Raw genomic sequence first — 72089 nt, forward strand, 5'->3', positions numbered from 1 at the left:
CCAAATGGGTTCCATAGTAACATGAACAGGGACTGTCTCTGACATGAACTGATTGGCCTGCTCTCTGATCACCTCCCCCTGAAGTGGGGGGAGAAGCCTTACCAGTCCACAGAGGAAGAAAATTCACCCACTCCTGATGAGACCTGATAGACTAGGATCAGAAGGAAGGAGAAGAAGACCTCCTCTCAGTGGACTTGGGGAGGGGCATGGGTTGAGAAGAGGGAGAAAGGGTGGGATTGGGAGGGGATAAGGGAGAGAGCTATAGGGGGATGCAAAGTGAATAAACTGTAATTAATAAAAATAAAAAAGGAAAAAATATGCAAAGGCAATTAAGGAAAATGAGGCCATAAACTTGAGAGAGAATCGGGGGGATTGCATGGAAGAAGTTAGACAGAGGGAAGAGAATGGGAGATACTAAAAATGTTTGTAAACTGTTTGTAATAATAACATAAGGGCAAAAAATGAGGAATTACAAATAATTTTTTAAAAAGACCCTGTTGTGGTGATCTTGAGCTTATCAACTTGATTTAGCATCCCCAAGAAAACATACCTCAGAGTGTGTGTATGATGATGGTTTCAGAAAGGTTTACATGAGCACTCAAGATCTACCCCGGATATAGGTGGCACCATCCAAGTACTGAGGTGTCAGACTGAATAAAAAGGACAAAGCAAGCCAGCTTTGTACGCAATGTGACCAGTCATTTCATGTTCTTGCTGCCTTGATTCCTTCCCATGATGAACCCAATTGTGGTCAGTCTTTGGATACTATGACATGAAATTGTCATCAATAAAATTTATGCTCAAGAATAGCAGTAGAAGGTGTAGTCCTTACAATGGCATTAGTGCCAACATCCCATTTAGAGTACAAAATTTAAATATATATATATATATATATATATCAATGAGTGGGTTTTTCCCATTGAACTATAATGAGAGAGCTATGGATGAAGAGAAGTAAGAATATTGGTAAGAAGAGTTGATGCTCCACCTGAGAATCAAAGGGAAATGATTAAATAAAGCAGCTGGTAGAGAAAATGTAGGGTCCCGTGGCCTAGATATGTCTGGAAGTTGGAGACCCCAAGTATCTCAGAGCTGCAAGCTAGAGAGATGGAAATTGTAAGAGATACTAAATACTTGTACTAGAATGTTAGAGATAGGGAGATTCCAAGTAACACTAAAGTTCAGATTATAGAATCAAAACTAAAGACAAAAGTGACACGGAGCTTAGAAAAGTGTGCGCGGCAGAGCCAAGCAGTGTGAACCTCAGGAGTACTGGGTATTGAAAAGAAGTATACGAGAAATCACACAGGAGCAATGGTGGAGTGATCCCAGCTTCACATTCTAATGGTAGAGTAAGGTGGGGCAGGATTTGAAAGATGAAAATTTTTTGTTTTAGAAAACTATAAAGGAAATAGTCTCTGCTATATGCAGCCAAATTTCAGTAAAACCATGGTCATAGAGAAGCTTAAAGGTCTAATGATGGCTTGAGATCAGAAGCTTGATGGAGAGAAAGGATGACTATTTCATCAAAGAGAATGAATGTGAGGGCCTTGGAAAGATGGCTTAGTAGCTAAGAGAACTGACTGCTCTTCCAGAAGACCAGGGTTTGATTCTTAGCTCCCATAAGACAGTTCACAACCATCTGTAATTCCAGTTACAGGGGATTCAATGCCTTCTTCTAGCCTCTGAGGACAGAAGCCACACATGATGCATGGAAATACATTCAGGCAAAACACTCATGCACATAAAATAATATTACTTAATTTAAAGAATGTAAATCTGAGAGTAGTGTAGAATACAAATAGCCAAAAGACTTCAACCTTCTTTAGGAGCAAAAGAAAACAAGGATGTATGTATCAGTTTTGATTTATGATGGTTAGCATTTATGATGGTTAGATAAGTCCTGCAGCTCGGTCTATACAGATCATTTGTACAGAATCACTTAGATGATGAAGAAAAGTTCAAGTTCCTGATCTCTGCTACTTTCCTACAAATTAGATGTTGGCAAAAGAAGTGGGTGAGAAAGTTGTAGGCAGTGATGCTTAAGAATCTATTTTCTAATCACATTTGAAATTATCTGAATGCTTAGGCACCCTCCAAATTTACATGTTGAGATTTAATCTGCTGAGCTACAGTGTAACATTGAGAGGTGAAGATTGTTGATTAGGAAAGCAGAGCCTTCACGAAGGGAGTTAGAGCCCTTACCTGTAGTTGTGTTGAAAAGTGGCAGGACCCTTAAGATGCACTTAAATAACAAGCCTATGAATCCATGAAGGCGTTAATGCAGTTCCCATGAGAGTGGATTAGCTATTGTCCGCATGACCTCCACTCCCTTCCACATTCGCCCACTGCCCCTGCACACATTCTAGCATGCAATGCCATCTATCATGTTTCCACAGTGAGGCCCTCAATAAAAGCCAAGCCGTGCCTGCTACCTTGCTCTTAGGCACCCTGCAGAACTCTTAAGCATCTCCCAGAACTGTGATCAAGAATAAACCTCTTTTACCCTGTAAAGTGGTCTCAGATATCCTCTTAGAACAACAGAAAAAAGACCAAGACAATATGCCGTCATGAAGAGATGATCCCAGTGCACTATTGGGACTCTTTTATCTTTTTTCAAGGGAACATTCCAGGCAACAAACTCCCCGTGGAGCCATGTGGCAGGTGAGAACTGCCCAGGACTGCCTGTCCCGACACAAAGCATCTTAACTTTCATCTAAAACTAACTGCCCACCTGGCTTTCTTTTAAGCTTTGCAGAGAGATCTCATTTCTTTACATCCCACTCATCTCCATCCCACTCCAGCTCTCAAACCCTCCACAAAAAAAGCATCAAACATCTAGGTCAAGTTTAGTGATGACTCTGCATCTCTAAATTCAGATTTCTCAGCTGTATCTTGGTTGAATAATATATAACTTTAACATCTAGACTGTTCTTCTCTAAATTCTTTCCCTTTTTTAATATGTCACATCACATGACATTATATTACTTCCTCCTTACTACCATTGCCTCTGTTTCATTTGCTAGTTTTTTCTACTCTATATGACCCTTATAATTTTGGAGTGCTTAAGTCTGTGCGTGTGTGTGTGTGTGTGTGTGTGTGAGCACGCTTGTTTCCGCTAATTTTATCACTTCTAAAACATTTAATGGATACTTTGTATGGGTCAGACTCTTAATGTTAACAGAATTCAATGACAGGAATGCACTACTTCATGATTTCAAAGGTTATCTTTCTCCTAACATGTCCAAAGAAGTGTCACTGTTCAACTATTAGCAAGATAAATGTGGTACCTAACCACATGGACTTTGCTATTTTTACATAAGTATGAGTAAAACAATTTCAAAAGTAAATTTAAAAGAAATTTAGAGGGGTCAGTAAAGTTCATTCTGAGGAAATGACATTAAAGCTGAGTCATGAAACCTGATTTAGATAGGTATCAGCAATGAAAATGAATAAATTTTCCAAGTAGAAAAACTTATGTGCATAGTAATGAGGTAAGAAGAAGCTTGAGGACTGGAGAGATGATTGCTCAATGATTAAGAGCACTGGCTGCTCTTCCAGAGGACATGGGTTCAATTCCCAGCATCCACACGGTGGCTCACAGTTGTCTGTAAGTCCAGTTCTAGGGCTTGCAAGGCCCTCACAGACATACATGGAGGCAGAACACCAATATACATATAATAATAAATAAATAAATAAATAAATAAATAAATAAATAAATATTAAAAAAAGAAGAAGAAGCCTGAGGTCTTTAGAGATCTGTGAGAAAACCATGGGAAATTGAGGAAGGGAGTAGGAAAGTAAGCAAGACAGGGGATCCAGGCTAGCACATGGGAAACCTAAGGGCTTTATTGGTGAAACTCCAATGTTTTCTCTTTCTTTGCAACTATTATTGTTATTGAGGACTGAACCCAGGGCCTTGCAAGTTATAGGCAAGCAATCTACCTCTGAGCTGTATCCCCAGACATTTTTGTTTTATTTAGGCTGTGGAGTTATCCATAAGTTCTGACACCCTTGGTACTTCATAATAGATCCCTGACCCTTGAGGAAAGGAATTTGTTAAAGACATTCCATTTGAGACTGGGTGCTCCAAAATCTCTCTCTCTCTCTCTCTCTCTCTCTCTCTCTCTCTCTGCCTCTCCACATTGTCCAGTTGTAGGTCACTGTGTTAATTACCATCTACTGCAAAAAGAAATTACTCTTTTAAGGGAATAATCCTAATCTTGGTTAGGACTACTATTGCTGTGTTGAGACATCATGACCAAAATTAATTTAGGAAAAAAAGGGTTTATTTCACTCACAGTCCATACAACAGTTCATCAGCAAAAGCAGCAAGGACAAGTTATTCGCTCCTTTAGCAGTAACATATATGGGTTCCATCTCATGGAATGAGCCTTAAATCCATTCAAAAGGTGTTTGGTTATGTTCATAACATGTGTGCCACTACTACACCAGTATATCTTGCAGGCAGTTTGCTTTTGAAAGTTGCAGTGTTTGTAACTGGGTTATACTAAAGATTAATTTGCTCCTCCTGAAGCATGCAGAGTACCTTCTAGTATCATAAACTCTATTAAGTAGGGTGTAAAGCTTCTCATTGGTCACCAGCTTGATTCTCCCATATTTGAGGACATGAGTAAGTCTTGTCTTCACTACTGGGCCCTATCATCATGCTGTAGAGAGTAACCAAAAGCCTTGGCAATGACCTGTGATATTTGGGGTCCATAAGGACCCCTTTGGTCAGTAACTCAACAATATGTAATCATTTCTTACATTATAGATTTACTTGGTTGCATAAAATGTCTAGATTGGGCATTGTCTCCCCTATTGTATACTGGCTCAATTTATATTACACACACACACACATATACAGACACACACATACACACACACACACACACACACACACACGAGCACACAAATACATACACACAGGGAAATTTCAAAGCATTGCTTTTCACATAGTTATACTACCTATTCAAACCTATTCAAGTCTTTTACTGTTATTACATTTATGTAATTATTTTGTAAGTGTGGGATGGGAGATGTTCTTGGCACACACGTAGAGGTCAGAAGTCAACCTGTAGGAACTGGTTCTCTCCTTTCCCTGTGTGCGTCCCAGGATGGAGCACAGGTTGTCAGGCTTGGCAATAAGCGCTTTTTACCCATCATTTTGCCAGCCCCTCAGAGCTAAGTTTCAATTGTGAATATATATTTTCACAGAAATAAAATATGGAAATTCAACCACCAGTTGTAACATTGCTACTATGAGGGTAAAATATTAAGTTTCATCCATACTATTTATAATTAAACTTTCACTCACAATCTGATATTATTCTTTCTACTCACAGCATGTTCATCCATAACGAACACCTCATTGTAGTGTTCAAGCCAAGCCTTCAAGTTAAGCATTTATACATTCTCTTACACATTACAAATTACAGATGGAAACAGAAACAAAAAAGAAAGCACAAACTGAGAACACCCTGGAGATAGAGAACTTAGAAAAAAATAGGAACTACAAAGATAAGCATCACCAACAGAATCAAGAGATGGAGAAAAGAATCCCAGGTATAGAAGATACAATGGAAGAAATCTATGTATCTGTGAAAGAAAATGTTAAATCTAAAAAATTCCTGATGCAAAACATCCAAGAAATCAAGGACACCATGAAAAGACAAAACCTAAGAATAATAGGAATAGAAGAAAAAGAAGATTCCAAGACCCAGAAAATACTTTTAACAAAATCATGGAAGAAAGTTTCCCCAATCTAAAGAAAGAGTTGTCTATAAGCAAACAAAAGACCTACAGAACACCAAATAGATTAGACCACAAAAGGAAATACTTCTGCTACATAATAATCAACACACTAAATGTGCAAAAAAAAAAAGGAAAAAATATTAAAAGCTGCAAGGGGAAAAGCCAAGTGATGTATAATGGCAAATGTATCAGAATCACACCTGACTTCTCAGCAGAGACCTTAAAAGCTTGAAGGGCCTGGACAGCTATCTTGCAAACCCTAAGAGACCACAGATGTCAGTCCAGACTACTCTACTCAACAAAACTTTCAATCACCATAAATGGAGAAAACAAGATATTCCACAACAGAACCAACTTTAAATAATATCTATGCACAAATTCATCTGTACAGAAGATACTAGAAGGAAAACCCCCACCAGAAGAGGCTAACTACACTCAAAACATCACAGTATATAAATAACTTCACAACAACAAAATCAAAAGTAGACAATCACACAAACACACTACAACAACCAACATCAAAATAAAAGGAACTAACAATCACTGGTCGTTAATCTCTCTCAACATCAATAGACTCAACTCTCTAATAAAAAGACACAGACTAACAGAATGGATGTTTAACATAACCCATCCTTCTGCTGCATACAAGAAACCCAACTCAGCCGCAAAGACATTAAATTACCTGAAAGTAAAAGGAAGAAAAGGCTTTTCCAAGAAAACAGACCCAAGAAGCAAACTAGCCATTCTAATATCTAATGAAATAGACTTTCAATCAAAATTAATCAAAAGAGACACTTCCTACTCATCAAAGAAAAATTCCACCAAGATGACATCTCAATTCTGAACATCTACTCCCCAAATACAAGGGTACCCTTATTTGTGAAAGAAAAAGAAATAAAACTTAAACCGTGCATTGATCCCCACACATTAATAGTGGGAGACTTCAATACTCCACTCTCACCAAAGGACAGGTCAATGAAACAGAAACTAAACTGAGGAATAATGACACTAACAGATGTCAAGTGGACCTAACAGACATCAACAGAAGATTTCACCTAACACAAAAGAATATACCTTCTCAGCACCTCAAAGAACCTTCACCAAAATTGAACATATAGTCAGACAACAAATACAAGAAGCCTTCACAGATACAAGAAGATTGAAATAATACCCTTGTTTTGTTTTGTTTTTGTTGTTTGTTTGTTTGCTTGCTTGCTTTGGTTTTTCATGACAGAGTTTCTCTGTATAACACTGACTGTCCTGGATCTTGCTCTATAGACCAGACTGGCCTCAAACTTATAGAGATTTGCCTGGCTCTGCCACCCAACTGCTGGGATCAAAGACATGCCACATTACCACCCCAGCTAATACCAGACCACCATGGACTAAAGTTGGAACTCAACAACAACAGAAATAACAAAAAAGCCTACACACACATGAAAACTGAACAGCTCTCTACTCAGTGACACTGAATCAAGGAAGAAATAAAGAAAGAAATTAAAGACTTCTTAAATTCAATGAAAATGAAGTCACAACTTACCCAAACATATGGGACACAATGAAAGCAGTGCTAAGAGGAAAGTGCATAGCATTAAGTGCCTCCATGAAGAGATTGGAGACATCTCATAAAAGCAACTTAAGGACACAAATGAAAGCCAGGGGGATGGGTGGAGGGTGGAAAAGCAGACATAACCATGAGAAGTAGATGCTTGGGGAAAAAAATCAAACTTACAGCTGAAATCAATACATTAGAAACAAGAAGAACAATTCATAGAATCAAGGAAGCCAAGAGCTTGTTCTTTGAGAATATCAACAAGATGTACAAACCATTAGCCATACTAACTAAAAGGCAGAGAGACACTATCCAAATCAACAAAATCAGAAATGAAAAGAGGGACATAATGACAGACACAATGGAAATCCAAAGAATCATTAGATCTTACTTTAAAAGCCTATACAACACAAAATTTGAAAATGTAAATGAAATGGACAATTTTTTGACAAATTCCGTTTACCAAAGTTCAGTCAAGATAAAGTAAACAAATTAAATAGTCCTATATTTCTTTAAGTAAATAGAAGCAGATATAAAAAGCCTCCCAACCAAAAATTGCGCAGGGCCAGATGGTGTCAGAGCAGAATTCTACCAGACCTTCAAAGGAGAGCTATTACCAATACTCATCAATTTACTCCACAAAATAGAAATAGAAGGAACATTACCAAACTCATTCTATGAGGCCACAGTCACCTTGAGAGTTAAACCACACAAAGACCCAACAAAGAAAAATAATTTCGGACCAATTTCTCTTATGAACATTGATATAAAAATACTCAATAAAATATTAACAAATCGAATTCAAGAACACATCAAAAATATCCTTCATCATGGTCAAGTAGGCTTTATCCCAGGCATACAGGAGTGGTTCAATGTATGGAAACCCAACAATGTAATTCACCATATATACAACTCAAAGGAAAAAAAAATCACATGATCTTCTCCTTAGATGCTGAAAAAGCATTTGACAAAATACAACAATCATTCGTGTTTAAAGTCTTAGAGAGATCAGGGATGCAAGACACATACCTAAACATAGTAAAGGCGATATACAGCAAGTCTATAACCAACATCAAACTAAATTGAGAGAAACTTAAATCAATTCCACTGAAATCAAGAACAAGACCAGGCTGCCCACTTTCTCCATATCTATTTACTACAGTTCTTGAAGTCCTACCTAGAGCAATAAGACAACTAAAGGAGATCAAGGGGATACAAATTGGGAAAAAAAGAACTTAAAGTATCACTATTTGCAGATGATATGATTGTGTATGTAAGTGACCTCAAAAATTCTACCAGGAAATTCCTAAAACTGATAAACAGCTTCAGAAAAGTGGCTGGATACAAATTTAACTCGAAAAAAAATCAGTATCCTTCCCATATAAAAAAGACAAATGGGCTGAGAAAGAAATTAGGGTAACAATACCCCTCACAGTAGCCACACACACACACACACACACACACACACACACACACACAAACACACAAAACCAAAAAGTTTCTTGGTGTAACTCTAACTAAGCAAGTGAAAGACCTCAATGAAAAAAAAAAAACAACTTTAAGTCTCTGAAGAAAGAACTTGAAGAAGATATCAGAAGGTGGAAAGATCTCCCATGCTCATGGATCAGTAAGAGCAACATAGTAAAAATAACCATTTTACCAAAAGCAATCTACAGATTCAGTGTAATCCTCATCAAAATACCAACACAATTCTTTATGACCTTGAAAGAACAATTCTCAACTTCATATGGAAAAACAACAACAACAAAAACAGAATAGCTAAAACAATCATGTACAATAAAAGATCTTCTGGAATTATCTCCATCCCTTATCTCAAACTGTACTAAAGAGAAACAGTAATAAAAACTGAATGGTACTGGCATACAAATAGACTGGTGGATCAATGGAATCGAATCGAAAACCCAGAAATAAGCCCACAAACCTATGGACACTTGATTTTTTACAAAGGCACCAAAACCATACAATAGAAAAAATATAGCATCTTCAACAAGTGGTACTGGTCTAACTAGATGTCTACATATAGAAAAATGCAAATAGATCCATATTTATCACCCTACACTAAACTAAATTTCAAGAAGATCAAGGGAGAAGCAGCCTTACCAGGCCACAGAGGAAGACAATGTGACCAGTCCTGATGAGACCTGAGAGGATAGGGTCAGATGGAATGTGAGGAGGACCACTCCTATCAGCGGACTAGGGGAGGGGCATAGGAGAAAAGGGAGGAAGGGTGGGCTTGAGAGGGAACAAGGAAAGAGGCTGCAGCCATGATACAAAATGAATAAAATATGTAATTAACAAAAAATTAATTAAAAAAACAAGAAAACAACCAAAAAAATAAAAGCCTTCAACATAAAACCAGACACACTAAATCTACTAGAAGAAGAAGTGGGAAGGAGCCTTGACCTCATTGACACAGGAGACAACTTCTTGAACAAAACACCAACAGCACAGGCTCTAAGAACAACAATAAATGGAACCTCATGAAACTGAAAAGCTTCTGTAAAGCAAAAGACACTGTCAGTAGAACATCTGGCACATCTTTTCTGAATGACTAAAATACCCATCTTCCTTCTTATAGCACTATATCAGGGGGTGCAGGTTGAATCACAGAATTGATATAATTCTATGGGGTCCATACAAAAAGAAGTCATCATGCAAATTACTGATCTGTGATTTTTTTTAATAACTTATTATTAAATTACACTAGGCCAGCAGGATGTCTTTCTGAGTAAAGGTGCCTGCTGCCAAACCTGATAGGCAGAATTCGGTCTTTGGGACACATTTGGCAGAAGGAGAGCACCAGCTCCCATAAGTTGTCCTCTCACTTCCACATGCACACTGTAGGCACTTGTGTGTGTGTTCACACACACACATCACATAACATCACATCACAAAAATAAACAAATGAAAAATTTATTGTATAATAATAATTAATTCAAAATAAATACACTATGCAGAAGGGAAAGGAGGACGTTTGCATCCTTGGTGAGACAAAGCCAATGTCAGGGTTGGTACTAAATGTTTAAAAGAGGTTATTTTATTATTTGTTTGTTTGTTTTTCTTGTTTTTTCCCTTTTTATCTTTTTATATGTATTATTCTGTCATACATTACATCCCTACCACAGTTTCCCCTTCCTCCACTTTTCCTACTCTTCCCCCAATATCCCCTCCTCCTTCATTTGCCTTCAGAAAAGAGCAGGCCTCCCAGGGATATTAACATGGCATAACAAGTTAAAATAAAACTAGGTATAAACTATCAATAGTGGTCACAGCAACCCAATAGAAGGGAAAAGGTGCCAAGAGCAAGTAAAAGAGTCAGAGACAACCCCAATGCCACTGTTAGGAGTTCCACAAGCACACCAAGCGACACAGCCGTAAAACACATATGCAGAGGACCTGGTTCACGCCCATACAGGACCATGATCGTTGCTACAGTCTCTGTGAAACCCCATGAGCCCTGCTTAGTTGATTCTGTGAGCTGTGATCTTGTGGTGTCCTCCACTCCTCTGGCTCCTACAATCTTTCCTCCCCATCTCCCAAGGGGTTCCCTGAGCTCTGCCTAATGTTTGGGTCTCTGCTCACATCAGATGGACCCTCTCTAATGTCGATGTGTAACCAACACTTGTTCACATTAATATTGTCCAGTTCTTAAACCACCAACTGTTCTTAGCTCAACATGCTTCTGATCTTCTCCACGTAAAAACCACCCTAGGGCTGGTGAGGTGGTGCGGCAGGTAAAGAAACCTGTTAGAAAACCCGACACCCTGAGTTCCGTCCCTGGGACACACACTTGTCTTCTGCCCTCACCTCCTTAGTGGCATATATGTGCTTGCACCTGCACACTCACATACACACACACACAAAAGGGAGAGAGACTAAGAAAATTTAAAAAAACTTAATGTTTTCCGAAGGACTGAAAGACATTTCAGGATCTCTACAGTCTTGTGGTTGTAATGCCACTATAAACTCAAATGACTCAGAATGTGAAGGAACAGAAAATGCACGGCATTTCATGAAGCAAACAAAGATAATGAACGCTGTGATGATCCAGAAATTTAAATTAGCTGGCAAGGATTTCAGAGCACCTACAAAAAAATGGCCTAAACAAACTATCGCAACACTCCAGAAAAACACTGACAGTGAACCAGAAAATGGTCCCAAACAGAAAAAAAAAAAAAAAAAACAAGGAAGTAGAACTAAAAATATAGTATCTGAAACTCAAAAGGCAACCTTGCTGCTGACACTGTCCCAGAATTTCTGGGTTTTGGGTTTTGTTTTGGATTTTTGTTTGTTTGTTGTTTTTTGTTGCTTTGTTTTTCTCTTTAGTGACACTAGCAACTCATTTTAGGCATGCACCTGCTGGGTTCTGGTGAATTTTAAGGCCTGAATCTACCACTGGTGTCAAGCCGGTGACATCAGTGACTCTGTGACTTGATTCATACCTGAACCTCATTTCACCGCCCTGATCAACCCTCTTCCCTGCCTTCTATAATCTGACCTGCTTCTCTTCCAGGGTGGTTTTCAGGCTAGATGTGTTCTTTCCCTCAGGGGCAGGCTCTGACTCCCATTGGTGTGCACTGGGTTTAGCAACACTTTTCCAGTGAAGAGCGCAACGGAAGTCATGACGCGTGGCTGTTGAAGGCCTCCTCTTTTAATCCACTCACTTGGAGGAAAGAAAGTCATCCGTTTCCCAGGGACATTGGTGCAGCCCTTCAGAAAGACACACAGGAAAAACATCAGGCCTCCCTACCTCTAACCAACAAGAGGCCCTGGGACAATAATCATGTGCTACTGATAAAAATTGGCACACCAAAAAAAAAATGCTATTATCAAAACTCCTGTTACCTCTGAGTGCAGTCTTATCTGAAGATAGGGTTGTGTGCACAGGCAGCACGTAAAACAGCATTACGTTAAGCCATAACACAATACGAGTTTCCTAGGAAGAAGAGGAATCTCTGGCGCAGACACCAGAGTTACAGTCGGTGATTCCTCAACAAAAGCAAAAGTTTGAAAGAAAGCCATAAGAACATAGAAGAAAACAAATATTCATGGGTTTTTATTATTTTTGAGAGGGACACCCAAACTTATTTCCTTTATCTTAACTTTCCAGCTGTAGAACAACATCCTATTTGGGCTATTCTGCTACAGTTGCTGTAAACTGATATATCACTTGAATGAGCGACTTTGAAAGCTGCTCTTTCACGCCCACTCAGGATTTCCTTCATTATCTTGACCACCAATTTTTGTGATGAACCCCCAGCTAAAAAGTTCCTGGATTCCTCCCTGATGGTAATTATGAGATAAGCATTTTATGTTTGGGCCAACACTGAAGAGACACCAAAGAAACATTTATTCAGAGTTACAGTCCAATTTGGACAATATCGTAAGCTCCATTTGCACCAGAGGAAAGAAGGATAAGGGGAGTTTTTGTCCATACAGAAAGGAGAGAAATCTTATAAACACCTTAAACACAAAAGATAAGTAAGCTGGTGCCAATCCATTGGTCGGTACTCGCTTTCTCTGTCCTGACCATTATTTTTCCATATCAATACAGTGCTGAAAGTGCAGTTTGTACAGAAGCATTTTCTTGTGCATTTTGTAGAAACTCCTCGAGAGCAAATATGAGTTTATAACTTTATAACTTTCAGTTTCATGATGGAATCAGTAACAATACCGAAGCCCTGATTCCCCCCTCCCCCCCCACCAACACACACACACTCTAACTGCATTTGGGATAGGGATTTTAAAGAGATAAACTGTGTTAAATGGGGCTGTAAGGATAGGCCTGATCTGATATGAGGAAAGAAGAAAGACACCAGGCATGCGGATGTCCCCAAAGAAACTGCTAAATGAGTACACAGAGAGCAGAAAGATGTTCCAGAAAGAACAACCTCTGAAAGAACCAAACCAGCCAACATCTCGACCTTGGTCTGACAGCCTCCCTACTTCAAGAAGAGTAATTTCCACTGTGTGAGCTGTGCAGGAGTATTTTATTATTGAATACCTAGCAGACTCATTCAGTTTGGGGGGGGGGGGGGGTAGTAGCCTGTCAAAAGCACATGCTTTTTTCCCTCTATCCTCCTGATAAATGAACCCAGTTCTCATCTCACCAGCCAAGACTATCTCAACAACTTGGCCTCCATGTAAGCAAATTAGATACATGAGAAAATTTTATCCAAACACGCTTGCGTTTGCTCATTGTGTTTAGTTTTGCTCTGCTCTGTGGACTGAGCCCAGGATTTTGCTCATGCTGGGCAAGCGTCTACCACTGTCCCACATCCCTAGTCCCAAACATGCTGTTTAAAGGCTTGATTATCTCTCTGACTATGGAACAAGACTCCAGTAAGTTAAAAACAAGTCTTTCTTTGTCCTCTAAGTTCTAAAAGAAATTTTCAGAAAATGGCAATTAGGCTGTGTGTGACCCTGTTTTATTTTAGACTGCAAACATGACAAAGATCATAAAAGAAATGTGTTTCCAGTCCAGCTGGGAACATTTGTCCATTAAAAATCATCACCCCTGTCTCCTTTCTTGATCTTGAGTATCCACCTCTGCCAGACACCACAAAATCTCTCACCTCTCCTGCTCTTTGAGAGCAATGAATTGTCTCCACTATCCTTTAAAATTCATTACATTTCTTTGCAGAGAGTAAGGATTCAATAAATGTTTGGATAAAGACCCTGGCCCCCTCTGTTCTATCCTCCGGCAATCCTAAACTAAGTCTTTAAAGAGTCAGCCGTGACACTTGAGCTTTGCTCGCTCATCTTGCTCCTTCCAGAGAACTGCTCCTGCCGCTCTTGACAAAGCCAGAGTCTCGCCTCTCTGACAATCAATTTTTACCTTCACCTTGTGACTTCAAATAGACTGCTGAGTGCTTCTCCGCTTAACCCTTGACAGTGTATCGTGGTTTGAGTGTAAAATCTCTCCCTTTAGCTCACGTTTGAATATTCAGTGAGGCTATGCTGGAAGGTCCTAAAACCTTTAGATGTGGAGCCTTCCTCTTGGAAGGGGCTCACCGGAAGCAGGCCTGGAGGCTTCACAGGCTGGTCCCAGTAGGCTTTCTGCTTGCCAACCCTACAGGTCATGTGACCAGGCAATTCACTATCCTGTCTCTGAGCTTCTCTGCCAATGTGGCAGTATCTCCTTAAACTGTGAGCTAAAATAACCCTTTTGTCCCTTCAGTTGCTTCTTCAGAGATATGTGGTTACAGCAATAAGAAAAAAAACAACTAATATGCAGCCTTTGTTTCATGGACTGTGGCTATATTCTGCCTTGCATCTCTATAACCACAACCCCCAGCACCCCACATCATGCCACTTTTAGATCTTTTAGATCTTCCCTGCCTGGCCTAAACCATCATTCAGCTTATAACCAGTCAGCATCTCAATTATCTTGCCTGTCTAATTCTAGGATGTGGTAGTTTGAGAGAAAATGGTCTCCTTAGGCTCATATATTGGAATACTTAGTCCCCAGTTGGTGGAATTGTTTAGGAAATGATTAGGAAGCGGGTTCATGTTGGAGGAGTGTGTCACTGAGGGCAGGCTTTGGAGTTTCAAAACCCCACATCATCCTCATCATCCTCCCTGCCTCTTGCCTGTTGGTCAAAACATAAACTCTCAGCTACAGCTCCAGTTCCATGCCTCCATGCCTGCCTGCTGTCACACTCCCTGCTTTAATGGTCAAGGACTCAAATCCTCTGGAAATATGAGCCTCAAGTCAAATAATTTCTTTTATAAGTTGCCTTTGTCATGATGTTTTATTAGGGCAATATAAAATTAATTAAAGCACGGAAAAGCAGAATAGAAAATGCAACACACTGCTTAAAGATTAAGAATCTCATGATTTGATGGTCTTAGAGTCTACATTTTGTGCTCTCTGTTCAGACTGTGAGTGCAGTAAGAGGACAGACTCGAATGCCGAGAAGTCAGACTGGTGTGTATATCATCTTCAGCCTCCAGATGATATAACCTCCACAGCCCCTCTCACCAGTCCCAGTACAATCCTCTTGAGTGGAAGGCCATCGCCTATCTTGGCTGTTTTTAGCCACCATGGTCAAATAAAGCTGACACCTTAAAAACCATGAGATGTGCTGTCTGCAGAGACAAGCTTTAACCCTGTGTTTCCAGATCTCCTTTGACTAACTTTGGAACTCATGCAGTACATAGCTCAGGCACCTAGACTGCCAAAAGCACTTCCTATGGAATCTGTTCATTGTTTCCTCCCCCTTTAAGTAATTATAAACCTGAGACAGTTTCTCTTTGTATGGTCATTGACCAGGTAATTTATGAGATCATATTTGATCATTGCTTTATCTCTGTCATGTGCAACACACCTCTTTTTTAAGCATTTTATTTATTTATTACAATTTATTCACTTTGTATCCCAGCTGTAGCCCCCTCCCTCGTTTCCTCCCAATCATGCCCTCCCTCCCTCTTCTCTTCCCATGTCCCTCCCCTGGCCCACAGATATGGGAGGTCTTCCTCCCCTTTCATCTAAACCTAGCCTATCAGGTCTCATCAATGCTGGCTGCATTGTCTTCTTCTGTGGTCCGGTAAGGCTGCTTCCCCCTCAGGGGGAGGTGATCAAAGAGCCAGTCACTGAGTTCATGTCAGAGACAGCCCCTGCTCCCCTTACTAGGAAACCCCCTTGAACACTGGGCTGCCATGGGCTACATCTGTGCAGGTGTTCTAGGTTATCTCCATGCATGGTCCTTCGTTGCAGTATCAGTCTCAGAAAAGACCCCTGTGCCCAGATTTTTTTTTTGTTCTGTTGCTCTCCTTGTGGAGCACCTATCCCCTCCAGGTCTTTCTCTCTCCCCCTTCTTTCATAAGATTTCCTGCACTTGGCCCAAAGTTTGGCTACTAGTCTCAGAGTATGCTTTAATACCCTGCTGAGTAGAGTCTTTCAAAGGCCCTCTGTGGTGGCTCCTTGTCCTGTTCCCTGTTTTCTCCCTCTTCCAATGTCTATCCCATTTGCCTTTCTGAAAGAATAATGATCATCTTGCCCAGGGACCTCCTTCTTGCCTAGCTTCTTTAGGTGTACAGATTTTAGTATGTTTATCCTATACTGTAGGTCTACAATCCACTTATAGGTGAGAAAATACCATGTGTGTCTTTCTGTTTCTAGGATATCTCACTCAGGATGACCTTTTCTAGTTCCTGCATTTGCCTGCAATTTTCCTGCAACACACTTCTAAAGAAGTTCCTACGGAGAAGAGACTGAGAATAGAGGAGACTGAAGAATGAGTCTTCAAAATTTGAGGGTGGACTCTCCCCACTTGCAAGAAGAGGAGCAGGTAGAGAGAGACAGAGGGAGGGAGGGAGCGAAGCAGGGATGGAGGGAGAGTTTAACACAGTCAAGGTTCTGAGATAGCAGGCTAAACTTCTCTTAAGGAACTTGCTGCAATGGAACGAAGCCACCACCAGAGGGTAGTGAAGGACCAGGATCCTGAGATCCCATCCTGTTCCAGCGGCTCACTTCAAAGATCTGGGAGAACTTTGCCCAACCATGGTGTTGTGTTGCAAGAATCAGAGCTTCTGATGAGTGTAAGGTGAAATCTCAGGGTTGTTTTGATTTGCATCTCCCTGATGGCTAAGGATGTTGAGCATCTCTTTAACTGTATCTCTGCCATTCTATATTCCTCTACAGAGAATTCTCTGTTTAGCTCCTTACCCCATTTTTTAATTGGATTACTTGATTTATCACTTTTTAACTTGTTTAGTTCTTTATATATGCTGGATATCAGCCCTCTGTCAGATATAGGGTTAGTGAAGATCCTTTCCCAGTCTGTAGGCTCACCTTACACCCATCAGAATGGCTAAGATGAATAACGCAAGTGACAACACATGCTGGAGAGGTTGTGGAGAAAGGGGAACCCTCCTCCATTGCTGGTGGAAATGTAAACTGGTACAACCACTTTGGAAGTCAATCTGGCGCTTTCTCAGACAATTAGGAATAGTGCTTCCTCAAGATCCAGCTATACCACTCCTAGGCATATACCCAAAATTCGCTTAAGTACACAACAAGGACATTTGCTCAACCATGTTTGTACCAGCTTTATTCATAATAGCCAGAACCTGGAAACAACCCAGATGTCCCTCAACGGAGGAATGGATACAGAAATCGTGGTATTTTTACACAATGGAATACCACTCAGCAATCAAAAACAAGGAAATCATGAAATTTGCAGGCAAATGATGGGATCTAGAAAAGATCTTTCTGAGTGAGCTATCCCAGAAGGAGAAAGACACACATGGTATATACTCATTCATATAGTCCTATAAGATATGATAAACATAAAGAAATCTATACATCTAAGGAAGATAAACAAGAAAGAGGACCCAGGGTAAGATGATCAATCCTCACTTAGAAAGACAAATGGGATGTGCATTGGACATAGGAGAAAACAAGTAACAGGACAGGAGCCTACCACAGAGGGCCTCTGAGAGACTCTACCTAGCAGTATATCAAAGCAGATACTAAGACTCATAACCAAACCTTGGGCAGAGTGCAGGGAATCATATGAAAGAAGGTTAGTATGACATGGAAAGGCTAGGAGCTCCACAAGGACCAAATATATCTGTGCACAGGGGTCTTTTCTGAGACTGACACTCCACCAAGGACCATGTATGGATAAAACCTAGAACCTCTGCTCAGACTGAACCCCTTGGTAGCTCAGTAACCAATTGGTTTCTCATAGTAAGGGAACAGGGACTATTTCTGACAGTAACTCAACGGCAGACTCTTTGACCTCCCCCCCCCCAAGGGAAGAACAGCCCTGCTAGGACACAGAGAAGGACTTTGCAGCCAGTCCTGAAGATACCTGATAAAACAGGATCAGATGAAAGGGAAGGAGGTCCCCCCATCAGTGGACTTGGAAAGGGGCAGGGAGGAGATGAGGGAGGGAGGGAGGGAGGGTGTGATTGGGAGGGAATGAGGGAGCGGGATACAGCTGGGATACAGAGTTAATAAAATGTAACTAATAATAAAAAAATAAAAATTAAAAAAAGAATCAGAGCTTCAAGGTCAAGAGTCCGTGCTACCTTTATGTGGATTTGTGCATTTGAGGGATTTTTAAATTGAATCTATAATGAGTTTTATATTAATCCACTGTTCCTTTCCTGCCTACTATTTCTATGATTATTATGACCATAAATTTTAAAATGCATTGTATGCCTTAGAATTCCAGAACTTCTGTCCTGGCTAAAACAGTTGCAAAGCTGGGTCTCGCCTTTTTCCCCTCACCACAGCCTTCCTAGACTGGTGACCTGAGACGCCCGCGGTCTGCTGCCATAGGTCTGAGCGCGGGGCGGGAGAGGGCGTGGCCTACTGCAGTCCACCCGGGTCAGCCATGGAGCCTCTTATACCGTCTCTGAGAACGGACTTTGTCCCTGCTTGCCTCCTGACCCAGGCCTATTTAGACCTCGGACACGGAGGGAAGTCGGTACTCGGGCAGGCTGGGTGGCACTCTGCAGCGTTATGCACCGGCAGCTAAGGGTGCAGCCCCAGTGAGCTGGGAGTCCGTTCTAAGCGACCGACTTACCTAGTCGTGCGCCCCGCGACCAGCAGAGACATGAATTATTCGAGGTTCCTCACTGCAACCAGCGTGGCCAGAAAGCCTTCCGCCATCAGATCAACAGGTGAATAAACAAACCAGAGCCTCCCCTGCTCTGCGAGAGCGAAGTTTTCTTTGCGGAAACTCTGCAGGCTGTCCTGTTAGGGCTCACCGCTAGGTTAAGCTCTTTCATTCAAGTGGGACTGCAATCTGCAAGCATTAGCCAAGGAGGAATTAGATAACTTTTGTTCGCTAAGAACTTGCGCTGGAGGAAACGCAAAGCAGTGAGTGTGTGTGGAGTGGGAAGTGGGAGCCAGAGGTGGAGCTCGGAAGCACACAGGAAGGTACTGGGCTATGGGAATAAAGGTCTTCTACTGTGGTGACCTTTGGCATGATTCCAGAATCGATCTCTCTCTGTGTCTCTCTGTGTGTCTCTCTGTCTCTCTCTCTGTCTCTGTCTCTCTCTGCCACCCCCATTCTTCCATACCTCCACAAGTGAGGAAGCCTAGAAAAAAAGTTCTTTTGTGTTTCTTTTAGACTAGCACAGTAGAACACTATGTCAGACTAACAGGAGTGAGTACTTAAATAGCAAGAATGTTCTTCTCTCCTTTCTGGAGACTGCCAAGTCCAGTATCAGGTGCCCAGGAAAGGCAATTCCAAATAGATGATGCTTCTCACTGCAGCTCAGCCTCTTTCGTAAGAACGCCATTTCCATTTCTGAGTGCAGAGTTATCATGATATCATCCTTCTTTAATAGATCGTATCTATTAAAGCACTAGATTCTAATATAGGAATTGGTCAGAGACACTCACGTTCAGATCACAGCACAGTGAATGCATTTTTTTCTTCTTTTTCGTATTCATCACAGTTGAGATAATGAGCAAGGCACCGAAAACCGTCATCTCCCTGGCTCCTGGATCTCCAAACCCAAACATGTTCCCCTTTAAGGCGGCTGCTTTCACCGTGGAAAACGGAAAGACCTTCCGGTTTGAAGAAGAGACGATGAAAAGAGCCCTCCAGTACTCTCCAAGCTATGGGTAAGTTATCAATATGATAAAATTATATTGGTTCATTTTCATGTGCCATTGACAAAGTGACCTAATTATTTTGTTGATGAGGTGTACAATAACAGGGGAAATTTAGAGAAAAAAAAAAAACTCAAATACTGAAAGCGAAATCAGTACTGAATGCTTCACACATTGACTACCTTTCAACCTTAAATGATGGAGAGAAGCAGAGAAAAATCCAGAAGAACGTACCATCTGAGCAGAGTATGATACTGAAAATAATGTTAGGTGAAGCAGTGTAGTAGGAAGAGAGAAAATAGATAAAACAGTACTTGAATAATAATGATGTTTCCTCTTTTTTAAATAATTAAATGTAGATTTTATTTCTTTATAGAAAGTAAATTTCTTTTCTCATACAATATATGATGTTTATAATTTCACCTCCCTCCCCTCCTCCCAATTTTTCCCTCCTCCCCTCCACTCCAGATTCACTCCTTTTCTGTGTCTCATTAAAAATGAAAGATAACAACCAAACATGACAAAATAAAATATAAGATGAAGCAAAAAAAAAAAAAAAAACCCTGTCATTTTGACGGTGGACAAGACAAAGCAATAGGAGGGAAAGAGTCTCAAGAGCAGGTGGAAGAGTCAGAGGCTCCCTTGGCCTCACAGTCAGGGGTACCATAAAAAAAAAAGCTATAATATATGCACTGAAGACCTGTCGAACACCCTTGTAGGCCCTGAGCTTGCTGCTTCAGTCTCTGTGAGCTGAATACACCTTACTTAGTTGACACAGAAGCTTATGTTCCCCTGGTGACCTCCATCCCCTCTGACTCTTATAATCCTTTGACTTTCCCTGCCTCAAGATTCCCTGAGCTCTGAGGGAAGGGATTAGATGGAGAGCTCCAATTTACACTCTCTCCCCACAAAAAACAAACAAACAAACAAAAAGTCTCCCGGTAAAACTGACTCCTCTGTCTGTCTGCATGCTGTTAAGTTGCCTGTCTCTTTTCTCTCTGTTCTCCTGTGAGTCAGGCATATTCTATTCTGTCAAATCTTCCTTTCATTCATCCCTCAATTAGCCATCCCTTTCAAAATACGGGTGCTTCTTTTCGACCAATTAACTTTAACTTCATTGTTTGAGATTAAGGAGTATACTAAGGGCATGTCTGGATTCCATCCAAATGGATCAAAGGTGTGTGACATGTCTGCATTCCAGCCAGATCACATAAATCTAGGTGTTCAGAAGTGACCCCTTACCACAGCAGCATTGTTTCTGGATTAAAATTCCCCTATATGGGGGTGGGGAGAGGAAAGGTAGGGGAATAAACTGCAGCCAGTTTACCTGGCTTTCTGACAGGTGTCATGTTTGCTTCTAAACAGGAACAAATACACTGCTTCAACAAGTTATAACTGCTGAAAGGCAAGCTGAACCTTATACCCTAAGACTTCCTTTAGCTGTTCTTCTTCCAATGATAAAGGCCAATTTAGTAATGTTTTACTTAATACTTCATTAAATGTATTTGTGACCAAGTATAGTGGGGTATGGATCAATTCAAAGTCAGCCTGGCACATGTATATGTTCAAAATAAACAAAGAAGAGTTTATTGAAATCATGTTCTTAATGTGCACATGAATTGGGTAAATGTCTAGTTATGTTACAGTACTCTTTCTAATGTAACAAAGACTCTGCTATGTAATGAATGTCCTGGGAGGAAACAAAGCCTTCAGGCTTTGAAATAAGTAGGATGTAGATTCAAGTTTGGCTTGTGGATTAAGTGACTGTCTTTATGTGAATTTCTGGCCGATTGGATGTATGGAAATCTCTTAATGTCTACCTCTATTGCCTCATTTTGTAACTTAGAATACTGATACCACCGCCGAAAGGCATTTGAGGGATTTTTAAATTGAATCTATAATGAGTTTTATATTAATCCACTGTTTCTTTCCTGCCTACTATTTCTATGATTATTATGACCATAAATTTTAAAATGCATTGTATGCCTTAGAATTCCAGAACTTCTGTCCTGGCTAAAACAGTTGCAAATAAAATTGCATAATCCCCCCACTGTCAACTACCCACCCAATCAAGGACAAATGGATCTCTGCATTACATCTGGCTGCCAAGATGGTCTTAGTAAGGTAAGAATGGAAGGGAAAGGAAGACTGTGTGTAGACGCAAGCATACTCCTAAATGCAGTCCTCTCCCACACACTACAAGGAGACTGTGTTTTGTGGGCTACTAGCAGGATTTTCTTTAATTTTATTTTATTTTATTAATTACACTTTATATCCCCCCATAAGCCCCTCCCTCCTCACCTCCCAGTCCCACCCTCCCTCCCCCTGCTTCACGAATGCCCGTCCCCAAGTCCACTGATAAGGGAGGTCCTCCTCTCCATCCTTCTGATCTTAGTCTATCAGATCACATCACGAGTGGCTGCATTGTCATCTTCTGTGGCCTGGTAAGGCTGCTCCCCCTCAGGGGGAGGTGATCAAAGAGCAGGCCAATCAGATTATGTCAGAGGCAGTCCCTCTTCCCATCACTTTGTAACCCACTTGGACACTAAACTGCCATGGGCTACATCTGTGCAGGGGTTCTAGGTTATCTCCATGCCTGGTACTTGGTTGGAGTATGAGTCTCTGGGAAGACCCCTGTGTTCAAATTTTCTGGTTCTGTTGCTCTCCTTGTGGGGTTCCTGTCCTCTCCAGCTCTTACTATTTCCCACTTCTTACATAAGATTCCTTGCATTCTTCCCAACAGTTGGCCATAAGTCTCAGCATCTGCTTTGATAGTCTGCAGGGCAGAGCCTTTCAGAGGCCCTCTGTGGCAGGTTTCTAGGTTGTTTCCTGTTTTCTTCTTCCGATGTCCATCCTCTTTGCCTTTTGGGATGGGGATTGAGCATTTTAGTCAGGGTCCTCTCTCTTGGTTAGTTTCTTTAGATGTACAGATTTTAGTAGGTTTATCCTATGTTATATGTCTATATGAGTGAGTATTGTCTTCACCTAGAATAAAAAACAGGAAACTCAAAGTCAAAAGATAGAATGGGATGGATGAATGCTGGAGTGGGGGTCAGATTGTACACACAAGCCAGGTTCAAATGCTTTGGGTTAATGGATTGATAGTAGAAATCAAAATAATCTTTTCTTTTTGCGTTTAGAAAAAGGGAAAGAATTAGTTACTATTTAGGTTTTTGCTAGAGGAGAAACATTTGTAATTCTACGGGTCAAGGTTTAGAAAATTCTCTACAAGAAATTGCTTTATTTGAAAAGCATATGGTGACCTTTCCTTGTGGAAAGAGACAGAAAACAGTTTCTTCATTATCTATTACAATTCCATTCCTACCTCAGAAGGAAGTTTATGTGGGACTTTATTATGATGGACAAGAATTTGGTTTAATATTCGCTCCGCGGTAGCTGCTTATATTTGCATTCTTTATTTTTTTTTTTTATTTTTTTTTCAATGCAGTTTATTCAGGAACCTTGAACAATCCTCAGACCCTGGGGAAAGCCAGCCCACAGCTTAGATAGCCTCTGGGTAGCCAACCCCAGCGTGCCACGTGGGCAATGCAGATAGGTCCACATACATGGAAGCAAGCCAGATCCTCAGCCTTAGCCAAATGTGGAATTGTTCGTGACAGAGAGCACTCACCATCAGGAAGGTGGAAGGCAGAAACCAGCTCCATCTTTAAGGCATAGCATTCCGCAGCTCTCTACAGTTCCCCCTTTTTGTTTTAGACGCATCAGGCAAGAGTAGAGGTCTGATCTCTGATATTAGAAATAAATTGGGACTTTGTACCGATGTTCATTTAGGTGTCATCCACCCAAAGAGCATCAGACCCGTCTGATACCTTTTTCTCAGAGGCGGGACCTGGGGCATCAACCCGCATGCAATCAGACATGCTCTTCTCTGGGTCCAAAGCGGCTGACCCTGAGTGCAGTGCTTAGCCTCGCATCCTGAGCGTAACATTTTAGCTTTTTATGGTAGCCAACCATGCTTGGGGAGAATGTCCTGCTTCAATGGCTGTAAAGGCCTGAATGATCATGGCTGCATCACACTGTTGTGAGACTCTAATCTTGCATATATACCACAGGCAAACCAAGGAGACCAACACCAGAAGGCCTGCTAATGCTCCCATGCCCGCACATTCCTTCAGATGATTCATGGCTGCAGCAATCCATGATGATAATCCTGTGGCTAGTCCTGTGTCCACTCTGGTAGAATTTACTGTGACAATGGCCACTCTCAGCTGCTCCATCGTAGTATCGAATTCTCCAGTCCAATTACCTAAAATATAGCTCGACAATTGTTTAGACAGATTTGCAGCATAGGAAAAATTCTCATGTTATATGCTAGTGACTCAAAGTCCAGCATATTTTCATTGACAGCCAAGTTGAGCGATTTGCCATAGGGTATCAATTTGCTCCTGCAAGAGGTCAATCCTCTGATTGAACACCATCAAGCTTCCTTTTAGTTGAGCATTAATTCCTTTATGTACAACTAAGGCATGAGCTACATTGGCTAAATGATTGGAATGCTAGTAAATTTAGGTATGCCCTGGTTACTCGCATGCCTCACTGCGTGCCTGTGCCCGTTGATGCCCCTCACGCTATGACTCTCTTCAGACAGAAAAGGGATCTTGGAACTACAGCCACCATTGTTACTACCATCTCATTGGTGGCTGTTGGAGCTACCACCGGGGCATTAGCCATGAGTCATACTGGGCAGACTGCTCAGACCCTGAACAATCATTTAGCCAATGTAGCTCATGAATTCTTTATTTTTTAAAACTAAATTAGCCTCATTTCTACCTGGCTAGGTCAGGAATATTTTTTCTCATTTTTCTTACATCTATTTTATTTCTTAATTTGTTCTTTGAGAATTTTATGAACAAATACAATGATATTATGTTTACACCCACCCCATATTTCTTTCCTCCAAAGAAATATGGACAAACACATCTTCCTCCCAAATTCACATTCTCTTCTTTTTGTTTTAATAACTGGATACATCCAATTAATGTGTGCCTGTAATAATTTACCTGTATGTGATGGTGTGGAATCATCCACTAGAGCATGGGCAGCCTACCAGTGGACAGATACACCGGAAGAATGATCCTCTCTCCCCCAACAACTGCCATCTGCAACTAGCTCTTCAGTTAGGAGTGGCCCCTTGGGAGCTCATCCCCCTTCTAATCATTCTCTAATCAGTGCCAAGAGCAGGGTACAGTTCCTTTTTCAGTTGGGACATATGGTGTTTATAGGATTCCCTAATCATGGAAAATTTACATGATTAGCTGTTCCTTTCATTTGTTGTAAAGACACATGTTAGTCACTCAGCTGATTTGCCTCGTGACAGGTTGTCTTGTGAAGGCTGACTCCATTAGGACTTTTGGAAGAAGTGTGTTTTCTATAAGATATTAAAAGCTCAGAAAGAAAAATGATAAATGAATAAGCATTAGGCCAAGTTGGAGAACAACAGCTCAACCTTCTAGCTCAAATGAAAGTAGCCCTATTTTTTAAAGTGTGATATGCAGGTTATTAATCTAACAGGAAGGAAGATATGAGGCAGGAACTGTGATCTAACATGATGGAAGAGGAAATTATTCTGTGACTTGTGTACAACTGAGTCATAATAGACTCAATGGTACATTTGGACTGTGAAAATGTCCACCTGCGACAAATAACATCAGGAGTCTTCACACAGTCCACACCACCAAATCTTATCATACTTAACTGCTAAATGTTATTTAGCAGCACTGACCAATTAACGCTTTTTTTTTTTTTTTTTTTGACACTCCGGCTCTCTCAGCACATGGCTGTCCTCCATCAAGTTATTCTACTTGGCTTAGCTCTGGTTTCCTTGAGTAGATAAGCACGCTGCATCTGGGAGCCTTTGCTCACACCTCAAGATCAAGAACATGCCCACACTTCCATGTACTTTCCAAATGGATTTGTCCATTTGTCTATTAAACACTATAGTAGGATGTTTAAAGCAGGGGGAAAAAAACTAAACAACTCATCCACTACCTCAGATTTGGGCTACATCTTGGTTCTGTGTTTAAGTGATTAGTAATAAAAATCTAACCACCTCTTAGGCATTGCCTGCAGTCCCACCTTGATAGCTCAGACCGCCTGTGTGTATACCTAAGACCATATCAGTAATTTCCCAAATACTCCTCCAAACTTTCCCACTGATTATTTCTCTTCTCTTGTTATTTTATGCTGCACTCAGAATAACCTTCTTAAATTGCATGTCTGATAATGTGGCCCTTCTTCTCTCCCTTCTTAAAATCCTTAATCACCTCCCATGGCCTGAATACTTACATGGTATAGTCTCTGTCCACACCCTTCTCTATCTCTCTCTATATATATTTCTCTCCCCTTCCCTCCCTCCTTCCCTCCTCCTCCTCTTCACACTCCACCTCAAGTTCCAAAAGTCTTCCAGTTTGACAAAAGGTACCAATAGTTATATAGTTACAGCTACATACAACAAGAACAGGAAGCTTTTCCTGGGCTCTCTGAATGCCTGCGTCCTGGAAGGAGATGTCCATATTAGGCTACTGATTTTACCTCTCTATTTTGGTAATTGGCTGATTAGTGTCTAGCTCTCCCAGAGGATCAGCAACCTGATAGGAGTAAGAGCCTGGTCATTTTGCCAAGGATTTTATCTCCAGTACTCTTCCCTGGCTTGATTCATAGTCTACATCTAACACATTTTTCAAGAAGCAGTAAAAGGAACAGATAAATTTTAGGAGCTGAATCAGTTGTGTTCTTTTTTCATTTTACCCTACAACAGAAGTTAACAAGTGGTGGATGGCAAAATCCAGACCATTAGCTAAGCTAGTAAATAAAGTTTTATTGGCACTCAGATATTCTTATTTACTTTCACATTGCCTGTGACTGCTCTCTCACAGTAGAGGCAGAGAAGAGCAGCTGCCTTAAACACCATGGCTCACAGAATAGTATTGCCTGGCCCTTACATAAAAATTTCCAAGTCCTCCTCTAGATCCTATAGGCACAAAAGAAAGGTATTCTAAGAATGAAAGCCATTCTATCCAATCTAACCTATGCTTCCTTTGTTAGGCATTTGAAATGCTCATCAGTCCTGGAGACACTATCCTGGTAAATGAACCACTGTATACAGGAACGCTCCATGCTGTAAGTACATATTTTTACAAAACGGCGAGTCTCTTGGAACCCCCTTAGAATGGCAGTCATCTCAAAGACCTGTTTAAGAGAAGAGTTTTTCTTTTGTAATAAAGCTTAATAGTGTCGTGTGTTTAAAACCTATGCAGTTTATTACCATATGAACAGTTATTTGGTCCCCAAACTGTCCCTAATAATAAAGCCACTTTCATTATAATTTAACATTATGCTTGATTTTGTGTGACCACTGAATTCTGGGTGTGTGATGTGTTATTATTCATCATATTAACATCAAAATACCAAGGTCAAAGCTGCTGTTTTTTAAAAAAAAAAGTTTTTTTAAGGCAATTTAGGGATGTGGGGAGATGGCTCAGTGGTTAAAATGTTGGCTCATGCAAGTTGAGGACAAGAGTTCAGATGTACAGAATCCAAGTAAATTGTGGTGGGAATGAGGCCTACCTGTGATTCCGGAATCAGAAGACAGAGTGTGGGAATCCCCAGAGCAAGCTGGCTATCTGCATGAGGATTCTGAATTTGATTAAGAGACCCAGCCTTAATGAAGAAGGATCTGTAATAGTGGAGGATGACATCAACCTTGGGTCTAAACAAGAATACATGTATGTGCCTGTACATACAAATGTGTACCCCAACACATACAACACACACACAGGGGGAGAGGGGCAAGAGAGAGAGAGGTGTAACAAGGAAATGTGTCCTCTGTACCAAATCACTTTTAGCGTATCTTTGGTTCCGTGAAGCTACCCGGAAGACTGCGTGTTTGGTGACTGACGCCCAACAGCAAGGAGCTGCAACCACCATGTGTTCACTCCACTAAGGAGTGAAGGGAGAGTGGCTTCCCATTCCTCAGTACGGAGCAGGAATGATCTATCTGTGTTGCAGGAAGTGCAGTTGTGTCTATAGACCTATGGTATGTTTTGAAACATTCAGGATAGAAGTTGTGGAGAAGGCAAAGAGAGGCTGAGGGGCAGCTAAAAGTTCTAGCTTAAAAAGAAAGTTTGAGCAAATGGAATTATTTTCATTAACTGTATTTTGTTTGAGGTTGGTATTTTGGGATCACATTATTTTTTTTCATTTTTTCTTTATTAATTACACTTTATTCACTTTGTATCCCCCCCCCAGGTTCCCTCCCTCCTCCTGTCCCAATCCCTCCCTTCCTCCATCCTCTGCATGCAGGCCCCTCCCCAAGTCCACTGATGGGGAGGACTTCTTTTCCTTCCTTCTGATCCTAGTCAATTAGGTCTCATCAGGAGTGGCTGCATTGTCCTCTTCTGTGGCCTGGTAATGTTGCTTCCCCACAGGGAGAGGTAATTAAAGAGCAGGCCAATCAGTTCATGTCAGAGACACCCCCTGTTCCTATTACAATGGAACCCACTTGGACACTGAACTGCCATTGGCTACATCTGTGCAGGGGTCTTAGGTTATTTCCATGCATAGTTGGGACCACATTATTAAGATAAGTTGTGGCTGAGTTTCAGACAAAAGTGTTGATGATGTGTGAGTGAGCTGTGAATCACATGCCATTTGTGCTTTGTGGAACTTAATGACTTCAGATATTGTATTGTACAGAGGAGAGATGTTACCTTCCTATTTGTACACTTATGATATACTATGATATTTGGAATGCTATACACTGCAAAATTCACATTTCCAAAGCAGATTGGATTTTAAGCCATTTTTCTTTGAAGTCACAGAAATATGAACAGATAAACAAACAAAACATAGTATTTTTCCACTACAAACTAAGACTAACAGAGAATTAAAAAACACCCAGTGACATAATCAATAGTTCTAGGAACTGTGGCAGTTTTTCCCCTCTAAGGAGCATAGACATTTTCCTCATCATGTAGAACAGTTATATCTATTTGTCTATGTTTTCAGAGTGGGGGAACCGAAGGAAACCATTTCTCTTTATTGATACATTGTTGTATCATACAGTAAATCTTGATTATACTTTCCCTTCCCTGCACTCCTCCCAGTTCCTCCCCTGTCCAGATCCAATCCATTTCTGTCTCTTATCAAAAGAGAAAAGGCTTCAAAGAGATAACAACCAAACTATACAAAACAAAACATATATGATAAAGCAAAAATTGTAATATGGAAGTTGGACACAGCAACCCAACAGGAGAAATAATAGGCTAATAGCTATATAGCTATAGCATATATGAAAAGGACCTGGTGTAGAGCCATGCAGGCTCTGTGCTTACTACTTCAATCTGTGAGACCATGGTGTCCTCCATCCTCTCTGACTCTGACCATCTTTCTGGCTCCTCTTCTTCAAGATTCCTTAAGCTCTGAGGAGAGAGATTTGATGGAGACCTCCAATTTAGACTCTCTCCACATAATGTCTGACACCATGTCTCTTCATCTTTGAAGGAAACTAATTCAACTCATAATAAACTTTCTAACCACCAACCAGTCTTACCAATCTGCATACAAGGATATAATGGCTAATGTTGACTGTCAGCCTGACTGGCTTGAAAATCCATTCTCCTCTCTCTCTCTCTCTCTCTCTCTCTCTCTCTCTCTCTCTCTCTCTTCCTAAACACCATGGTGTGAGTTGTTCTGCTGCTCTATGCTCTCCCTGACACAATGGACAGAAACTTCTAAGCCATGAGCCTATGTAAATCTGTCCTTCCTTAAATAGTTCTGTTCAGGTACTACGTTAGAGCAATGCAAATTGCATATGATGCTGCCTATAATTGCCTGTAGATGCTAGTGATGATCAGCTCTATCTCTTGTAACAGAATTCTGTCAGAAGAGGCAAGTGTCAAGCATGGGCAGCTACCATGCTGTTTTTCTCTCACACTACACAGCGAGCACAAGGCTAGTACAACCTTGCTTCATGGCGTCTTTCTTCCAAGCACCAACCTTACAGAATCACCCTCAGATTGGAGCCTTGCCTCTTCGAGCAAATTTAAAAATACATAAACAACCAAGAGCTGGTATCTTAAAGATTCTGCTTAGGAAAAAGAAAGAAAGAAAGAAAGAACACATCATTGCTGCTCACCTTTTGTGAACCAGAATAAGATACACATGACCAAGCTTAATATAAGTGAGGCAAGGAAGTACAAGCTTTCTCGTGGGAATAGACAGGAGCTATTGCTGACCAATAATGAAGCCTACATCAGGGGAATAATAAGATTACAATATACACTTCAATCCTCCAGAGCTTGGAGCTGAGTACACAATCACATTTTTAAGGGCACCAACAGTCCAGTTCTCGCTAAATTTTAAAAAGAAAATGGTATTTGCATTTTTGTAATCAGGGTGCATCCTTGGGGTGTCTTTTGTCCTCCACAGATGAAACCATTGGGCGGCAACATTATTAATGTCCCCAGTGATGAGCATGGCATTATTCCAGAGGCTCTCAAAAAAATACTTTCCCGATGGAACCCAGAAGATTCCAAGGATACCACAAAAAAGGCGCCAAAATTTCTTTATACCGTCCCAAATGGCAACAATCCTACAGGCTACTCGTTGACAGGTGACCGCAAGAAGGAAATCTATGAGGTATTGACAAGAGAGTGACAAGCGTGTGTCCCAGCTTCTAGCTTACCGTTTTTAGAGAGTCTCATTAAAGTTGCTTTTCTTATTAACTCCCCCCCTTGATTTCAAGGAAGATGCTTTTTAATAAAAGGGACTCATTCATCTATGCCAGAGTTCCTACTAAAGTGATACACAATAAATTGCCACATCTTCTGTTTCTGAAATTTATCTTGCCTTCATTGGTACTTTAATGCTTGAAAAATCCTGTTCTCGGCCACCTGTTAGGAGGACACATTCAGTTCTCACTATGGGATGTTTGTGTCTGCACTGTGTTTTACACTTTCTATGTCTATCTGCTACTCGTCATTCTGGGCTATAAAAAATTTAAAAAAAGAAAACAAAACAGGGAACTCTTTCTATCATCTCTTTAGCTATCTATGCTGCCTTGTATTTTTGCCATTTTTAATACCAAGAGTATGTAGAGCTATACATAAATGTGAAAAAAAATAGGATAAAAATTACTTTCTGTGGTCTTGCTGCTGTACTTAATTAAGTGAGTGTCTAACCTTTCCCTGCAAACTGCTTTAAAAATAACTGTTAAGCCTCATTTAATTACATGGAACCTAACCACTTGCATTAGAATCACTGTCAGATTTCAACCAATTGTTTTTACCTGGAAAATATAAAGTTTCAAGATATTGCTTTGTTATTTATATACTATCTTATACTTCCCTGAGCGCTCTCTCTCTCTCTCTCTCTCTCTCTCTCTCTCTCTCTCTGGAGTCTTGTGTTTTGTCTACATATTCCCCTAAGATAGCATTATCCAGTTCCATAGTTATAAATTTCATTTGCATGATATGATTTCCTCCTTGCTCAGCTCCATCTCTTCCCTGAACTCCAACTTGTCAATCATTGTGATATCTCCATAAATATCCAATAGCATTTCAAACATAACCTGCCCCAAATAGAACTACTGGCTTTTCTCTAGCTCCAGCCCTAAGCCTCATAAATACAACCAACCCCTCCATGCTCTCCGGCCTCATAAATAATGCTCATGAACAATTACTTTTATTTCTTTCTATTTTTTTCTCCCCTCCTATATTCCATTCCTCCTGTGACTCCACCATCAAGCTCTTCTAAGTCCATCTTTTTCCTCCACCACTACTCCTAGCCACACTTCCTAAGCCACTCTCTGTCCATACTGTATGACAGCATGACATCAGCACTCACCCTCTTGCATTTGGCTCATAGTATCTAACTGGCCACAGTTTGCATGTCAACCAGTCCTAGCCTCTGATGTAAGGTAAATGAAAAGTCAGCCATGTGGCTTTCCAAATTCTAAAGGTTAAATTTTGTTACAATGTTGTGAATATCATCACTCTCTTCAATTCTCTCTGTCTCTCTGTCTCTCTGTCTCTCTCTCTCTCTCTCTCCCTCTGTCTCTCTCTCATTTCTAACTGCATCCCATATGCCAAAGCCAAATTGTCCTCTCCTTTGTCTCTTACTCTTGTCAAGTTTTTGTTCACCCCCACTATCTCTGCTTTCCCTCATACCTCAGTCTGGAATCCTCTTTCTTAACATTTGCATAACTAATTTACTCTGAACATTTTGAGTTCTAATGTTACCTTGTCAGGAAGAGCTCCTCAGAGGTTTGATCTGAGTAACTATCTGTCTTAGTTAGAATTACTATTGCTGATGAAACACCATGACCAAAGCAACTTAGGAAGGTGTCCATTTCGCTTACATTTCCATATCACAGTTCTTCATGAAAAGAAATCAGGAGAGGAACTCAAGCACAGTAGGAACCCAGAGGCAGGAGCTGATGCAGAGGCCATAAAGGGGTGCTACTGGCCTGTTCTCTATGCTTTGCTCAGCTTGCATTTCAAAGAACCCAGGACCACCAGCCCAGGGATGGAACCACCCACACTGGGCTGGACACACCCCCATCAATCACTAATTACGAAAATGCCTCTCAACTGGATCTTATGGAGGCATTTTTTAGTTGAGGTTCCCTCCTTTCATATAATTCTAGTTTGTGTCCAATTGACATAAGGCTAGCCAGCACACTATCACTCTTTTTCTATTTAATTCCTATTCATTACCCAACTTGCTTGTATAATTTTCTGTCTTCCATGAGAAAAAGAACGTTCAGTAACTCATTCATTTCTAACCTCAGTGTTTAGAATACAAAAAACCTCAACAGTTCATGAATGAATGAATGAGCACAAAGAACTGATTACAAATAATTTTCATCTTAGACAGCTCCTAAGAAATAAATATATTGCTTTAACCTTTTAGCTTGCAAGAAAATATGACTTCCTCATAATAGAAGATGATCCTTACTATTTTCTCCAGTTCAATAAGGTATGTGATAATGTGGCCTTACATCACGGTCAAAGATCATCTGTTATACATTGTTACCTGCATTGGAAGCGGCATTGCGTCAAAGCTACCTGCTCTCACAATGAACTTGAGTAAGTGTTAGTGAGTTCTCTATAGTTTTTCAGTCTTCCGGTTTTGCCAGTTTTCTTTTTTGTATTAAGGTTCCTTCTAGAAATTACTTACCATTGGGATAGCAGCTAGTTCTCTGAAATGTGCACTTAACAAGCAAAGCCAATTAGGCCGGTGGTGCTAAACTACAAATCCTACTTCGGATTACCTCAGACATCAAATGAGGGGCGTGGCATGGGGTCCATCTTCTAGTTCAACTTCAGTCTGGGAATGGTAACTGACTAGATTGGTAGCTAAGGGGGAAATGAAATGTACTCAAGCTGAAGAGGAAGTGGGGCTATGCCCAGTTCATGCTCTCAATGGACAGAGAAGGCACTACAACCACATAAGCGCATCCTTGTCAAATGCTCTGAACCTTATGTGGAGGATTGTGGGGTTTAATGTCATCCTCACTATCTGTGCAGGCTACATTCCATAATAATAGTTTTCTAGCGTCAGTGCCAAAGCAGTATGTGTTCTCAGAACTACAGACATCCATCCTGTAATTGGATCTGGTTCCTCCCTTTGCATATATGGAGAAGACACAAAACTTCTTGCTTTGCTTTTGCAGAGCACCATTTGCCCTGCCTTCCTGCCCCAAGTGTGATAATGAACTCCTTTCTCACTTGACCCTACTTTCAAAGAAAATCTTAGTGCAACATTAACTACATTCCTTACTTGCATTTGAATCAGTTTTTATGTTTCTAGTCAATTTCCAGGAATCACCATTGTAGCTGAACAACCTCAAATGGTGCTGGTCGTTTTGAAAGAATTTTTTTGTTGTTCTTATTTTATCTGAACTCATTTCTTCTGAGTTCTTCCTCTGAATCTAATTACCTCAAATTTCAATCCCAGGTTGGGGGCAGGGAGTGGCAAAGAGGGCCTGTTTGAAGTTTCCCCAAATTCATAGTAATGACATCTTAAGCAAATCAGAATCCTATGTGCATATTTAGCAAAGAAACTTGGAGGTCAGGCAGATGTAACAAAAGAACACACGAATTGCAGGTATTGGGGCCTAGACAAAGGTAAGACATACCTGCTGCATGTGTCCGCATGCCTGTTTGCCTTTTCCACACTGTGCAAAGTAAACGTACAGTGATCAGAGTTTGAAAATCAACAGCGATTGTCTTCCTATTTCAGCCCTGGGCACCAACCTTTCTCTCTATGGATGTCGATGGGCGAGTGATTAGAGCTGACACCTTTTCAAAAGTTCTCTCCTCGGGGTAAGGCCCATGTCTCTAGCTTGATGTTGGCCTTAAATCCTTCAGTTCAAGAAGTTCTTCCCACTTCAAGGCTTGTATTCATTCCCTTTGCCTTAAAATGTACTGAGTCCATCAGTCCTGGAAGTGCTGTTATGTGCAGACCAACATATGGCAATGGCAAGTGGAGACATATAGGCTTCACCAGTTTCACGCATCTAGCTAAAGTAGTGGGCTCTCAGTTTTCCTGGATCTTTTCCTCAGCAGCAAAGGCAGGCTACCCCTTAAGCCCAGCCCTCACTCATTGGATGGAAAATCCAAATTCCTCTAGTCTTGTTAAATGTCCGACCACATTGCTATTCTACTTTGGAACAACTATTGCAATAAAGAGGATTTTCATTTTGTAGTTTATTTGCTAGGCCAAGTTCTACAAATCTGCTTAACTATGATAGAAAATCAGAAAAAAATTAATCACTGTTATGCCCTATAGAAGCTCTTTACATATTCTAAAGAGGGCCTGTTTGAAGTTTCTCCAAATTCTCCAATAGTAATGACATCTTAAGTAAATCAGGAATCCTATGTGCATATTTAGCAAAGAAACTCAGAGGTCAGGCAGACATAACAAAAGAACACACAGATTGCAGGTATTGGGGCCTAGACAAAGGTAAGACATACCTGCTGCATGTGCTCAGTCTATTTATTATCTGTTTATTCTAATAAACAGATTTTCCTCAAAAAAAAAGTACTTGATCACTAATAGGTATATGGGTATTTTATTATCTTTATTTATTTCTAATGTTCAAAGATGCTTGGCTATCAGTCTAAGTTGTAGGAGGATAATCAACATTCTAGAAACATATATTAAAATGTCAAATCTAGAAATTCTTAATAGTATTTGCATTGTTTTTATCATATATATTTAAATTCAAATGCTTTTGAAGTAAGAAGTAAGTACTTTGATTAGAATATGCAAGTCTTCAACATCTCTTTGCCCCAGGTCATCATTGTTCTAATGAAATCAACAAAATGATTCACAATAGTTGTTTATGTGGGGTTGGAATAAAGCCCTTTCTCCTTCTGTGTAGGCTGAGAGTAGGGTTTATGACTGGCCCTAAGTCCTTGATAGAGAGGATTGTTCTGCACACACAAGTTTCAACGTTACATCCCTGCACTCTCTCACAGGTAAGCACAATTAGTGATTTTTTTTTAAATCAGAATCAGATGTAAGCAAATGAGATTAACTTAAGTTGACAGGGGGAAAAGCAATCAAACGCTGAATCTTCATTCCTAGACAGAATTAGTAGGCCAGCATCCGTGGAGGCTTAATCTAAGAAGCAAGTGAGAAATCGGTTAAGCTAATCGCTGTGGAGCCTGCCCAGAGTCCTCATGAACCGGGGTATACTCACAGGGAGGATGCTAAATGTCAGTCAGTTATTAAACATTTTTTCAAAAGAGAATCTGATGATGTAATTAAAACTTTGGCTTCATTGTGTTGCAATTTATAGTGATATAAAGAAATCAAGCCTTTTTAGTGCCTTCCTGATCCATTCCTCAGCTATTCCTGAAGCCACTCATCAGAAAGCATTTTAATTAAAGTTAACAAATTCACTGTTTATTAGTAAATAAGTAGGAGGTTGAATAAACTTTCTCACGGGCTTTGAAAAAGAACTGGATTGGGAAATCATTGTAATCTTGAGAATTAGGTCTTAGGTGTTTTCACATAGTGTTCATGTGTGGATGTGGGTGGGCATGCATTAAATTAAGGATGTCTTCCTTAATTTCTCTCCATGTTACTTTTGGGGACAAAGCTCTCGCTGAACCTGGAGCTCACCTATTTGGCTAGACTGGCCAGCAGTGAGCTCCATGGATCCTGCCGTTCCCATCTCCCCAGCTTGGGGATTACAGGTTCCTGCTGTCATGCCCGGCTTAACCTAGAAAATCTGAACTCAGGACCTTCTGTTTGCATTGCAAACACTGTACTGACTGAACCATGTCCTTGTCCCTCAAAAAAAAAAAGTTTTTATCTCAAGGACACTTGTTCTTTATTGTACATTCTACAAAGTATAAATGTCCCAGTATTTAACCAAATAAGAAACTTTTTCCATGTTTTTGTATCTTATCAACAAGTTCACCATAACACTTAGAGCCCCGCCATTTCTTTTTTTTTTTTTTTTTTTTTGAATGTTTGTCTCATCTTTATTTTTTTTTTTTCAATGCAGTTTATTCAGGAACGTTGAACAATCATCTGACCCTGGGGAAAGCCAGCCCACAGCTTAAATAGCCTCTGGGTAGCCAACCCCAGCGTGCCACGTGGGCAATGCAGATAGGTCCACATACATGGAAGCAAGCCAGATCCTCAGCCTTAGCCAAATGTAGAATTGTTCGTGACAGAGAGCACTCACCATCGGGAAGGTGGAAGGCAGAAACCAGCTCTATCTTTAAGGCACAGCATTCCGCAGCTCTCTACAGTTCCCCCTTTTTGTTTTAGACGCATCAGGCAAGAGTAGAGGTCTGATCTCTGATATTAGAAATAAATTGGGACTTTGTACCGATGTTCATTTAGGTGTCATCCACCCAAAGAGCATCAGACCCGTCTGATACCTTTTTCTCAGAGGCGGGACCTGGGCCATCAACCCGCATGCAACCAGACATGCTCTTCTCTGGGTCCAAAGCGGCTGACCCTGAGTGCAGTGCTTAGCCTCGCATCCTGAGCGTATCATTTTAGCTTTTTATGGTATCCAACCATGCTTGGGGAGAATGTCCTGCTTCAATGGCTGTAAAGGCCTGAATGATCATGGCTGCATCACACTGTTGTGAGACTCTAATCTTGCATATATACCACAGGCAAACCAAGGAGACCAACACCAGAAGGCCTGCTAACGCTCCCATGCCCGCCCATTCCTTCAGATGATTCATGGCTGCAGCAATCCATGATGATAATCCTGTGGCTAGTCCTGTGTCCACTCTGGTAGAATTTACTGTGACAATGGCCACTCTCAGCTGCTCCATCGTAGTATCGAATTCTCCAGTCCAATTACCTAAAATATAGCTCGACAATTGTTTAGACAGATTTGCAGCATGGGAAAAATTCTCATGTTGTATGCTAGTGACTCAAAGTCCAGCATACTTTCATTGACAGCCAAGTTGAGCGATTTGCCATAGGGTATCTATTTGCTCCTGCACGAGGTCAATCCTCTGATTGAACACCATCAAGCCTCCTTTTAGTTGAGCATTAATTCCTTTTTGTACAACTAAGGCATGAGCTACATTGGCTAAATGATTATTCAGGGTCTGAGCAGTCTGCCCAGTATGACTCATGGCTAATGCCCCGGTGGTAGCTCCAACAGCCACCAGTGAAATGGCAGTAACAATGGTGGCTGTAGTTCCAAGATCCCTTTTCTGTCTGAAGAGAGTCATAGCGTGAGGGGCATCAATGGGCACAGGCACCCAGCGAGGCATGCGAGTAACCAGGGCATACCTAAATTTACTAGCATTCCAGCATTGGGCAAAAAAGCAAGTATCATTACCACAATTACTTGGCTCTATCTGGCTAATAATGAATAAAAAATGGGGGATATAAACAAACAGGTGTGGAGCCCCGCCATTTCAAATAGAAAAATCTCTCCATATTTAATTGAATATACCTATCATAGACATTTGGGGTACTAGGGATACAGCTCCGTGGTTCAGTACATACGTAGCTGTCACTTGTTTTTGGGTTTGATCTCCCACACCACCAAAAAAGAAAGAAAAAGAGAATATTTTGTGTGTTTTCAAATTTACAGAGGCATTATAGTCCAGTAGTCAATAGCATAAATCTGGAGCTAGAAAAATCTGTCTTTGAATCCAAGCTCTAGGATCAGTTGTTTGACATAAAGAAAATGAACCTTTGTCCTTTCATTTCTGTATCAGCACAACAAAACTACCATTCCTAATTATGACAGTCCAAATAGACAGACCTTTTAATATGTTACAGTGGAGCCTGGAATGTAAGAAAGCTCTGTATTTGAGGGGGCTTTTGTTCTCTGGTTGTTTCTTTACATTTGTTTTGTGTGTATGTGTGTGCTCATTTGTGTATTCACGAGGCCAGAGGTCAGCATCAGATGTCCTTTTCTTTCTTTTTTTTTTTTTTTAACAACAAAGTCTCTCACTGAACCTGCAGCCTGCTTGCTAGCACTGAAGCTATAATGGATAGCATTATGGGCAGCTTTCCTCAGGTCCCCATGCTTAGGCAGGAAGCAGCTGAGCCTGCCTCCTGTTGTTGTCCTGTCTTTTAACTGAGGTTTGTTGAAGTCACTGATAGGACCCAGACTGTTGGTTGCAGCTTTCTGTTTCCATAAGCAGAAGTGATGGGCTCCCATGTTTAGAAAGCACAACCTGGGTTTGGAGAGTGAACCATGACATTATTGCTGTCTGTCTCTTTCAGCTCATGATATCACAGCTTTTATACCAATGGGGAGAAGAGGGCTTCCTGACCCATGTTGACAGGTATTGCGTCATTTGTTAAAACATTTTGTGAGCAAAATAGGAGCCCAGAATACAAAGTACAAACCATTTACAGTAGTGATTTATAATTCTTCATTCTTTTTTTTTAAGATTTATTTATTTTTAGTTTGTGTGTATGGGTGTTTGCCTGTACAGCTGTCTCTGTACTGTGCACCTGGTGTTTGCATAGGCCAGAAGACGACACTGGATTCCCAGAACCAGAGTTACAGATTGTTGTGAACTAGCTAGGAGACGATTACAAGCTGCTGCATATATGCTGAAAACCCAACCCCATTTTTCTGCAAACCTAGCAACTGTCCTCACTCACTGAGCCTTCTCTTTATCCCCTTTATGTTTCCTTCCTAAATGTGCAAAATCTATGCTTTTCACATAGAAAGTTTTCTCAGCAGAGTTCAAGTTCTAGCCTGAACTCTTGTCCACCCATGCCACAGGTTAGGGTTCCCAGTTTTAGCTGAAAAAATTGTCCATACACAGAAACATTTTATTTGATAACCAACTAAGGACACAGGACATGGGAACTCATTCAAGTATGAATGAGTGAGAACATACTTTTCTTGTCAGTATAAGAAGACAAATCACAGATTTTTTTGTTATGTAAATATGGTGTTTCCTGGGCCACTTAGAAACAAGCACAAACAGGGTCTCCTCTTTCCCAAACCAATGACTCAGCATTTCAATATAGTTTCCTTTAATCTCAAGTGTTCCCCTACCAAAAAAAAAATGACAATTTCTCAGGTCAACTAAACATAAAGGTCAGTTATGCTACTTCTGCTACTTCATCTAAATTTCATATTTTATGTAGAAATGAATTTTACTCTATTAATTTTTAAACTATAATTTCTCTGTAATAAAGGCAGAATGAAGTTTTTAAAAGCTTTTCCCCAAAAGCTCTTCCCCACACACGTTAAAGCAATACGGTATTCTCTTGTAAAGCAGTTAATGTTTCAATTAAAGGAAAAAACAAAAAGCAGGCTGGAGTCCATAGCTTTACGTGTGTCTGTGGTCCTCTGTGTTCTGAACTCAGCGATCTCTGTCATTGGCTTCTTCCAGGACTATTGATTTCTATAAGAACCAGAGGGATATGATATTGGCAGCTGCAGACAAGTGGTTGAGTGGTGAGTGGGGAGCATCTGGTGTGAATACAAACTACGGTGGCATGTCGGGAGCAGCGGTGGTCAGTCTTGGTGTAGGAGGGACTGTCCTGTGAGTGGTTTCTTGCCTAGGAAAGGTTGCTCTACAGACAGTCTCACAAGTACCAAGTTGTCAAACCTTGAGTTCTATCATCTCCACCACCTGCTGCAAGGTGCTTTTTGTTTGTTTGTTTTGGGGTGGTTTTTTTTGGAGGGGTTGTTTTTTGTTTGGTTGGTTTTTGTTCTAAGACAGAGTCTTTTGTAGCTCAGGCTGGCCTTGAACTTCTGATCCTCCTGCCTCCACTCCCCAAATGTTGAAATTGCAGATATATACTACCGCACCTAGTTTACGAGGTGCTGGTACCAGAACCTGGGCGGCCAGAACTCCAGGCAAGCACTCCACCAACTGAGCGACGGCGCCAACACCAGAGTTTGTGGTTTTAAGAGAAAAAAAAAAAAGCTCATTCAAAAACTTAATCAGCAATGTTACCTGCAGCTGAATAAAACCCATCTTCAAAAATGCTCATAAGCTGTTCGTTGATTCAGAATTTTGCTCCCAAAATACTCTCTGTTTATAACTGAAAATAAATGTAAACAAGTAGTATAGTATAATTTAAAATATTTAAATTCGTTAACACAAAAGTATTTTCTTTGTTACTTTGAATTTAGGATGCTTTTTATTCTAAAATAAAGTCTGATAAATTACCCTGGCTTAATTATAGCATAAAAATGATTTGATGAGAAGAGTATTAAGTAAAAAGTATCAACGCCTCTGACTGCCATATATCATACATTGTTTTCTGTAAAGCCTTGATTAAAAGCAGAATTATTTTCTGAATAACAAGAGTAATTTTCTACCACTTTGTGTAGGAGTGGTGACAAAAATATTTTTAAGCAATTAAAATCAAAATACGTATTCTTTTTCCTTAGTTTTGTTTTGTTTTGTTTTGTTTTCTATCATAATAGTCACACGTAAAGCTTGAAGAGGAATCTGGAATTCATGATTTCAGCACTTTTATTCTAATTAGTTAAATTTCTGTAGAAATTAATCCATCTGGGCATGCAAACTATTACATAAATAGTAGAGTTTATGAAATCCGAGGAGACTCCAAGAGGGATTGAAGAAGCCACCTTAAAATTGGAATGGCCTTGAGTGTGACTACCTGTGTGAAGGAGGGGCACACCGGATGTTTGCTCTTTCTGAAGGCTGTCAGCTCTGAGTGCACACAGGAACTACTGTCTCTAAGCTTCTTATCCCAACACTGATGGTTTTTTAAAGTGAACACAGAACATCAACTTGGGGGTCTTGTCAAGTCACATTTTGAGATACTGTCACTGAAACAAACTGTCTGGAAGTGCAGTCTGTGATCACTGCACCTGTGCGGGGAACTGGATCTTATCAGAGATATGCCTAGAGCATGCCATCTCCTTCCCTTTGCAGGTTTGGCGGAGTGGCATGTCCCCAAAGCTGGCATGTTTCTGTGGATTAAAGTTAAGGGAATCTCTGACACAAAAGACCTGATTGAAAAAAAGGCTATTGAAAGAGAGGTAAATGCGGGAGGTGGGGTGGAGGTGATGGCCAAAGGAAAGTTTATACTCTTTCTTTGGATTCATACTGACATCATACATCTTCTTAGCATCCGCTTGCAGGCACTGAGTAAACTCAAAACTGACTGAAATTTTCTGTGTAACTTTTCAGTTGGCGGATTAAATTGTTCTTCTCGCTATTCATTCCCTTATCCTGTTCATCAGGTTGTCTGTAAGCCCTGAGATCTGTTTCCAGAATCACAGTCTACTGTCTAGACAGTAACTCTCAATGAACAGATTAGGTTGTCATTGGCAAGATCCCACACAGGTACGTTAGAAACAATTCCACACAGTTAGATCCAGAGACAGACTGCCCAGGTAAGATCAGATTTATTCTCTCTGACCATCTCATGAGAGGGCAAAATTCATGTTTTCCTCACTTTACTTCTCTTACTTATCTACTGTGTTGCTGCACACAGTAGGTACTTAATCCATACATGCACATAGCCTATTTCAAATTAATTTATTTCAATATAATTGGCTAATGTGATCTTTTCTTCAGTTTAATTATTTTATGTTAATGACATCATTAATAACTTTCGGTAAGTGGCTGTTTGAATGCATTCGTGAGCTGAGTGCTAAGGATGGAGACTGATATATAATGTCTACTTTTTCCAAAGCTCGGCATCATATGTCTATATGGATACATGCGTATACACATGCATATACATACATATGGATGGATGGATCTGGTGTGGGCTTCTTAACTTACTCTAAATAGTCCCCAAGTATATTGCAAATACCTTAGCCCACGTTTTGACAACATCCTTCCTCTCTTACAGGTCTTTACTTCTAGTCTATCTCAAAACATTTTCACCTTATTGGGAGAAATGATGGCTTTCACATTTTTAAAATTGGCATAATGAAAGCCATCTGAAATCTCCTATGTAGAGTGCACCATATCATTTCAGACTAAACTCATCTTGTTTTAGCAAATAGTACCCAGATTTATAGATTGTAACAAAAACCAATTACTTAATGTTTTTGAGGATCAGTGGTAATTACTATATAAAATATAAACTCTACATCTTAAGGCTTAAGATAATAGGATTTATTTCTGAGTCACCTAAAAATTAAAAGCATGACCTTGGGTCCTTCCATATTTGGCCTCCAGTCTTAATGTGTACTCTAAGATTGCTACAAAATGGAAGAAGCTTACATCCATTACTTAAAATTAATTAATGTGGCCAATATAACTACAAAAAGGCTAGGAGTGAGTGCCAGGAGGGCAGAGTGCATGCTTAGACTGGGCAAGGTCCTGGTTTCAACCCCCAGAGTGAAAACAAGAAGGAAAAGAAGCAGGGAGAGAGGAAGAGGGAGGGAGGGAGAAAGGGAGGGAGGGAGAAGTAGGAGGAAGGGCGAGAGGGAGGGAAGGGAGGGAGGGAGGGAGAGATAGAAGGAGGGAAGGAGAGAGAGAGGGAGGGAGGGAGGGAGAGGTAGGAGGAAGGGAGAGAGGGAGGGAGGGAGAGATAGAAGGAGGGAAGGAGAGAGAGAGGGAGGTAGGAAGAGGTAGGAGGAAGGGAGAGAGGGAAGGAGGGAGAGATAGAAGGAGGGAAAGAGAGAGAGGGAGGGAGGGAGGGAGGAAAGATGAAATGGAGATAAAGAGGCAAGAAGGACTAAAGTATACGTGTTTGTCTAGGATGAAGAGGAAATGAGTGTCTGCTCACTCAGCTGTCCGTACTAGCATAGTCATAAGAAAAGCAGTTTTCTGTTCTCCACACCCCATTTTGACTTACTTACTAACATTTTTATTCTTCTCTTTTATGAATTAAACATTTGTATTCTTTCAGTTTCCTTAAATGTAGCATTTTCTCCCTATTCCAGAACCTTTGCATCATATCGTTTCTCTCTAAAATATTGCTCCCTACTCATTGTTAAGCCAATATTTCTTTTGAGTCCCAGTTAGAAATCTCAATGTTTGCATTCGTATTGCTTTTGTAGGTAGGTTGGCCACTTATTTGTGTTTTACTATTTCTTTCTAACCTGTCCTTTATACATTGAATCTTGGTGTTTTCTTCTCAGTTTTTATGTGGAGAAGAAATACCATTGGTCATGGTAATGGTAAATATTGCCACTAATACTTTGGACTCAGATTTGTCTATCACATGCCATATGTATTTTATATGATATTTCTATTTTCTATTGTGATTTCTTATTTTATTAATGGCTTTTAAGCTTAAAATATTTATCCCCACAGTAATACGAGATTGTCCTAAATTTTCTTTTAGTTTTTCTTCTGTGGTATAATCACTTATCTTCCACAACCTCTTACAGATCTTATTAGTTCCTGGAAATGCTTTCTTCATCGACAGCTCAGCCCCCACATCCTTCTTCAGAGCATCCTTCTCCCTGGTTACCCCAGAGCAAATGGATATAGTGAGTATCCTCTTTAGAGTCACACAGACTCCTAGACTGACTTTGGATGTGTGTGTTCACCTTGTAAGTTAGAAATGATTTCATTTCTTCTTACACTTCTAAAAGACAGACTTTGGTGCACCAGTCACGAGTTTAATACGCATCTTCTTTTTGCTTTGTTGCTTGGCATCTGTAGGCAATTGAGACTAAACTGGAGTTAAAGTTTGTTGTCTTTGTAAGTGGCCAGAACTTAACTGAAGAGCACTGGGGAGTTTCCAATAGGTTCTGGGGCAATACATTTTCCTTCTTTCACTGAATCACATAAATGAATAGTAAAATCATAAGCCACGAGTTTATTCAGTTTCTCTGAAGAAAAAAAAAGCACAATGAGGATTAAAAATAGCCTGAGAACTGTGTGCAGAGAAACCCAAAAGGAAGAGCTACAAACCAAGCATTGTCTTTGACCTTCAGAGTGTGTGGATGTGTGCTTGGGGACAGACTCCTCATGTATCTTTTCTTTACTTGCTTCTCATGCTTCTAATATGCTGTCCACAAGCTCATGTTGCTCTTACATGTGAACAGATTTGAGCAGTCCTAACTATATAAGTTATGTTTTCAGAGGAGAGAACATATGAGGATGCAAGATACTTATACAGTGGACAAAATAAAAAATGATGCATGAATGTTCAAATTAAAAAAAAAAAATCTGGAAATGTATAAGCCTGGTGTATACTTACCCACATCTCAATGGCTCCTGAGGACATTCTGTTGGGATATGGCTGCTGTCAAACTTACTTTTCCTGTCTCATCCCAACTTCAGGTTGATAGTCTATGTAAATCTTCAGAGCTACTATAGAGCTTTCCAAAACGACATGCTAATTTAATCAGTGCTTCTTTCCTTTCTGTTTTAGGCCTTCCAGAGATTGGCCCAAGTCATAAAAGAATCTTTATAAAGCACTCAAACTCAGCATCATACTCCTAATTTTTAGATAAATTACTTCTGTACTTTGTTGAAGAAATGATTGTTTCTGTTTGACAGATGGAATGTATCCATTTCATAAAACATCTATAGCAACTTAACTGAACAAACTCCCTTTAAACCCATCATATTGCCAAAATACTTTTTGATCTACTTTTGCCTTTTGATTAATTTTCAGCTCACAAAAGATTAAATTTTATTGTAAAGAACTGTATAGCTACTTTATAATGTCCAATGAAAAATTTCTTCTAAACTAACATGTTATACTGAATTATTTTCAAAATGCAAGGAGATTATTAAAATGGCACATAATATGCAGCTTTTTTCTGCTTTGAGGAAATTTCATGACCATTTATTGAAAAAGTTGTTCTAATTTGACAATTATAAATTACTTTGTAGCCTTACATGGTGTTACAGAAATCTCTTTAAAATTAAATTTTTGAAGCTTAGCATATAAAAAAAGGAATCATACATACTAATTCCAAGTAAGGAGGAGGAAATTGTGGTTTTAGAAAGCTTTCCTTTTACACAACAAGGACATTTGCTCAACCATGTTCATAGAACCTGGAAACAACCTAGATGACCCTCAACAGAGGAATGGATACAGAAATGGTGGTACATTTACACAATGGAATACTACTCAGCAATTAAAAACAAGGAAATCATGAAATTTGCAGGCAAATGGTGGAATCTAGAAAAGATCATTCTGAGTGAGGTATCCCAGAAGGAGAAAGACACACATGGTATATACTCACTCATATAGTCCTATAAGATATGATAAACATAATGAAATGTATACACCTAAAGAAGACAAACAAGAAAGAGAACCAGGGGTAAGATGATCAATCCTCACTCAGAACGACAAATGGTATGGACATTGGAAGAAGGAGAAAACAGGAAACAGGACAGGAGCCTACCACAGAGGGCCTCTGAAAGACTCTACCCAGCACTGAGACTCTATCACAGCGCTGAGACTCTTAACCAAACTTTGGGCAGAGTGCAAGGAATCCTATGACAGAAGGGGAAGATAGTGGGACCTGGAGAGGACATAAGCTCCACAAGGAGAGCAACAGAACCAAAATATCTGGGCACAGGGGTCTTTTCTGAGACTGATACTCCAACCAAGCACCCCTCATGGATCTAACCTAGAACCCTGCTCAGATGTAGCCCATGGCAGCTCAGTGTCCAAGTGGGTACCCTAGTAAGGGGAATAGGGACTGTCTCTGACATGAACTCAGTGGCTGATTCTTTGACCACCCCCGAGTAGGGAGCAGCCTTGCCAGGCCACAGAGGAGGACAATACAGCCAGTCCTGATGAGACCTGATAAGCTAGGGTTAGATGGAAGGGGAGGAGGACCTCCCCTATCGGTAGACTTGGAGAGGAGAATGGGAGGAGATGAGAGAGGGACGGTAGGATTGGGAGGGAATGAGAGAGAGGGCTACAGCAGGGATACAAACTAAATAAACTGTAATTAATATAAAAATAAAAATTTAATTAAAATAACTTTACTTGTATTTTCATAGTGCTGCATGGTTAACAAAAGCACAATTTACAAATGTTTTACAGTTGATTCCTCTTGCAGCCTTTCAGGTTTTACACTTTTTACTACTCTAGTTGGTCATGGGACCAATGAGAATGGAGTCAATAAATAAGGCAGACTAAAGTCTCATGCAATAACCAACTTTACTCAGAGCATCAGACATGTTGTACTCTGAGAGTTAAGTGGAGTCACATGAGTAAATTGTATAATCGTAAGGGCAAGTCACAAGAGATGGGCAAGCCACACATGCCAAAAAACGTGTTTTTCCATAGAGGCATTATAAACAAATAACAAGAGCCAACTGTAATGAATAATCTGAGGTAAACTCACTCCTATTGGCTACACCTGGGAAGGACACAAAAGCAAAATCCGAGAACTATTCTGTGGTTTTAGGAAACTGAAGTCACAAGACTCTTGTCTTGTTTTCTTGGGTATTTTTTTTTTTGCTTGTTTGTTTGTTTGTTTTCTCATAAGTACTCAGAATTCTCACATGGCTCTATTCTTGGACCATGTTCCAACATCTCCCCCTGATTTACTTTTGGTAGCAGGATATCCAGAGCGGTTTTGATTTGAGATGTTGTAGATAAATCTAATTGTCATTTGGTGCATGTGTATCCTATAGCAAACAGATTATAAGTGTAATGAATAATATTAGGACAGTGAAAGCAGTATGTGTAATAACCTGCCACCAAGAACAGGGAACCAAACTATGTCCAGCACTATTAGTTATATTATTTTATTGATCAGAAAAATCTAGAGAATAGCTTGAAAAGAGATCCATAAAATTAGCAATCCAGGTATCTTGTAGAACATAAGCCCATATTTGCCCCTTAATAGGAACACAAGTGTCATGATGCTCCATGCAAATGAAAAATGATTCAAACCCCAAGAAAAAAATTAAACCCAGTGCCTCCTTCAGATGGATGAATGAGTCTATCATGGTCCCAAGGTCCATCATAAGCACAGAATCATTAGTAAAGGCAACAGGAGCTGTATCTAACCTACAAGCTGAAGTAAAGGAAGATGAGGATCAGAAGACCAATACATGTGTTCAGAGGCACTCATGGCAGAATCACAGGCCGAAGCAGCTAGCATCACCAGAAAAACATTCTCAGGTGATATGGGGTTCTCCGGGCTTTGTAAAATAACTTCTCTCTTGGTGTGTAGGGCTTTAACTTGGCTTCAGGTGGGCAGACTTGACTTCTGATGATATGGTCAATATGTCATTTTGCTCTTTACTGGGAGTTTCGCTGTCTTTCTGGTGACTTCCACTGTCTTCTCACCCTCTGCCATTGTCCTTGATGGCCCTGGGCTGGAGGGTCCAAAGAGGAATTCATAATGTCTTGGTGGCTCTGTCTGCAATGGCAGATGCACACCCTGTCTCAATTTTCTTCTAGGGGAACAAAAATAGGGCAGGGTGTTTATTTCTTAACCAGGGAGATTAGAGTACACATGAGTATGAGTAATAAAAAAAAGGGTATGTTTGAATTTTAACCAGATGTTGTATTTAAGTGTTTATGAATTAACCATAATGATGAATCAAAATAGACATTTCCACACGTGGGTGTGAGGAAAAAGAAGTATTAACAAATTGGTGACCGTCTGAACCATGAATCCCTTTTATACCCTTAGATGAACCATCCTCTCATGCTATAAAACCTGTAGGAGATAGTTTAGAGAAAATAAGTACGTTTAAAGGCAGTGAAGGGTCCTCATAATACACAAGTGCTTCTTTTAGTGTGGATTCAAATAGCCATAGTTCTCTTCTTGCCTCTCAAGATAAAATGTGAGGACCATCCAATACTGTCTTTCCTTCTAGAGTTTCAAACAGATCAGTGCGTTGCAAATACCAAGTGCAACTCATGAGGCCAGGAACTGGGAAATGAATTCTTTTACCCTACTCTGCCCTAGCTTGCCTAGGACGTAAAGTAAGCTTTGTCATAGGCTCTCATAAGTCTGCACCAAAAGATGGAGAGAATTCAAGATTAGACTGATTATCGGATCCTCAGCTCATGCTTCAGGGTCATTTTCAGGCAATGGAGGACACATAGCTAAAGGAGCTGAAAAAGTCATCATTGGTGTAATTATCTGTGGTGCTGATTTTACTTTCAATTTTTCCTGAAAGAGGAAAATCTCTCTCTCAATCTCTCTCTCTCTCTCTCTCTCTCTCTCTCTCTCTCTCTCTCTCTCCTCTTTCACCAATTTTAAGGTTTGATCATCCACCTTATATTCATTCAAGGAATTAGCCATCTTTTCCGCATTATTACAATCATCCTTTATATTCCACAAGTATTTTGATAACAGTCTAAATTAATGCCCAAGTGACCCAAAATCAAACAGGGATCTTTGCCCCTTGTTCATATGCCTTTTAAATATTCCTTCAGACTCATCCCATACCTCTTCACTTAAGAAAGGGAATTATAATCATAAACAACTTGCAAGCAATTTAGTAGTTGTGATTTTCATACTTATGTTCCTCCTTTCTTTAAACACGATGTACAAGCCGAGCTTGAGGCAAAGCTCTTCCTGTTTTCTTCTGCCCCCTTATTCTCACTCAACCCCTTCTTTAAGGGCTCCCACTCTTTGGCAGCTGACTTCAGGTCCCTAGTTAGGCACCAACTGTTCACTGCTCCAGCTGGTGGTGGGGCCTAGAAGAATGGAGCAGAGGTGGACTAAAGTCTCACACAATAGCCAACTTTATTCAGAGCATCCAACATTTTTACTCTGAGAGTTAAGAGACTCACATGAGAAAAATGTACAATCACAAGGACAAGCTGCACGTTGCAAAAAACATGTTTTTCCATAGAGCCATATAAAGAAATAACAATTGCCAATTGTAACGAATAATGTAAAGTCACTTCTATCTGCCACACCTGGGAGGAGCACAAAAGCATAATCCAAGAACAATTCCGTGTTGTTGTTGTTTTTTTGTTTTTTGTTTTTTTCAACAAACTAAAGTCACAAGACTCTTGTCTTGTTTTCTCAGAGTTCTCTCTCAAACACTGAGACCTCTCCTCACATAAGTCTGTTCTTGGGTCCTTTGCCAACATTACATAATTTAAAAATAATTTTCCTCACTTTTAAAATGTTTCTCTACCAAGCATGTATAGTCTTAAACTTAGAAGATTTTCAGGAAGGAATACAATGAAGCCCACAAAGTATCTCATCCCTAGCAGTTACCAGAATCTATCACGCTTCATCGTGCACCTACATGAGCACCTAAGGGAACAGGAGCATACTGAGGCACAAGTGCTCTGCACTCGTTTTCTGTAACCACTGAACAAGTTACCCCAGATGTTCAAGAAGTGGAAACTTTAAAACAGTTTAAGATACCAGACGATTGAAAGATTTTCCCTGCTTGTGAACTAGCAGAGTTATTACGTAAAAAAGACTATACTAAAAGTCATGCACATAGGGGATGTCTCTGGCATGAACTCAGTGGCTGGTTCTTTGATCACCTCCCCCTGAGGTGGTGGGGGGAGGCTTGCCAGGCCACAGAGGAAGACATGCAGGCAGTCCTGATGAGACCTGATAAGCTAGGGTCAGATGGAAGAGGAGGAGGTCCTCCCCTATTAATGGAATGGGAGGAGATGAGGGAGGGTGGATTGGGAGGGGACAAGGTGGGGTCTACAGCTGCAATACAAAGTGAATAAATTGTAATAAATAAAAATTATATTAAAAAAGAAAAGAAAGTCATGCACAAATTTGACACAATCTCCATAAAAATTTTAGTGATGTTCTTACAGAACTTAGAAAAAAAACAATTCATATGAAGCAGAAAAGACTACAAGTGGCCAAAGCAATCCTAAGGAAAAAAAGCAATGCTGACACAGCACAATACCTGACCTCTGGTTATACTACAGAGCTATATTACAAATATATTGTGGTAGTAGCCCCCAAACAGACATAAAAATTGATGTCATAGAATTGAGTACCTGTAACTATAAGCCCACACCTAATAGCTGCCTACAGGTATCAACAAATACATTGAAGAACAGCTTCTTCAACAAACGGTGCCAGGAGAATTGAATATGTTGTGCCCAATTTGAGAGACCCTAAAAAAACCACCAGGAGTTGAGTCCGTTGCAAATCACACAAGGATCTTTATTCAAGCTTAAGCTCAGGCCACCAATCTTCCCTGACACAGCAGGTTAGAAAATGAGGCCCTGAGTCTCAGGAGGGCAGAGTTTTTGAAGGAAAAAACTGCAAGTGGGGAATTCTAAGCCTTGGTGTTACAGTGTTACAGTGTAAGATTAGGGGGAGGGGGTGAGCAAGCAAGGTGACTTTAGGCTAATTGTTCCAAGCCACCTGGCCAAACCAACAGATATCTAAAATATCTGTATGATAGCCTTCTGGGTGGAGGACCCATTAATACATTCTGTGGTATTTATGACAACCTGTGGAGTGGAGGCCTGATGATAGTTATCTATTAACATATTGTGCGGTAGCCGCAACAACCTGCTGGGTGGAAAGCCAGGTGGCCCTTCTCGGAACCTAAAGGTAGGGGCCAAGCCACTCCAAGGACAGTCAACTTAAGATAGAGTCTGAGAAACAAAATGTAGCCACCCCTGCCATCTTCAATTCCTTCTCACATGTATTATAGAGTGAAACTAGATTCATATCTCTCACTCTGCACAAAATTCAATTCAAAAATGGATTAAAAAATGATAATACAAGAGCAAAAACTCTCAAAATGCTAAAATAAAACATGATCAAAATATTTTAAGATACAGGAAGAGCCTAGGACTGTCTGAAGAGCTCCAACAGGTATCCTAGATCATTCTAGATCCTGTCAAGTTGACAATCAACATTAACTATTACTAGTGTTAATTCAGGATCATCATATGGACCATCTCACAAACCAGCATGAGCAGCTACTAGTCCTAATCACAATGCTCACAGTAGTGTGGTCCTCACCATCTTTGGGTAGGGGTGATAGAACAACATGGTTAAATTACAGCATTATGGATAGACATTAGAAAGGAAAAGAATAGCACGTTTCTATTAGTCTACTCAGTAAAAATGGATGTTTCACTGGGATTTAGTCCTTTCCACAGCATATGAGATTTGCAAATAAAGGTGCTTTCCTAAAATCAGCTGCTATTACTGTTTTTAGAACATTGAGGATGTTCCTGAGCAGCTGAGTCTAATTCCAGGCTATTCTTTCCCACACTTTCTGCATTCTCATATTCAGCATTCATGAATACACAAGGTAGAGGTTTTAGTATAATTTGAAATTCCTCAAGATGATAGCTGTTGTAAGACAAGTTTAGTTTAGTTAAAGCCTGATTATAGCTATCTTCCCAAGGCAAGCGCATTTTCAGTGAATTCATATAACACTGAGGACGTAGGAGAAACAAAATGTTCTTTGATTCCTAGAAGATTTGTTAACTGTCATTTGGTTGTAGGCCAAGGCAACCTGAATGCTTACTAGTACTCTCAGCCATCAGGTCATGTTCTAACTAGTGAAATATTTTCCTTAAAAACTGAACTTTAGCAATTTCCCCATAAATGTCACAGATTTCAATGGAAAAAATTCAGTAGTACTGTAGGCTTCACACCAAATCTACTTTATTTATATTCTTAAGCACCTTTACCTCCCTTCCAACCTACCCCTACCCCTGAAACCTTAGGTAGGAGATTAGTAGGGAAAAGGCTGTAGTTCTTTTTTTTTTTTCTACTTCCTTATGCTCAGGGTCAATGGGTCATTAGGGGATTAGACTCACTCATCAGGATACCAGCAGTCAAGTCCAGAGGACAATATGAAGCAGTGAAAGCCAAAAGACTCAGCTGGATTGCCCAGAGAAGCTCTCTGGAACATTTCGTTTTGCAAAGCCAAGTGTCAAAGCACAAAGGTCAGGGCAGTGATGTCGGTCAAAAAAGTGACTCTCCTGTGTGTGGGCCTCCACCCATGGATGTTCTCAGCTGGCCAGTTACATCCTCACACATGAGGGACCACAAAAAACCATCATGCGCCCTCTCACAAGCAAACCTGGGCAAAATATCACATGCCCAGCTTGCAGCAAAATATCACATGACAAAATTCAGTCTTCAAAGAAGCCAGAAATTTCTACTTCAAAGAACCACTAAGTGTTGAGTCTATAACAGAGCACTCATAAGTACAAAGAAATGATGCTAGATTATTGGTTGAATGAGAGTAAAATTTCAAAGAAACTGCAGGATTGTTAAGGCCTGGAAACAGCAAGCCAGACTTCCAGTGAGGTCTGGAGGTGCTATAGTGCAGGAGTTGGATTTTCCAAGTGCAAGCAAACCATGACTCTTTCTCAGCAGGAAAGTTAAAGAAGACTGAGCAAAAGCCTACAACATTACACCGTCTGGTGTCTTAATTTTATGGGGTTTTCCTTTCTTGCTTGCTGTTTCTGCTCATTATTAGTTGCTGTTGTATGTCAACATATCTGTCCCAGGTAAGTCTTTACTTCTTTTTTGTTTGTTCCAAGATTGTAGTTTAATCACATCATTTCTCCCTTTCCTTTCTTCCCTCTAAACCCTCCTGTATATCTCTCCCTTATCGCCTTCAAATTCAGTCTCTTTTTTCATCATTGTTATGATGCATATATTTATTTGTATATACATACATGTTCCAAACACAGCCTTGTGGAGTTTATATATTGTTACCTGCATTATGTTTTCAGGGCTGACCTTTTGGAACTGGAAAACAATTGGTGCGCTCTCTCCTGGGCACTCCAATCTTTATTCAGCTGCCTGTAGTTCTTTGTGTAGGGTTGAGGCCTTGTGGAATTTTCTTTTTGTCTAGTTTGGCATGTCCATTGTTGTCCTTCTTGTTCAGCTCAGATTTGGACAGTCATATTGGTAAGACTTCACGGGTGTGCCTTCTGATGTTACTAGGAGACACAATCTCTCAGCAAAATCCATGATTCTCTGGCTCTTACAATCTTTTCTCCTCCTCTTCTGCAATGTCCCCTGAGCCCTGAGATATAGGAGTATTTTGCATATGCATCCACTGCTGAGATATAGGAGTCCCCTGAGATATAGGAGTATTTTGCAAATGTATCCACTGCTGTGGAGATGGACTCCACAGCTCTGCGTATTGACTGGTTTTGGTTTTCTGTAGTGATCATCTGTTGCAAAAAGAAGTTTCTTTTATGAAGGGTAAACATTACACTTACCTGTGGGTTTAAGGATTTATAGATTATTGTTAGGAATTACACTGGTTTAGTAAATTAGAGATTGTAGATTCTCCTCCAGTGACTATGACTTCATTAACACTGATTTTCTATCGAGTTTTCCAGTACTAGGCATGATATTCCTCCTGGTGAATGGACTGAAGAGATGCCTTGGCCAATAAAGGTGAGGCTCACAACCAAAAACATAAGCCTTTACTTATTTTCACTGATTTTTAACGTTTTTATTTAAAACATTTTTTAAATTTAAAGGTATTTTGGTCATATCCTTTCCCTCCTCCAAGTCCTTCCAGATCCTCCTCAATTTTAAGTTCTTTCTCAAAAAAAACAAACAAAAACCCAATAAAACAACAAAACTCACAAAAAAACAAGAAAAACTATAAAACAACACATCAAAAAACCCACACCAAACTATCACTAAATAAAAACACATTAAAAAATCTGTAGAGTCCGTGACATGTTGGACTACTGGATATTGAAGCCTTCCCTGGAGTTGTTGATAATACCCAGTGTCACTCCATCGCAGAAAATTGATTTTCCCTTTTGTGGCAGGTTCATTTGTTAACCTCTATCCTAGTGGCTAGGGAATTTCTAGAGACATTCCATTCAGGGTTACATGTTCCAAGGTCTCTCGCTCTCTGTGTAATGTCTGGCTGCGGGGTTTCTTATGTGTTCTCGTCTGCTGCAGGAGGAAGCGTCTGTGGTGGTAGTTGAGTAAGACACGGATTGATGAGCAGAGAAGATATCGCCAGGAGCCATTTTACTACATTTTTTTCTTTTTCAGACCAATATTATCTGGTTTTTCCTCTACATCCCTGTACTATCTAGTGTCAGGTTCATGCTCACCCAAGCAATGTCAGGTATGGGCTTCATTTCATGGAGTGGGCCTCAAGTCAAATTAACTATTGGTTGGTTACTCCGCAAGCTTTGTGCCACCATTGTCCTAGCCTATCTTTCTGGCAGTACCATTGTAGATCAAAGAGTCTGGGTGTTTATGTTTCATTTTTGGTAGCATACAGAGTACCTTCTCATTGCCATAGATTCTGGAACATAGGGGTAAAGGTTCAATGTAGGCACCAGCTTGATGTCTCTATGTTCAGTTAGCTGCAAAAGTGGTGTTTTCAGCAATGGGACCTTGCTTTCATTTTGTTGAGAGCAGCCTATAGTCTTGGCAACAGCCTGGGTTGTTTTGGGATTCACATAGGTCCTCTTTGTCCCTCAATTACATGTAACCCAATCCCAGTACTGGAAGCTTCATTTGGTGACAAGAGATATGCAGCTGGTGTCTGTCTCTCCCATTATTTGAGAGTTTAATTTAAATCCCCTTCATAAGTGAATAAATTTTAGAAAGCTTCTACTGTATCAGGTTTCCAACCGCTAAAATGGCCTTTAATATTATCTATCTCTCTTTATATTCCCTCCCTTATCCACTCTTCTCTCCCCTTTCCATTTGATCCTTCTGTTCCAGTCCCATCTCCATCCATCCAGAATTATCTGTTTTATTTCCCTTTTCTAACAAGTTCTATTTGTTCCCTCTACTCCATTCCTGCTCTCTGTAGTTCTATGGATTGTATCTTCACTATCAATGACTTAATAGCTAATATAAGCAAATACATGGCATATTTGTCTTTCTGAACCTGGGGTACCTCACTCAGGATGGCCCTTTTCTAGTGTCATCCATTTGCCTACAAATTGCATGTTGTCACTTTTTGATAGCTGAGTAACACTACTGTGTAACTATACAAATTTTCTTTATCCATTCTTCTGTTGAAGGGTATCTACATTATTTCCAACTCCTGGCTATTATGAATAGAGTAGCAGCGAACATGGTTGAGCAAGTGTCTTTGAGGTAGGACGCAGCATCCTTTGGAAATATGGCCAAGTGTGGTATAGCTGGATCTTGAGGTAGAGTGACTCCCATCTTCCTAAAGAACCACCACACAGATTTTCATGGTGGCTCTATGCGTCTGCACTCCCAGAAGCAATGTCTGAGTGTTCTTCTCATTCCACATCCCTGTCACCATGAGCTATCACTTGTTTTGTTGATCTTAGCCATTCTGACAGATGGAAAATGAATTCTCAAAGTACGTTTGATTTGCATTCCACTGACACTTTAGGATGTATTTGCATTCTTCTACATTTAGATATCCAGTTTAACCAACAACAGTTGTTATAGATGCTGTCTTTTGTCCAGTATGTATTTATGACCTCCTTATCAAATGTCAAGAGGCCATAGGTGTGTGGATTTATGTCTGGGTCTTCAATTCTATTTTATTGATCAACATATCTATGCCAACACCTTGCTTTTTTATTACTATAGCTTTACAGTACAATGTGAAATCAGAGATTGTGATGTCTCCAGAAATTCTTTGATAATTCAGTATTGTTTTAGATATCCTAAATTCTTTGTGTTCCATATGAAGCTGAGAATTGTCCTTTCAAGGTCTGCGAAGAACTTTGTTGTAATTTTGATGGAAATTGCATTGAATCTATAGATTACTTTCAACAGTATTACCATACTTACTGTGTTAATCATACAGATTAATGAGAATGAGAGATCTTTCTATTATTCTGATGTCTTCTTCAAGTTCTACCTACAATAACTTGTGTTTGGGACATAGTTGTTAAGAATTGCAGTATCTTCTTGTTGGATTTTTTTCTTTGATGAATATAAAGTATCTTTTCTGACTAGTTTTAGTTTCGAATCTATTTTTTCTTTTAGAAAAAAATACCAGCTTCTTTAAGGCCCATTTGCTTGGAACATCTTTTTTCAACCCTTTACCCTGAGGTGTTGTTTATTCTTGATCTTGATACATGTTTCTTAGGTGTAGCATAAGAATGGATCCTGTTTTTGCATCCATTCTGTTAATCTGTGTCTTTATATTGAGGAATTGAGATGGTTGATGTTGGAATCAATAACCGATGATTGTTGATTTCTGTTACTTTTGGTAGTGATGGTAGTGGTGTGTGTGTGTGTGTGTGTGTGTTTCCCTTTTTCTGACTTTACTGGTCTAATACTATTTTCTTTGACTGAGGTATCCATTTCTTCTATTATGTCTTTGATGCCTGAAATTCTGTCTTCCACCTCTTGTAACCTGTTGTTGAAGCTTTCTCTCTGTGGTTCATATTCAAGTTCCTAAATTTTCCATTTCCAGATTTCCCTCAGTTTGAGTTTTCTTTATTGATTCTATTTCTACTTTCAGGTCTGGAACTGTTTTATTCATTTCCTTCCACTGTTTGATTGTGTTTTCATTGATTTCTTTAATGGATTTATTTCTTCCTTCTTTAAGACCTCTCTATTATTAAGGCTGTTCTAAGGTCTTTTTCTTGTGCTTTAGCTATGTTGGAATATTCAGTCAGGGCTTGCTGTGGCACTAGTGGAGACATGTTTTCCTGGCTGATATTCATTGTGTGTTGCCCAGGCATCGAGGCATCTGAGATTGGAAAGATTAGAATTCTGGGTGCTGATATCTGGTCTTGTCTCTGTTGGGTGGGTGCTATGTTCCTTTGTTTGTGTTTCCTCCCTGTTTCTGTTTTGTTTTGTGTTGTGTTTATTCAGTGTTTTATTCAAGCACCGACTAATAAGTATATAAAGTTATCTTGCCTCCTACATGGTGGCAAAAAGAAGGAAACCTTCTTAGAGTTGCACTTTCCCTTCCTGGGCGACCATGAACACTTGCCATTTGTGACTTAACAGTTGTGGAATCTTCCCCACGAATTACTGAGAGGAATGGCAGCAAACATTGTCACTGCTGTAAAGGGCTGATGCTTCATGGAGTGCTTGCTTAGGAGAGTGTGGTGGCTGTGTGTTGCCTGGTAGGAAGAATCTTCTGTGGTCCTAACATGTGTGACTGCTGGGGGTTTCAGGTAAAATATGTTTGTGTATATTGGGTCCTGAGACTTAGGAATAGGAGTGGGCTAGTAGAGTGGCTTCTCAAGAGGGAGGAAAGGAGATCTGATTCCTTTCAGGATCTGCTTAGTTAATCTTCTGGAATGGAGGCAGATAGTGAGGAGAGGCCACAGCAGGTCAGCTGTAGAGAGGAGAGTGGGGGTGGGGTGGGGGTTAGACTTGGAGAAATCTAGGGAGAGGTGAAGGTCTGCAGTTAGCCTACCTCCTTCCCTGGCCAGAGCCAGAGCCTTCACCTAAGAAGAATAATATTACATTAATATTAATAACAATAACATTAAATTATATTTCTATATTGTTAAGTTTTCATAACTGAATTCCATCTTATGATATAGATCCCAGCATTCAAATAAAGCTAGTTTTTGAAATAGATGTTACAAGACTGCAGGGGTGTTTCAGTAGATTCTAAAGTACTTGCCACTCATGTGTAAGTACTCAGTTTAGAGTCTCAGAATGGCAGCCTGCTTGTAATCCCAGAGCTTGGAGGATGAGACACTGAGTCCCCAGGGAAGCTGGCTAGCTAGACTAGAGGAAGAGGAACTCCCTGGATTTGACAAGAGACTTTGCCTTGATATTTAAAGTGGAGAGTGATTTGGGAAGACATTTGACATCAACCTTGGGCTTTTACATAGAGCTACATGCACACATGTGCCTAGATACACGCAAGCCTGCATATATACACTTGCACCGGACACACATACAAATGGAAAAAAATAATAAATTTAATTATATTCAGTAGACATTGAAGTGCTTTGTCACAGCCTGATGTCTCCTTCTGGCTTCCGAATCCTCCGGTGACTGTTCACCCTTCTGTTGAATGCCTCTGTGACTAACCTGCAACCTGAACACCTTCTGTAACCTACAGATCTACTTCATCACTGCTACTACATCAGCTACTTCAGGGTCTACATGGGAAGCTGAGCATTAGAGAGGAATCTTAGCCATTTCAGTTTTTGTGAACTTTCAATTTGGTCTTTTGTTTTGTTTTGGTTTGCTGTTTGTTTGTTTGTTTGTTTGTTTCAGTCATGGACCTACTTTCAACTTTCTTAAAAAACAAAGACTTTGTTCTGACGAGGGCCATCATTCAGCTTTCGGATACAGTGTAGGAGCTGCTCTGCAGAAGAGCTGACCATGGGTTTTCAGAGACAAAGCAGGACATCTTGGCTTACCCCCAATGTAGTTCTGGTTTTGCTCTTTGAGTGTATCTCGCTGTGCACACGCATACACATGTGCATAAGTGTTCAAGTAATTGCACTCCTTTACTTCCAGTATCTTCTTCCTGGATGCTGGAGTGCAGAGACAGAAGCAATGACAGAGGGCAGTCACGGTGCTGGATTAGGAGGTAGGCCGCTTTCCCGAGCTTGGGCTGCAGCTGCTCTGGTTGCTGTCTAACCATTAATCCTTCCGGTTATGTACTGAGAGAACAAGGACGCAACATGAATTAACCGAATCAAGCTCACTCTGTGTGTGGGTGCCTGAGGAGCAGGCATCCGCGCTTTTGCGTCCCCTTTCTCCTGGAAAGCTTTTGTCCAACCTTTCTGCACGATTTGATTCTTTCAGAAGCACTGTAGCTCCATTTGTGCGATCAGTTTTGAATCCTGTGTTCGGACAAGAAGATATTAGAATGTGGAGCTCCAGGAACTGGCTTCACAATCTTATCGATTGTTCTAACTCTTGAACGAATGCCAAGACTCATCCGTTTGGCTCCGGAGCTGCGGTGAAGAGAGTATGATGGCACGGGCACACACCGTGATAATCTGCTTAATTGTACCCTTCACACTGAGAAAGGTCACCCAAGGCTTCAAGTTCCCGTGACTAGTGGGGTCACTTAAACAGAATTTCAGAACGATCTGTTTGAACTTTTATAAGCCTCACACTTTTATTCTTCCCATATAAGGAAGAGACCCAGAAACAATCATATTTTAGGACAAGCCGGGGTTTTGATCTTACCAGTGTCCACCTGTGGAGAGCATAACAGAGCTGAGCTAGCTCTATCAAAAAGCCCGAGACTGTTTTCCGAATCTAAAGAGAAATTTAAATATATATTTATTTATTAGCTTAGATAGGACAACTCGCACTAGCAAGGTACTGAAGTAGCTTAGTGAAAAGCTTTGTTTGCTGAAAATGGTCCCAAGACCAACAGGGTGAAATAATGGGAACTTTCAAGATCAAATCCCTCAGGACAGAAATGGCCTTTCTTGTCTGAGGGACGTCTTGGCTTATTAAAGCGGCACTTACAGAAGGCAGCCCTGCCAAGATAGACACTGGAACAGTCTGAAGCTCCCTGTTGATCTTTTTTTTTTAATTTTTTTTTATTATTACAGTTTATTCACTTTGTATTCCAGCTGCAGCCCCTTCCCTCCACCCTTCCCAATCCCATCAATCCCCCCTTCTCCTCCCCTGCCCTCCCCAGTCCACTGATAGGGGCGGTCCTCCTCTCTGACCCTAGCCCGTCAGGTTTCAGTGGCTGGCTCTCTGATCACCTTCCCCTGGGGCAGTCAGCTGTACCAGGCCACAGAGGAAGACAACGCACCCTGTTGACCTTTTAACATTTGTGCCTCCGTGTTCATTGAATAGGATCTGATAATTAGTGTCTCACAGGCTCCCTCTAGTGGCCACACGGTTGCTCCGCAGAAAGAGAGCAAGTGAGCTAGCGAGCGCGCCCTGTTTGCCATGAAGACAGTTGCTCCGGGGTAATGAAGAACTCAAGTCTTGTTTGAAGACTTCTTAGTAGTGATTTAAGGGAAGGTGAGATGATCTCTTTGCTCTTGGTCCTCTGGCTTCCAATTGGCGGTCTAAATGTGTATTAACCTCTGGGTTTTCTCTTGCTAGAATCTTCTTAAAATTCTCAGCGGAGGCTGACAAATCCTGTCTGCAGAACACGCCCAGCTTCCGTTTTCTAACCAGGCTAATAAAATCAGTCTGTTTTCAAATACAACAGGAAATGTTCTTCAGCTCCTATAGGAAATACCCCTTATATGCAAAATGCAGACTGGTTTTACAAAACTTGTTCCCAGGGCTGGAGAGATGGCTGAGTGGTTAATAAAACACTATTTGCTCTACCAGACGGCCAGGTTGGCTTTCCACGCAAATGGTGGCTCACAGCCATTCATAACGCCAGCCCCAGAGGATCCAGCACCCTTTTCCTACCAAAGCACAGACAGACATACAGATAAAGCACTCATATACATAAAATAAATGCGTAGTTTTTTTAAACAACAAAAAACTATTATTTTTCTCAAGCTCTGTAATCTGGCAACTCCTACACACTGAACAGCCACGTGACCTGTAAATGGTCAGCTTGCTTTCCTTGAATTTGTTTCTTAATCAATAAAATTGTCCTACAGGCTTAAATTTTTTTTTCTATAATCTGAAAGTAGTTAGTCTCAGAGTTTTGTTACTTTTGCTGGTTTGTTTCATATGTCAAATTATATAATTAGCAAATAGTTTCTAATGTATATTTTTGTGGAAACACCTTGAGCACTGAATCTAGACTTCCCAACAATTCTGTTAGCTGGTTTAAAGAGGGGACTTGACAGTAGGATGAGGATGTTTTAGATCTTCCTAGACTTCTCCCTTCCATTGTTACCATCCAGATCCCAATATCCTGTCAGTTAAAACACATCTCACAGTCCTCCTCTGCAAGCCCCTATGATGAGTCAAATGAAAAGAGTAGGGGTCCCTTTGGCCATGAGGGTCAACTGAATTTTAGGTAAGCTAATTTAACCCTTTAGTATGACCAGTTACAAATCTTACCAATTACAATTACAAATTGGTCTCTCCATACCAATTATAAATCCATCGAATCACTTTTGTGGGACGTCTTTGAAATCTCTTTTCTAGTTCATTCCTCAAGTCAATAATTTTAGGTAAGTTTAACACTTTCCCAAGTCAGACATTTAATCCTAATCCCCAGTAAAGATAACCATTCAGCTGACAATACAGACATTCTAATGCATTAGTTCTTACACAAAAAATTAGCTGGAGACCAGGAGAGTGCCATCCCAGACTCTTTGGGTTGGAACAAGCCGGAAATGTACCTATTTGAAGCTGATTGGGCTTGGTCAGTCACTGGATTCCATCTAACCCTGAACTCAGTCCAGTTTAAGGACTTCTCCTATGAACTTAAGAATTCAAAATACTAACTTCTGTAATTCAGATTCTATAGAACTTTTAGTCCCTGCAAAGATTGATGGGCACAGTGAGCCTTGGCAGGGTCCTTGGAGTACCATGTGCTCCTGGGTACCAGTGAAGATCTACTTTGTATATCAATCTAATTAAAGACAAATTAAACTTAATAGCATTTGAGTTGAGGCTGGGCACAGATTAGAAGAGCACTGCTCTCTACCACGGCCAAGGGATACGGAGAACCTCAAAGCAGAAGTGTCATCCAGAAGCAGCTGGGTTCCTCAGTCTGCTCCTGTCCTACTTAAATGAGTTTGAGCAGTTTCACAGCCTGTGACTGGCCAAAAGCTTAGCTGTTCTGAGTGGCCAAGGTTCAAGTTTGCTTGTGAGAACATACTCTTTGTAAATGGGTAGGCGGCGTCATGTGGGTGCACGTGTGTGCACTTGGATGCATTTGCACAGGTGTGTGTGTGTGTAGAGGACAGAGTTCAACCTCAGATGCTACCCCTGAGGAGCCATCCACTTCGTTCTAGAGTCTGTGTTTTTCTTTGGCTTAGAACATGTTGAGTACACTACGCCAGAGAGCTCCATGGATCTACCCAAATTCACCTTCCAAGATTACCGGTGTGTGCTGCCTGGCTGCCTGTCCCAGTTGTTCCTCTTTTTTTTTTTTTTTTTTTTTTTTTTGTGAACTTGGGTATGCAGCAAGGAAACTACTAGCTTAGCTATCACTCTATATACAAGAACATCACTTAAGCTGGGAGATACAGGTTTGCTGACTAGATTGAGAAGTGAGGCCTCAGTATGCTGCTCAGGCTGTCATTGAAGCAACCAGTAATCCTCCTGCCTCCGCCTCCTCATAGGTGGAAGTTTATGTACATACTAAACTAAGTTATGGGTTGCTAAAGAAGTAAGTTAATCCGAGTTTAATCTAACAATATCTTTTAACGTAACATGCTGCTACTATGGATTACCTCTCTGGTATGAACACTCGTTCCCTTCTTTAAATTCTAGAAGATCTAAGCATATCTCCAGAAGCAGCTCCAGATATTGTTTGGCTGAGTTAAGAGGGGAGAAAGACAGCCATCTTCTTGTATGAGTCATAATTAAGACTATGATTTTAAAGGAAGCAATTCTTTGGTTTGGAGCCTTCTGATTCTGGTAAAATTAGTGCAATTCTGGCTATAAATGGTTATTAGACACCCTATATCTACTTTCTCACTTGTTGCAACAATTTTAGAAACACGGTCATAAATATTTATTCCTTAAGACAACTGCATTCTTTGCAACTGAAGGTCAACCAAAGCAATCAAGTGTGTCAGTCACTTCTTAAACTACCATCAGCTTGATAATTCACTGAAAGGCCTCACAGGACTCAGAAGTTATCCTTGGAGCTACAGCTGGTGGTAGAAATGGACAGAGAAACTCAAGGAGAACTCAAGGAGAACAAGCCAAACAGTTCCAGGAAACCAGAACAGAGAGAAACCAGTTGCAGGCTTCCAAAACACCACCGCCAAGGCCTTCAGTTTCGTAAACATTCTGTAACAAAGCTCATTGATTCTACAGTTTTATAATAAATTTATTTCTCATAACAAGAAAACTAGTAGCAGAGGGTTTTTGCTGTTGTTGTGTTGTTGGTGTTAGGTAAACAGAGGTTCCTAAAGGCAATGGCAAAACAGAAATTAATAATGAAATAAAATATATAGGTAGCAATGGGAAAAGCATCAAGAAATAGATTGGAAGTCATATCACATATCAGGATGGATCTGAACAAAACTTAAAATTCACAGATTAACTTCCTGAGCTGGCCTGTGTGGCTCCCCTGTGGAAGCCTCTTCATTTGGAGTCTACAGTGAACTCGAATATCTGGAGACAGCTTATGGGATGGCTAATATCAATTTAATGAAATGTGTTATTAAATGTGAAAATTTCATGTTAGTGTAATTGTAAAAGGGAGTCATTAGTTTTGCTAATTAATTTCATTCAGTGGTTTTAAATAAAAGTCACTTTATTGAAAAGAACTCACAAAACATCAAAAAGCTAGATTAAAGTAGCTCAAACATTTGCTCAGTCTTGTACTCTATATTCCTCAGTGACTGTCTATACATTTGGGTTAGCCATTCTGAAGCCATGGAGTCTCACTTTTAGTTTTACACTACCAATTACTCATTTTATGTACTTATCACAAGGTAGAAGGTGGAGGGCATAACAGAATTGAAACCAGACCAAACAAACAAACAAACAACTTTATATCCTCTTTCTCAAGTGTCATTTGACCTGTCATTTGAATTCTGTCCCTCCTCATCAATTAGTATTCTTTCTTGGTCTCCATTTTAAAAGTTATACTGTACCCACACTCATGGCTGTTTACACGTATGCATGTATGTATACGGGCTAGAATCTGCATATGAGGAAGAACGCGAGGGTTTGCCTTTTGAGACTGGTTAACATTCTAAAGCCATCCATTTTTTCTGCAAATTTTATCTTTAGAGTTGAATAATATTCCGTTCTGTATGTGTTCCATGTTTTGATCATCCATTAATCTGTGAAGGACTTCTAGGTTGGTTCTCTTTCCTTGCTATAGTGAAAAGAACAGCAGTAAGCATGGATAGAAGTATGGCAGTGGCAGGGGTATGGAGTCCTTTGGGTATTTATGTGAGAGCTGAATAACCAATGCATCACATAGGTCTGTTTTTAATTCTTTCAGAAGCCCCCAATTTGACTCCACAACGGTTGTCATTAATTTGAATTCCCACCATCACTAAATAAAGATTGCTATTTCTACATCCTCTCCAACATTGTTGTCGTAGTTGTTGATGATACCATTCTAACTAGACTGAGCTGATATCTCAAAGTGCTTTTAGTTTGCATTTCCGTGACTAGAGATGTTGAGCTCCTTTAAAAATAGTTATTGACCATTTGTGGGTTTTTTTTTTTTCTTTTGAAAGTTTATGATCAATTCATTAGTCCATTGGTTGATTGGCAGCTTTTTTTTTCTTGTTATTTAATTTCTACAGCTCTTTGCAATTCCAAATATTAACCCCTTGTGTGAAGCATAACTGGTAAAGATTTTCTCCCATTCTGTGGGCCTAAGTTGTTTTTTGTTTATGTTTGTTTTTGTTTTGTTTTTTGTTTTAAGTTTAGAAACTTCCTCCTCTCATTGAAGAAAGTCATTTAATGCTTGGACAGCATGGTTCACTTTCTAATACTAATTAGGTCTTTGTGAGTAGTCAATGTCTTATTTTTTTAAAACTTTATTTAAACTTTAGAGAATAACTAAAGTCCTAATGAATATCACATATTGACTAAGCGCTTGATTTTAACTATTGATATTAGTTCCTCGTGGCCAAGAATAATAGCTCTCACTCTGAAATGATAACCAGTCACCCTCTCAAACTCACCCTGAACCCAAGCTTTGGGTTTTAACTTTTCACTGAGGCATTTTATTCATTGCTTCCGGCAAGGGCTCGCTGTGCGCTCGCTATTGTCATCCCTCAACATGTAGAAGTTCTGAGCCTACGGAGTTACATTTGGAGCAGGGCGGCAAAGGAGGAGTAAGTCCCGCAAACAGAACAGCTCAAAGCAAGGGGAAGAGAATGATAGCGCAGCAGGCCGTTCCTGATTGGAGGGCTCAGAGAAGGTCCCAGAACAAAAGGCACTTGGGAAGAGATGAGAATGTGGTCCAGAAGCAGGACGTGTGGAAACCTGTGCAAAGAGTGAGCTCTCACCTTGAGGAGCACCGTCCTTGGACTGCTTGAGGCACTATGAAGAGTCCAGTCTAGCTAAAGGGTAAACTAAGGTATACTCATCTACTGTGGGTCTGTAACAAAAATACCACAAACTGAGTGCTTCAAGCAAAATAAATGTACCGTCTAATGAGTCTAGAAACTACAAGGGCTGTTGTGGACGTTTTGGTTTATGATATGTAAACAAGTTTTTGTTATAATCCCAAGTGGAGGGTTTTAGGGTGTCCACACCTGTTAATTGTCTCAGGTGGAGTATGGTTTGGGCCAGCTGGAATGAGCTGAATTCTGAGGACTTTGAGGGGTAGAAATATGATAGCCCAGAGAAAGAAGGCAAGGCGGCTTGGAGGAGGCGGAGGAGGACTGTGCTTGCTAGTTTGCTGGTTACCTGGACTTCTGGATTTCCTGACGGCAGATATTCTTACAACTCTACCCAGCAGAAAGAAAAACAGTGGACAATGTCACCTTTCCCTTACAGCCTTCTTTTTTTCCTGCCTGGGGTTGGGAGGTTGGAAGGGCGGTGTAAGCTTTAAGGAACCTCCAAATAAAACAGGGTTGGAAACTCAGCACCTACAAAGGGCAAAGTCAAAGGTGTCACCAGGATTTTGAAAAGGACACGGGGGTGGGAGGTGTTTCAGGCCTCTCTCTGACTTTTGATTGTCCTTTGTCTTGTGGCAGTCTTTCCGGAATCCCACCCAAGGACACATCTGCATCCACACTTCTCCTCTCCACGGTCCCCAGTCACAGTGCACTCAGCATGCACCGAGTGCCTTAGACCTGTGCTTAACTGAGAGCTTGACTGAGAGCCTGAGTGTGCAGTGTCTGCCACGGGCTCCGATGCTGAGCAGTCGGCCCTCAAAGCTGGTGGTGACTGAGCTCCCACCTCCATTTGGATATGGAAGGAAGTTTTGAAGGTGGCACACACCCAAAGGAAGTCTTTCAGGGGGTGACGCTACTAATGTTGCACCAAATCCCCAGGCCATTCCTCTCTGTCCTGAGGCAAATGTCCTTTTCTAGATGTTCCCACCACCATGATTTTTCAGCTCTCCCCTGGGCTCAGGATCACCAGAACTGAGGACTAGGGGTTAAAACCATGAACAACTGTAAGCCACCCCACCCCTAAAAAAGAGAAAATCCTTCCTTCCTCAGGTTGTCAGCTCAAGTATTTGATCACGGGGATGAAAAGCCAGCCAACACACTAATTACAACTGCATTCCTTCTAGCTTCAGATCTAGGCCAACAGGAATAGCTGCAAAATCGTGGCAGGAAGGTGGCAGGAGGGTACAAAGCGGACGGAATAGCCAACTGTGTCAATTGTTGAAAACTGATCAGTGGCCCTCTGGCTCACACGGGGGAGTTTATGGTGCCTGCATAAAGCCAGTTTGTAGGTAGAGGGGAACTGAAAGGCTGACTACAGGGGCTGGTGAAATGGCTTCAGCAGTTAAGAGCACCGGCTTTTCTTCCAGAGGCCCTGAGTGATTCCCAGCAACAGAATCTGTAACGGGACCATCTGTAAAGGCATCTGATGTTCAATTCTGGTGAGCAGGTGTACATGAAGACAGAGCACTCATACATTATGTAAATGAGTAAAAAAAAATTTTTTTAAAGAAATGACTGTAAGAAAAGAAAAGGTGACTGCAGTGAGCTTAGCATAGAAGAGAAGAAAAAGAAAACAGTTGTATTCAAAGCAAAAGGCCTGATGATGTCCATGAGCACGCAGGCAAGCAGTATCTCTGAGTCACGGAATCCATCAGCTTTTATTCTCTGTTAACTTTTTACCAATTAACTGAAACGAACACAGACCTTCTATGACAGACACAACACAAAGTTATAAACATCCTTCCTAAATATTTCATCCCCCACCCGCCCTGACCTGAGGTTGGTGCTGGGCTTCCAAGGGAGTCTAGGAAACAGACACAGCAGACGGGAGTTCGGCAGTGCCGGCTTCAGTTCCGCAGCCGTGTTCTGCCTTCTCTGTATTCCCAGGAGCACGGCATTGCGCGCACCCTGTCTGACGCCTCCAAATCTAAACACTGAGCTGCTGGAGTTAAATGTCACCCTGACAACCTGAAAATATTTGCCAATGACTGAAACAGGTGTTTGTGGGACGCTTTTCAAGAAGCAACTATTTGATCAACGCCGCATTTAAAAAGATGAATGCTCATTCCCAATACGCAAATCGATTCATACCACGGGCACTGTTTGTTCTGGGTAGCCAGGAGACCCATCCAGAAGCTGTATTTGTCCAAATCTCTCTGGGATACAGTCAAAGAAGAGAAACTTGAGGCCCTTGAAGCTGACAGGCTCAATAGCGGAAAAACAAAACAAAACAAAGCAAAACAAAAACAAAAACAAACAAACAAACAAAAAAACAGAAAACTCCAGATGGGATGTGATGTAGTGGCTAAAAAGCTACCTCATTTGGAAAAAATTAGAAAAGGAGATTTTTGTATTTCTAGGTGTGGGCTCTTTTCCTGGTCGTGCTGTCCAGCACGCTCACAGAAGCTCTGTAGAGTTAGCACTTAAATCATATCATTGAACTAATTGCCTCATTTGCTCTTGTTCACTGCAACCGTCTTCATCATTACCTCTCTTCCTAATAAACACAGTTAAGCTTAATGAACAAAGACTAGGAAATGTACTAGCAAACCTAAAGGAGCTTTAAATACACAATAGACCTGGGGAGGCATATCTCCAGGCACTTATCATGATCCTATTGGTGTATATGTTCAAGAAGCTGCAAATTCTAAGAGTGAAGAGATATGTTCAAGGAAGGGAGGGAAGAAATTACGTATAAAACATGAATTTGTCACATAGAGAGAGGGAAGGTCATTGCCCTATCTTGGCCAATATTCCAATTGATGGTGCTAGAGTTGTGTGACATACCACATATGCCCTCAGACGACAACAACAGTTAACAGTTTTCATACGTGCCCTCTTGGCCCCATTACTCAAACAGGGAAATAAGAGATTGCTGTAAAGCAGATTTTCAAACTCAACTTTCAAACAGTCCCTGTACTCACAATGCAAATTGTGGCACTTTTGGAAGAATGTGAGGAAATCCTCCACGAGGGATGATCCCAGGGCTGCCACAGCCCTCCAACAGAGTAAAAGGCAGCCACTGGCAGTCATCCTGGAAGAGCGCCATGCTGCGTTCCCAGTACGTTAGTAATATTGTGGTTAGAAAATGACATGAAAGATGCAGAAGGTTCAGCAATGCCTAGAGACCTCTCCCCTACAGCCGTAAATCTGTCTCACAATGCAATTGTTCACAAGAAACAAGCCTAGGTTACAACTGGCCTGTCTGAAGTATGTCGTCATGGTTACTGAGAGCCAACAGGAAAGAACACACATGAAGCCTTGTAGAAATGATGGTGGTTAAGGCTTCTAAGTTGCGGTCATTTATGACCATCTAGGAAACCTCAAAGCCTATGTGTGCAATTGTTTCACATTGTAATGCATCCTGCGCGCATTGAGTAAAAGATGGAATTGTTTTCAATGTAAAGTAAAATAACACACCTTTGCCAGCAGGTGACAGCCTTGCAGAAAAGATCACTGGGAATTTGGGATTCTGCTACTGCAAAAATCCAGGCATAACTCAGTTTTAGAAAGAATTATGCGTCCAACATGATTGAATCATACTATAGCCTGAAGTTTTATGAACATGTCAAGTAAAGCTGTCTGTTCAATTAACTGCAAAGATACAAGCTACTGGACGCAAGCATACAGTGAATCCATCAACAGGATGTATTGCTGCACACCAGATAAAGATACAACGTTGAAACAAAAATGAGGAATGGTGGGGAACAGAATCAGTTTAAAGACTGATTTTAAAGCTAAGACATTTAATATAATCTGTCTTGTTATGTGAGACCAGTAGAATATTACATATTCTTGAAGTCTTGTTTTTATGTTTTTAAAACTTTGTTTTTATTCCAGAGAAATAGTATAATAAATTAATCAATTAATTAGCTAATTAATTAATTCAGTTTCTTAGGGAGGTCAACATATGCTTACAATTTTTGTAATACTTTAAAGTGCATTCAATATCTTATTCAAAGTTAAAGTGGTAAATTCCACTTGGCAGTCATGGCAAATGAACAAGTATTTACTTTCAAAATATTTATTGGGTCTCTTACAGGAAACTAATTTTTTTTCCCAAGAAAACCATGCTTTCCTAAGGTGAACTGTGTCCCCGACAGTTGCTGTAACAAATTCCTAATTCCCAATGTTTAAGAATCCAGTACTGGAAATCGGGATTGCAATACCAGTATAGATGACATAACACTCAGATGTGTGATCCAACAACTCTAGCCAACTAACAGGACACAATTAGATACAGTGCCTTTATCTCTATATCTTATATACATTCATAGATGCAGTGAAATCTGACATAAGTATTCAGGCATAGATCAGAAAGACAGCCTGAAGGAGAAAAACTATTTTATGAGGAAGTTGTATAAATTCAAACATTCCGGGCAAGTCCTCTTTGGCCAATTTAATGTTCAGTGTGGCTGGTGGTAGAGGTCAGTGAAAACCACCAAGGAGGCTCCCATCTGAGTTCTCTGTCACAGGGCTTTACTGTAGTAACAGCACCTCCGTCGATCATGGGCTTGTTGAAAGCCTCACACTTTGGGCTGTCATATCAGCTTTTCTGTAGTCCCTTTAACTCCCGTACATGTACCCTTTGTGTGACAGAGCTGAGACTGCAGTTCTTAATGCCAACCTGAAAAGATGTTCCAGCATGGCCCTAATATTGGTCCTCAAACTTGGGGCTTTCTTCCGTGTGAAGACTGTGCTGATTCTAAAAGTGAAATGGAACAGAAAACAGGGTGTCCCCGTCTCTATGCCCATTTGTTTCTCTTATTCAATTAACATCTCCAATTTGTCAAATGACTGAGGTGCCAGGCATGACTGAGGTGCCAGGCATACAAACCCTTGCCCAACATGTTCATTGTGAAATGTGTGCTCCGAAATAATCAAATCATCTTCTACAGCGTCATAAAGTCTACTCAGACAGTAAACAGCAATGTGTGCTTTATCCACGCTGTTAGCAGGATGGGCTTTCAAAGCCAAAATAGTGTCTGGTCAGCCATATTACCCTGTCTGTGGAGTAAATAATCAAAGAGCAATGGGCCAGCTCCATAACCCTAACTGCATGGGAAGAGTGCAAAGACCATGCCAGCCACAGAATCCAACATGTCTGTTTTGTCGTGTGTGTTCAACAGTATGGTAAGTGTGTCTGTGTGACCTCTGTAGAATGGTAGGAATGCTTCCTGTTGCTAAGTTAAGCCTTCATAGTCACAGTTAGATGGTAAACTCAATTCTGCATTCTTGACATCTAAAGAATTAAGTTTCTTCTTTCTTATGAATTTTGCACAAGCTTTGGCATCTGAGTTCCTTATCAGGGTGACCAATAAGACCCTGGTATTTAAACTAGTAAAGATGTTATTAAAAGAAAAGCTGGGGAAAGCGCCATGCACTCATGCCCATAGAATAAAAATCACTGTGCCTCTGTAGAAAACTGTGTGTGTGCATGTGCATAGGTGTATATGCATGTGTGTGCATATGGAAGCCAGAGGTGATGGCAACTGTCTTCCTGCATCGATTTTCACTGATTCAGCCACGCTAACAGACCAGCTCAGAGATCCTCCTGTCTCTACACATACCCTTCCTCAGGTTTGTACATATGCATTCCTTCCCCTTCTCGGTGCTAGACTTCTAGACGTGTGTTGTTTTCACGCAAGCGCAGCAATCTGAACTCAGAGCCTCATACTTTCAGGTCAAGTACTTTATAAACTATGCCATCTCCCTAGCTCCCAAACACTGTTAATAATGAACTGTGGGACACGTAGTCAGCTTTAGACTGCCATCAGGTTCTACATGCTTTTGCTTATAGTGGTGATCCAGTGCACCTTAGTGTGGTATGCCTTACCTAGTCATTCTTTTGACAACCTCCAGACGGTTGGACAGGCCAGGAGTAAAGGGAAGCTGGGATTTAAACGTAAATGATGTGTCGCTGCTACTGTCACACTGTAGTGCATTATGAGCCGAGGACAATGGCCAACAGTGCAAGACTTCAGAAGCATGCTTTCGTGTTGTTTTCTTCCATGCTGGAAGGAACCCGGGGCTCTGTGAACGACAGGCAAGCACCCTACTGCTGAGCTTATGGTCTCTGCCACCCAGAACCTCACCGAGCAAGCTCTCTTCGGGATGGCAAGAACAGAACAAGGGCAACTCTGACACAATTACATTCAATTAGAAAAGATCTACTGCTTTTCTTTCACATCACAGGGAACCATCTAAGGGAGAGTAGACACTTTCACTTCAGCACCTGACCCTCCTCTAGACCACATATGCCTTACCATGTGTGCTGCCCTGAGAGAGAGAGATGTTAAAAATGACGAAGATTTGCTATTGAGACACAAAGGAGTAAATTCTAAGACAGTAGGAACACTGTGGTGTCCCATCCCAGCTTCCATTCACCTAGGAATTTGGTCAACACCTTCGAGACTGGTGGGTTGGGGCAGGATGCAGCTCAGTAGTATAATGCTGGCACAAAGGCTGAGCTCAGTCCCCAGCCACCCAAAAGGAAAACAGGCAGGGCGGCACAAGCTTATACCACCAGCACCCAGGAGGCAGGAGCACGAGGACCTTTGGCTGCATAGTGAGTTGGAGGCCAACTGTCTCAAAATTAAGAAACAAACAAACAAACAAACAAACAAAGTAAGACCAGGTGAATATGAGGGCCACCCAGATATCTACAGAAACTGTGCCTTTCATTTCTGCCTTTTGGAATATTCTGTGCATAAGAATTAATAC

The 72089-nt window shown here is 40.6% G+C and overlaps 1 protein-coding gene and 1 long non-coding RNA gene across 5 annotated transcripts; both read left to right on the forward strand.

Annotated features, from left to right (window-relative positions):
- Positions 1 to 18701: 18701 nt before the first annotated feature.
- Aadat (aminoadipate aminotransferase) lies at positions 18702 to 45106 on the forward strand. Of its 3 annotated transcripts, XM_060381813.1 has the most exons (13): positions 18705 to 18967; positions 19751 to 19919; positions 21899 to 22031; positions 26973 to 27047; positions 30357 to 30566; positions 32841 to 32906; positions 34173 to 34255; positions 35317 to 35413; positions 38658 to 38719; positions 39788 to 39852; positions 41309 to 41415; positions 43729 to 43830; positions 44721 to 45106. In XM_060381813.1, the coding sequence occupies exons 1-13, from the start codon at positions 18901 to 18903 to the stop codon at positions 44760 to 44762; spliced, it is 1278 nt and encodes a 425-aa protein (XP_060237796.1). In that variant the 5' UTR covers positions 18705 to 18900; the 3' UTR covers positions 44763 to 45106. The 3 variants fall into 3 exon arrangements, with proteins under 3 accessions (XP_060237797.1, XP_060237798.1, XP_060237796.1); XM_060381814.1 differs by lacking the exons at positions 43729 to 43830; positions 44721 to 45106 and having other exon boundaries at positions 18702 to 18967; positions 40133 to 41375; XM_060381815.1 differs by lacking the exons at positions 43729 to 43830; positions 44721 to 45106 and having other exon boundaries at positions 18703 to 18967; positions 40194 to 41375.
- A 6429-nt stretch (positions 45107 to 51535) lies between these two features.
- LOC132653636 (uncharacterized) lies at positions 51536 to 60753 on the forward strand. Of its 2 annotated transcripts, XR_009591395.1 has the most exons (4): positions 51536 to 53658; positions 58669 to 58741; positions 58960 to 60147; positions 60232 to 60753. It is a non-coding gene; the product is annotated as an uncharacterized LOC132653636 (long non-coding RNA). The 2 variants fall into 2 exon arrangements; XR_009591394.1 differs by having other exon boundaries at positions 58960 to 60753.
- Positions 60754 to 72089: the final 11336 nt, after the last annotated feature.

This window comes from Meriones unguiculatus, chromosome 4, assembly GCF_030254825.1.
Source record: "Meriones unguiculatus strain TT.TT164.6M chromosome 4, Bangor_MerUng_6.1, whole genome shotgun sequence".
NCBI classification, from domain to species: Eukaryota; Metazoa; Chordata; class Mammalia; order Rodentia; family Muridae; genus Meriones; species Meriones unguiculatus.

Excerpts from the sequence above, each read along its gene's own strand:
- Aadat (XM_060381813.1), top strand. The coding sequence starts at position 18,901 with ATGAATTATTCGAGGTTCCTCACTGCAACCAGCGTGGCCAGAAAGCCT. Across the intron at positions 39,853-41,308 it reads TGCAGACAAGTGGTTGAGTG|GTTTGGCGGAGTGGCATGTC; the intron begins GTGAGTGGGGAG and ends TTCCCTTTGCAG. Across the intron at positions 43,831-44,720 it reads CCCCAGAGCAAATGGATATA|GCCTTCCAGAGATTGGCCCA; the intron begins GTGAGTATCCTC and ends TTTCTGTTTTAG.